This window comes from Hemitrygon akajei, unplaced genomic scaffold (assembly GCF_048418815.1).
Source record: "Hemitrygon akajei unplaced genomic scaffold, sHemAka1.3 Scf000041, whole genome shotgun sequence".
Classification (NCBI taxonomy): domain Eukaryota; kingdom Metazoa; phylum Chordata; class Chondrichthyes; order Myliobatiformes; family Dasyatidae; genus Hemitrygon; species Hemitrygon akajei.
The window spans coordinates 774,034-846,122 of NW_027331927.1; the positions used below are offsets into that span (position 1 = coordinate 774,034).

Below are 72,089 nucleotides of genomic sequence, written 5' to 3' on the forward strand. Positions count from 1 at the left end.
GTTCTCCAAACATTACACACACACACCATTTTTCTGCCGAAAGCCAATCCAGTACCTGTCTGTTTTGCCACGCCACCTTGCTAGTTGCATCTAGCTGTTGCCCTAAGACCTCCAGTGCATCATCGGTGTAGTTGATGAACCTCTGTTGATTGTAGTATATATAGTTTATCCATTCAACATTTTTGCTTAGCCCTATCACTGGTATGATAGCTTCCCAGCCTGCAGCAATCTCATTTCGTGCCTTGAATTCGTTAGGTATACCTCTGGGCTGCCCTATACTGTCAAACCGGATTGTCGGATCCGGGTCATATTTTCTCTTCTGCCGTAGCAGAGTCCGCTGCTCAGGGAAGTTAGCATTGGATTGTACTTCAGGGGACATTATAACTTCCTGAAGCAGCATGACACGCGTACATGTTCCTGCCCACCTGAGGGGGAGCGTAGATCTCAGACCTCCTTCCTGCCCACACAGCCACCAAGTGTCTGCTAATGGGATAGTCTGAGACTCCATTGCACTCCATTGTACCTGGGGTTACATCCCATGTCTGAGTGCAGTTGCCTCGGAAATGGCCAACTGGGTGAGTGCCCACCCGCATGAAACATTCATAATGCAGATGGTCTTGCATTATAAGCTGTGGCAGTGTAGGTGTCTGGCTTCTTTTGTTTATAGCCCAGGGTCTACTATAATTACAGTGATAGGCAAGCTTGTTTTGGTCAAACTGCGAGGACTCCTGATATAGCATACACCAATATGGGCACATGGGTGCATTGTTCATACAGTTTTGATAGCAGGAATCTGTTTTAACGCAAACCCTCGTGAAACAAGCCCTACCCGGACCTGGACACTGTCGTTCGCATTGTTCCCTGTGCTCTCTTCGCCACCGCTTGCAAGTGGAGGAGTTATAAGGCATGGGAACTACATGCTGAGTGGGGGTTTCCCTTGAGCACAGGTAACAATTATGTCTCTTCATCATTCCTGCCGTGTAAGCTGCCCATTGATACCACTGATTAGTATGTGTCTTTAACCATGGCGAGGAGGTAAGTGTTGTGCTCCTCTTACTTCTTTTCTGCAGGTTACCAGTCCCATTCCATATCTGCCCCACTAATGGTACCCAAGTCTGCACTACTAGAGTATGTGGGTGTTTTGTCCCCAGGGGCACAACTGGTCGTTCCCAGCTCATCCCCATTATCTGGAGAAGCCCTATTATCCACCACCACATCCTGAGGGTCTTGAGGCCCATCCTCAGAATCAAAAATTTCCCTTACCAATTGATCAAACTCCTGTGGTGCAGTGTCAGCTTCTTGTTCCCCCTGTCTGTCTCCTGCTAATTGCTCTTCCGCATCACTTACCTCGGACACTTCACCTGATTGCCCTTGCAGGACTGCCCTCGTGCAATGGTTCAGGTGGTACCAGGTGGAACGTCCTTCTACCTGAACTGCGGTGGGTGATGCCTTAGTTACCGTAAAGGGTCCCTCCCTTCTTGGCTTGTTCCACTTTCTCCAAAAAACTCGCAGGTAAACCTGGTCTCCTGGTTTAATCCGTCCTTCCCCTTGTACGGTCTCCGGCTTTTTCTGTTTTTCCTGGACATAAATAGACCTGTGTATCATAGTTAGCTGCTGCATGTATTGTTTCAATTCTATTTCCAATTGTTCCAAGCTAGGTCCCTTATATGGCCCTCTCCACTGGGGCACTGGCATGGGCCTCCCAGTGAGCATCTCATGCGGTGTCAGGCATGTTATTCGATTAGTTTGCATGCGGTAACTCATCAATGCTAACGGTAAAGCATCGACCCAATTAAGTTTAGTATCTGCACAAATTTTGTTTAGTTTGGCTTTCAGGGTTCCATTAATTCTCTCTACCATGCCCTGCGACTGAGGGTGGTATACACATTCAAACCTTTGCTTTATCCTGAGCGCCTGTAGTACCAGTTTGACCACTTTCTGGATAAAAGCTGAACCGTTGTCTGAACTAACTTCTGTAGGTATTCCAAACCTTGGGATCACTTCATTTGTCAGAAATTTTACCACTGTCTTTGCCGCTTGATCTCTTGAAGGTACCGCCTCCACCCATCTGTTAAATCTATCAATTACTACCAGCATGTATCTTTTCCCTCTCACTGTCTTTATAATGTCTACGTAATCGATCACTAAATGTTTAAATAGTCCTTCAGGTACAGGAATGTGACCTATTGGGGTTGTAATTCCCTTCCGAACATTATATTGTGCGCATACCTCGCACTGTGACGAAACAAAGTCCACTGAAGCCTGTAAATAAGGTGACCAAAAATCATCCTTCTTTATTTTCCTTCTCACTTCCCCCCTTGCACAATGGTCCATCCCATGCGCTTCTGAAATCAGAATCGTCAGTAGAGGGGTGGGCGCTACCAACAAACCGTCTTCCGTGCTCCACAAACCTTCCGGGTTCTGCTTGGCCCCCTTTTTCTCCATATTGTCTGTTCTGCCAAAGTTGCCTTACCTTGTATTTCAATTAGGTCCTCTACGTCAGGTTCTGGAGTTAGGCTTACCTGGGGGGCAATGACAGCTGACGTACATCCAGACGCTTTTCTAGCTGCCTCGTCTGCAGCTTGATTTCCCTTTGTTATTACATCGTTTCCCTTTTTATGTGCCTGGCATTTTACTATAGCCAATGCTTTAGGTTTCATTATGGCTTTTATTAAGTCTAGAATTTGCTGACAATGTTGTATGGGATCTCCGCTACTTTTTTAAAAAACCTCTCTGCTTCCACACTGCCCCGAACAAATGGCATACTTCGTGAGCATATGCTGAATCAGTATAGATGTCTACTTTCTCACCTTCCATCATTTCACATGCAGCTGTCAGGGCTTTGAGTTCTGCTAGTTGGGCGAAACACGGTTGGGGACAGGACTCCATCCTAATAATCTTATAGCTCGACTGATCCTGCTGCACCACTGAGAATCCTGCGTGATTTCCATCATAATCCGTATAATAAGAGCCATCTACGAACAGAACCTTTTTATCTTCTCCTCTAGTGGTTCTGACCGTAAATCTGCTCTCAATTTGGCAAATGCCATCGTCTTCCCTACACAATCATGGGGTTCTCCTTCATAGTCTAAAGGGACAAAATCGGCTATATTACTGGTAGTGCATCTCTGTATAGTTATGTCAGGAAATGTCAATAGCATCTGATACGCTGCTATCCTGGCTGGCGTCAGCACAAATTTCCCTTTTTCCAGCAATTCTGCTACTTTGCGGTGTGTGTACAGAGTTACAGGATAGCCCAGGGTTACCGATGATGCTTTTTCATATGCATAGTACAGCGCCGCCAATCCCTGATAACAGGGTGGGTACCCCTGAGCCACCTCATCTAGTCTCGTACTGTAGTATGCTATCGGCTGCTTTGCTTTTCCTGTGCCTGTCTCATGTGTTAGAACCGCTGTAACATAACCCTCCTGTCGATTGGATACATACAAATAAAAAACCTTCTCGTAGTCAGGCAAAGCTAATGCTGGTGCTGACTGCAATTCCTGCTTAATAGTATTGAAAGCTATCTCCGCCTCTCCATTCCACTGTAAGCCGTTCTTCAAATTTGTATGTCCTGCTTCTTTCATTATCTTTCTTAAAGGTGCCACAATCTCAGCATATTCTCCTATCCAATCTGAGCTATACCCTGCCATTCCCAAAAATGTCATCATCTGCCCTACAGTCTGGGGTTTTGGGACCTTAGCTATCGCCTCAATCTGATCTGGTGCTATCGCCTTCACTCCCTTGGATATTACCCTGCCTAAGTACTCCACTTGCTGTGTGCAGAATTGCAGTTTCTTTTTGGATACTTTATGTCCTCCGTGCGCTAGCTTCTCTAACAGAGTTATAGTGTCCTGCTTACACTGTTCCTCGCTGTGGGAGCAAATCAACAGGTCATCCACATATTGTAACAATGTACTTTCCAATGGCATGCCCTCTAGGTCTGCCTTCAATACCTGATTAAAAATGTGTGGTGAATGTTTAAATCCTTGCGGCATTCTGGTCTAGGTATACTGAACACCTCTGTAGGTAAATGCAAACAAATACTGACACTGGTCGGCCAGAGGAATGCTGAAGAAAGCCGAACACAAATCAACACTGAAAAGTAACTTGCTTCTGGTGGAACATTAGTCAAAAGCGTGTGTGGGTTGGGGACTACCGCTGGCCAGTCCTCTACCACATTGTTTACCGCTCGCAAATCATGCACCAATCTCCACTAAGATTTATCTGCTTTTAAGACCGGCAACAACGGGGTATTGCATGGACTGTTTGTTCTTTTAAGCACTCCTATTTCAAGCAACCCCTGCACTGTCGACGCTATTCCCTCTTCCGCTTCTGGTCTTAGAGGGTATTGTGGTCTCCTGGGTGGAATTGCTCCTTTTTTCAGCCTTATTTCCACCGGACTAGCTGTTTTTATTTTCCCTACGTCCGTGTCATGCTGTGACCACAGAATAGACGGCAACTCATCTAACCTTTTATCTTTCTGCTGGTCTCTTTCCTTTCCCAGCACGGGCATGTGTGATTGGGGAGTTATTTCGACCTCCCTCACTGTCCCTACCATATCTACACTTACCATTATTTGAATACAATTATTGTCTTCTGATATCCACACCTCTGGCGTGATTTTCCTCCACATTGTTACGGTTTCAGCACTCTTAACTAAAGGTCCTAAGTCTTTAGACTGATATCCCTTATTTACCAACAACGTTACGTGGGGCGCCGCCTCCGGTATCCTGTACCATTTTTCTAAAAAGGTGTTCCACTTAACTTGTAAAGCTGCCCCTTGCTTTCCAATTATCACCGCCTCCCCTTCCAGGTGCTGTTGGGCACATGCCTCCAGGTGCCATTTCTCCTCTAACTCCCTGAGTCTCGTCAAAAATCACTGTACAATGTAGCTCAGATTTGGGCATTACAACCCTGGGTAATATAGCCTGCACGCCCTTTTTCCATTTTTCCCAGGTTTCCTGAATCTGATCTGTGATGTCTCCTATCCAAAAGACATTAGCCTTCTTGTCTTCTCGCACTATCAATTGAGCCCCTGCTCTTTTCACACTCAGCCCATTTTTGGTGCATTCTAATTTTAATTCCAGTTTCAACAAGGCATCTCTGCCTAACAAATTAATCGGAGTTCCTTTAAATACTAGCACCGGCAAAACAATTTCTTTATTTCCCATTCTCAAACACACTGGAGCCATGCACTGTGTCAACTGTGTTTTCCCCGAGAACCCTACCGTCTTAATAAACTTTCCTGACATGGGAAGGTGAAGGGCATACTGTGGCTGTACGCAAGTGTACGTGGCTCCAGTATCTATCATCATTGGTGTCAGTTGCCCTTCTAACATAACCTGAACAATGGGTTCCTCATCTGCCTCCCTTGTTATCATTGGGTAATGTCCCTTCCCACTCAAGTTCTCGGGGCACCCCTAAAACCTCGCATAGGGGTTCACAGGTCCGCTTGGGCCGGTGGGGGCTAGTCCTTGGCTAAACTTTAGTTCCCTTCTTATCGGTTCCTGCTGGTGTGGGACAGGCCATAGTATAAACGGACAATCTCTTCTCATGTGACCTTGCTGATTACATTCCCAGCACAATCTCTCTACCTCTCTTTCCCACTGTCTTCTCACTGGTCTCCTTTGCCCATAGCTCCTTTGTCCCCCTCCTTGGGACTTCCAGTCCTGTCTGGGCTGTTTGAATTTAGTCTGTTCCTGATAGAGCATTTGTGGGAACGCTCCCTCAAAGTTAATTATTGGCATGGGGTTTTCCAGCCCTTGTCTTACAGTATGACCGCTCCCTCCATATAGCAGTGCTTTGTCCAGCTCGATGGCTGTACTCGAACCGGTGGTTGTTGGCAGCATCTTTTTGTTTTTCGCTTTTTCCTTCTTTTTTGAGTTCTTCGAGCTGCATTTGTATTAACTTTCTTTGCACCTCTTCCTGCTGCTCAGCCAACCTTTGTTTGTCTTTCCGGTATTTCTCAACCGCATGGACTACGTGGACTCTAAATTCTTGTGGGGTCTTTGACGTTAGCCCAACCACCTCCTCCAGTTTGGATTTTACTTGTGGTGGCATTGCATCCAAAAGGCTATGTCGGAACAGTGAGGTCATAAATAAGCTATTCTCCACCTCTTGCTCAGTCTCCAGTCTCCACCTTTTCAACTGGTTTTCTACGTAGGCTGCTGGGTTTTCAGTGTCTCCCAGTGGATCCCCTTTTAAGGCTTTGGGGTCCACTTTGGGTGGATAAAGCTTTCTGAGGGCCTGCCATACCCTCTGCCTCACTCTGTCAAAGCCATCTCCATCAGTTCTTGGGTCGTTCGAGTTTACTATGCCAGCCATTTCCATTAGTTCGTAAAATTTGGAGGTTCCCATCAGCCTTATCAACAATGCCTTCAACTCTCCCATAGCCAATAATCGTCCCGCTCTTTCTTCTTCAAAGGCTCTAATCCATTTCCCTGCTCCTTCATGTAAATTGGGCAGAGTGTTTTTCAGACCTTCTAGGTCCTGGGATCCCCAAGGGATGTACTGCACTTGTCCTGATCCTTTAACTAACAACGGCATCATTCTTCCTGCTCCTTCCCACCTGCCCTGGCATTCCTCCTCACCTGACTCCCCATCTGTCTCTGGGTATGTCTTTACTGCCTCCCACACAAATGTCTCCGGGGTTCTGCTCTTCCCTCGGTCTCCCTGTGGAGTCCTTCCTTTCTGTATTGATTCAATACTTGGTTGGCCCCTAGAATATTTTTCGCATCTCTCCTGGCAATCCCCTTTCAGTAACTTATCTGGCTCTCTCTCTACTTCCGCAAGTCGCTCTCCTACTGCCTCCTTCTTTCCTTCTAGGCTTCTGCCTCCTACCTCTTCCCCACAAATTCTCACATCCTCTCTCTCTCCACTTAACTCTTGCTCCTCCAATGAGTCACCTTTTCTAGTCTGTTTATTTCTATGGTATAATCGATACTCCTCATATTCCTTTTCCTCTCTCAAGTATTTCATCCGTTCAATCTGTTTTTGCATTTCTCTCTGTACCTGTTCTATCTTTATCCTTCCTGCCTGTATCTCCTGCCATATCGCCGCTTTTTCCTTCTCGTATTTCTTTTTCCTCCTCATTATCCCAAACTTGGACTTCTCCCTGCATGTTTACTGTTCCCGTCAGCAGGGGGCACTGCTTAGGGGTTCCTTCCTCATTATAGGGAGGGGTTTTTTCTGTTTCTTTCGCATCCGGGTACGGAGCCGAAGACAACTTCTCACCGTACCCTTCTCTCTCTTTAACAGGCTGTTTCTCCAGCACCTTAGTGTCTTCCTCGCTTGTAATCAATATTCTACCTGTCCTCCTCAGCATTTCTCCCTCCGTTCTGAAGAGTTTTAGCACTTCCATTTCTCGTTCTCTTTTTTGCTCTCTTTTCTTAGATTTATCTTTTGATTTGTAATTTTTAATTAGTCCCTCCATTTCTTCGCACAAACTTACATCAAATGTTCCTTCTTTTAGCCACTTTGTGACCAGGTTTTTGGTTCTTTTTTCCCATTTTTCTGAAGTTTTTGTGATCTCATCTTGAACTAATGGGAGTTTTTTGCTCAGAATCTCTAATGCTGTTCCTTTACCTGTCATGTTATTCTCTCTTGTTAAGGTATTTTAGAGATTCACAGTTTGTTTACTGGATAATACTATTTACTCTAATTCTACACCTAGTCCTAGTCTAACACCATGTGGACTTTTTCTTCCTATAACTTACTCTAATTCTACGCCTAATCTAACACCTCGCCCGTTCAGACCCTTATCTCTTAAGGCGGTAACCACGAGGACTTTCTACTCTAATTCTATTCTAACACCTCGCCCGGGCAGACCCTTATCTCTTAAGGCGGTATCCACGAGGACTTTCTACTCTAATTCTATTCTACTTTCCCTGCCCGTTCAGCCCTTCCTTTCATACGAAGCAGTACCCACAGGGAATTACCAACACCACGTGGACTTTTTCTTAACGTATTAACTTATTTGTACTTACCCTCACTGCAGTGTTCTTGAGCAATCCTCTGAGCCTCCTCTGTTAACCCCCAATTCTGCCAGATTCTTTGGACCGGAGAGACCCTTTGGCAGTGGTTCCACACTTCTGAGACTCCAAGACCTCCCCAAAGCCAACCGAATTCTTAGTCCAAATTGTCGCAAAAAGCGCTTTCCTTTTGTTTGGGTGCACCCTTAATTCTGTTAGCCTTGTGGGGGTCCCTAGAGGACCGGGAAGCGTTCCCAATCTGCCGTTTCCCTTCCGCAGGTCTCTATCCGGTCCCATCTGGGTCGCCAATTATGTCGTGGTTTTTCGATCTTCACAAATGACCAGGAGACGCAGAAGATTCTTCAAGAAGGGTTAAACTTTAATTTGCAAATCAAAGCTGAGACAGTCATTGAGCTAGTCGCTGATTGCCCACCGATCCTTTGGACATAGCATGTTTTATAGCAATCTCCTGGTCCGATCCCCGGACACTGCAGCTTTTATAGCAAATCTCTAGTTGCATACTGCATACACTGCACGTACATCATGTCCCTTTTGTTCCTATCAATTGGCTTAATCATGTTTTAATCTACATCTCTTAGCTACCTCTCATTAACACACCATTGTCTTCTACATTTTTAAGACTTTGGTCTCCTACCAAATTGGATACATGCATAGAAAATAATAAACTCAGAACTGAGCAATGTTCTAATCTACATTTCTTTAGTTCTTTAGCTACCTCTCATTAACACACTATTGTCTTCTACATTCCTAAGATTTCATTCTACTAAATTGAGTACATGCATAGCAAATAACTGACTTCATAGTTAAAGTTTATACTTTTATACTCCAATAAACACAGCAGGCAAGGCAGCATCTATAGGGAGAAGCACTTTCGACGTTTCAGGCCGAGACCCTTCGTCAGGACTAACTGAAAGGAAAGATAGTAAGAGATTTGAAAGTACGAGGGGAGGGGAAAATGCGAAATGATAGAAGACTGGAGGGGGTGGGGAGAAGCCAAGAGCTGGAAAGGTGATTGGCGAAAGTGATACAGAGCTGGAGAAGGGAAAGGATCATGGGACGGGAGGCCTCAGGAGAAAGAAAGAGGGAGGGGGGCACCAGAGGGAGATGGAGAACAGATAGAGTGACGGGCAGAAAGAGAGAAAAAAAAGGAGGGTGAAAACAAACTAAATATATCAGGGATGGGGTAAGAAGGGGAGGAGGGGCATTAATGGAAGTTAGAGAAGTCAATGTTCATGCCATCAGGTTGTAGGCTACCCAGCCGGTATATAAGGTGTTGTTCCTCCAACCTGAGTGTGGCTTCATCTTGACAGTAGAGGAGACCATGGATAGACATATCAGAATGGGAATGGGACGTGGAATTAAAATGTGTGGCCACTGGGAAATCCTGCTTTCCTTGGCAGACAGAGCGTAGGTGTTCAGCAAAACAGTCTCTCAGTCTGCGTCGGGTCTCACCAAAGGCCACACCGGGAGCAGCGGACGCAGTATACCACACCAGCCGACTCACAGGTGAAGTGTCGCCTCACCTGGAAGGACTGTCTGGGGCCCTGAATGGTGGTGAGGGAGGAAGTGTAAGGGCAGGTGTAGCAGTTGTTCTGCTTACAGGGATAAGTGCCAGGAGGGAGATCGGTGGGGAGGGATGGGGGGACAAGGGAGTCGGATAGGGAGCGATCCCTGCGGAAAGCAGAAAGGGAATGTGGAGGGAAAGATGTGCTTAGTAGTGGGATCTCGTCGGAGGTGGTGGAAGTTACGGAGAATTATACGTTGGACCCGGAGGCTGGCGGGGTGGTAGGTGAGGACAAGAGGAACCCTATCCCGAGTGGGGTGGTGGGCAGATGGGGTGAGGGCAGATGTGCGGGAAATGGGAGAGATACGTTTCAGAGCAGAGGTGATGACAGACAGACAGACATACTTTATTGATCCCGAGGGAAATTGGGTTTCGTTACAGACGCACCACCAAGAATAGTGAAGAAATATAGCAATATAAAACCACAAATAATTAAATAATAATAAGCTAATCATGCCAAGTGGAAGTAAGTCCAGGGCCAGCCTATTGGCTCAGGGTGTCTGACACACCGAGGGAGGAGTTGTAAAGTTTGATGGCCACAGGCAGGAATGACTTCCTATGATGCTCAGTGTTGCATCTCGGTGGAATGAGTCTCTGGCTGAATGTACTCCTGTGCCTAACCAGTACATTACGGAGTGGATGGGAGTCATTGTCCAAGATGGCATGCAACTTGGACAGCATCCTCTTTTCAGACACTACCGTCAGAGCCCCTTTGTTTAAAAAAGGAAGACATCTCCTTCGTCCTGCAATGAAAAGCCTCATCCTGAGAGCAGATGCGGCGGAGACGGAGGAAATGTGAGAAGGGATAGCATTATTGCAAGAGACAGGGTAGGGAGAATAATAGTCCAGGTAGCTGTGAGAGTCTGTAGGCTTATAGTAGATATCAACTATATATATATAGTTATAGATAGCATCAACACAGATGCCTTGTGCAGGAAGGCACAGAGTCGACTGTACTTCCTTAGAAGGTTGGCATCATTCAATGTCTGCAGTGAGATGCTGAAGATGTTCTATAGGTCAGTTGTGGAGAGCGCCCTCTTCTTTGTGGTGGCGTGTTGGGGAGGAAGCATTAAGAAGAGGGACGCCTCATGTCTTAATAAGCTGGTAAGGAAGGCGGGCTCTGTCGTGGGCAAAGTACTGGAGAGTTTAACATCGGTAGCTGAGCGAAGGGCGCTGAGTAGGCTACGGTCAATTATGGAAAACCCTGAACATCCTCTACATAGCACCATCCAGAGACAGAGAAGCAGTTTCAGCGACAGGTTACTATCGATGCAATGCTCCTCAGACAGGATGAAGAGGTCAATACTCCCCAATGCCATTAGGCTTTACAATTCAACCGCCAGGACTTAAGAACTTTTTTTAAAGCTATTATTAATGCTTTTTGAGTTAGTGATTTAGATGCATATTATATTTTTACTGAGTTAAGTATTGTATGTAATTAGTTTTTGCTACAACAAGTGTATGGGACATTGGAAAAAAGGTTGAATTTCCCCATGGGGATGAATAAAGTATCTATCTATCTATCTATCTATCTATCTATCTATCTATCTATCTATCTATCTATCTATCTATCTATCTATCTATCTATCTATCTATCTATCTATCTATCTATCTATCTATCTATCTATCTATATCAGTAGATAGGCCGTCTCCAGAGATGGAGACAGAAAGATCAAGAAAGGGGAGGGAGGTGTCGGAAATGGACCAGGTAAATTTGAGGGCAGGGTGAAAGTTGGAGGCAAAGTTAATGAAGTCAACGAACTGAGCATGCGTGCAGGAGGCAGCGCCAATGCAGTCGTTGATGTAGCGAAGGAAAAGAAGGGCACGGATACCCGTATAGACTTTGAACATGGACCGTTCCACAAAGCCAACAAAAAGGCAGGCATAACTGGGACCCATGCGGGTGCCCATAGCTACACCCTTGGTTTGGAGGAAGTGGGAGGAGGCAAAGGAGAAATGATTGAGAGTAAGAACTAATTCCGCTAGACGGAGGAGTGTGGTGGTAGAGGGGAATTGTTTAGGTCTGGAATGCAAAAGGAAGCGGAGAGCTTTGAGACCGTCCAGGTGGGGGATGGAGGTATAGAGGGACTGGACGTCCATGGAGAAAATAAGGCGGTGGAGGCGAGGGAACTTAAAATCATTGAAAAAATTCAAAGCGTGAGAAGTGTCACGAACATTGGTGGGAAGGGATTGAACAAGGGGGGATAAGACAGCGTCAAGGTATGCAGAAATGAGTTCGGTGGGGCAGGAGCAATCTGAGACAATGGGTCTACCTGGCCGGGCAGGTTTGTGGATCTGCAGCTTCGTTCCGAGGCCCCGCCCACTTACCTGGTGACGGGCTGGCGACATCGCGCATGCTCAGTACGGGAAGGGCGGTGTTGTTTTTCGTTCTTTGTTGAAGCGGGTCGGCCGTGGGATCGAGATCGGGATCGGGAGGGGGTCCTCACCCTCGCCCCCTGGGGTGGGGAGCCGGGGACAGATTATTATCTGCAGGGCGACGACAACAGTTTCCTTTCGGTGAGTATTGAAACAGGTCCGGAGCGGGGAGGTCCCGAATTCAAACAAGAGAACTGGAGAACAAAAGGTGGGGGTGGGGAGGGAGAGAGAAACACAAGGTGATCGGTGAAACCTGAAGTGGGAGGGGATGAACTTTCCCGAACTGGCGGCCTCGCCTCGCTTCCTTCACAGAATCTGCCGGGGTCGGTCCGGGTTGTGAGACTTTCACACCGAACCGTCTGAGATGAGCCGCCGTTCAGCCCCTGTTGTTCTGGTACTATTAGCAGGATGAAGTAAAACATATTTCTATATTGTTACTGACAGAGAAATGTACAATTTGTGTTGAGTGTGTTATCTGAATGTACTTGCCTGTGATGCTGCCACAAGTCAGTGTTTCTCTGTCCCTGTACCTTCCCGTACTTGTGCACTTGGCAGTAAATTCAACAGGACCTGAGAAATCTCAGTGAGATTTGATTAGTGATGATCATCTTGGCAGCTCGGTAGGTCGAATGTATGAGACAGTACACTGTTAAATGCAAAACCCTGAACAGTGTTGATGATCAGAGGGATCTTAGACTCCAAGTTCATCGCTCCCTGAAAGAGACTGCACAGATTGATCGGGTGGTTAAGAAGGCAAATGGCGTGGTTGTCTTTATTAGTCGAGACATTGAGTTCAAAAGTCGGGAAGTTGTGCTGCAGTTTTATAAAACTAGTTAGACCACATCTGGAGTGTTTCATACAGTTCTGGTCGCCCCCATTCTCGGAAGGATGTCGGGGCTTTGGAGAGGGCGCAGAAGAGGTTGACCAGGACACTGCCTGGATCAGAGGGCATGAGCTATAACGAGAGGCTGGACAAACTTGTGTTGTTTTCTCCAGAGCGGCGCAGGCTGGGGTGAGACTGGATGGACGTTTATACGATTACGAGAGGGATAGAGTGGAAAGACGATATATTTTTCACCAGGGTTGAAATTTCTAAGATAAGAGGCCATTCATTTGAGTTGCAAGGGGGTAGGTTAATGGAGATATGAGGGGCGTGTATGTTTTTCCTCACCGAGTCTGCTGGGTCGGTCACTGGAATTTGCTCCCTGGGGTGACCCTCCGCTCTGACGCAGTAATCACCCTGCGCGTGCAGTAATCGCATTGCTCGTGTTCACAGTCCGCGGAATGCAGTGATTTTTGGCCGGCGGAGTCCAGTCACCGTTTTGTGCTGACGTGGATTTGCAGCACCAGCATGATTTCTCTTGTTCGGTAGATCTGATATTGGCCAGTGAGTCCCGTTAACTCCCCGAACTGTCGACTTCGCCTCGCTTCCTGGAACGTCTCAAAAACTTTTTTCACTTCAGATAAGCCGCTTTTAAGCCTGGTGATATGTATCTTATCCCTAATTGGAGAAAGGAGAATGTCCCAGGTTGTGGGGATCTTTGATTTTACCGAGGGAGCGGGAAGTCCAGAAGGAGTTCACGTAGGGAAGACTGGTTTCTGTGATGAGCTGATCTGTGTCCGTAACTCTGCAGTTCCTTGCAGCCATGGGCCAAACAGTCACCATACCAATGCGTGGAGTATCCAGATGGGAAACTTTTTATGATGCATTGATAAAATATGGTGATGGGCAAAGCGTATATTCCAAAGTTCTTATGGTTTGTTCCAGCTTTGTTATTTTCAGATCTTTTATACAGTAGTATTGTGGTGAGCATTTGGTCCATAACGACAGATGAGGCAGCTCATTAAACTCAATAACAGTTTTATCGTGATAAACACAAAATGGACCGGCCAGCACGACCCCGAGAGTGAACCAAACCAGTCTCATACAGACGGGAGGCGACCATCACACACCCTGGTTACAGTTAGTGTGACCCAGAAATACACAAGCAAATAACTATAATCCAAGCTAAAAGGTAACAATAAATGAACTGGAACATCCCATCATAATCCCAGAAAAGCATTTTAACACAAGAACAGTAAACGGTGCTGCTCATTAGAAATGTATGGGGCGGGCTGTTGACCAACCCCTCCTCCTGAGGACCATCAGTGATCGTCCTTGATCCCTTCTCCCAGCTGATTCCATCTGCTCATTCCCCGCCCATCTTGTTCAACCTCTGTCCAGCCTGTATCCCACCACCTCAATGATATATATCAACCATCTTGTTCAACCTCTGTCCAGTCTGTATCCCACCACCTCAATGATATATATCAACAACTTGTTCAACCTCTGTCCAGTCTGTATCCCACCACCTCAATTATATATATCAACCATGTTGTTCAATCTCTGTCCAGTCTGTATCCCACCATCTCAATGATATATATCAACATCTTGTTCAACCTCTGTCCAGCCTGTATCCCACCACCTCAATGATATATATCAACCATCTTTTTCAATCTCTGTCCAGTCTGTATCCCACCACCTCAATGATATATATCAACCATCTTGTTCAACCTCTGTCCAGTCTGTATCCTATCATCTCAATGATGTATATCAACTATGTTGTTCAATCTCACTCCAGTCTGTATCCCACCACCTCAATGATATATATCAACATCTTGTTCAACCTTTGTCCAGTCTGTATCCCACCACCTCAATGATATATATCAACCATCTTGTTCAACCTCTGTCCAGTCTGTATCCTTTCTTCTCAATGATGTATATCAACAATCTTCTTCAATCTCCATCCAGTCTGTGCTGCCTGGGTGATGGTAGTGGCAGATACATTGGGACTTTTAAGAGATATTCAGATCAGCACATGAATGTGAGGAAAATGGAAGGATATGGACATTGCTCTGGCAGATGGGATTAGTTTAGTTGGCCATTTCATTAATTGAATAGACTGAGCACTGTGCTGTACTGTTCTATGTTCTGTGTCTCTTGTTGAGAGGTTTTGGGGTAATGGAGGCAAAAGGAGTGAGTGGGAACAACAGGTCACTGGAGTCCATAGTGGGAAATGTGAGATCACCCACTTCTGTAGGATGTTCTTCTGTAGGAGAAACTGAAATCCTGAGTGTGTTAAAATGGAGAGTTTGTGCAGTGGGTAGAGAGGGAGGTGAAAGGTACATTGTATTTATTGTAAGAGTTATTGGGTGTAAGAGTGAAATGACATTAACAATTACTTGCGTTTTGTTGAGATTGTACCTGGAATATGGTGTAAAATCCCGCTCCCCATACTAACATGGGTTATATGACCTGCTGTTGAAGAAAGGCTTAAAAAAAAACAGCAAACTATAGACCAGTGCTTCTGACATCAGTATTAGAAGCACTAAATATATAAGTATTTGAAAAGACAAGACTGACTTGGAACAGTCAGCATGACTTTGTTTACTCCTGGCAACACACACAATTTTTTTTTTGATGAGGTTTTGGGGAATGTTACCAGGAAAGTAGATAAAGGCAATGAAGCGAATGTCGTTTACATGGTTTTTTGCAAATATTTAACAATCCTGCGTCGGTGGTTGGTCAAGAAAATTCATTTGCATCACGTTCAACGTAAGGAAGTAAATTGGAGTAGACAATGGCATTTTGGGAGAAGGTGGACTGTGATGGTAGATGATTGTCTCCATTAGAAGGTGGACTGTGATGGTAGATGATTATCTCCATTAATCGTTGGGTCCGTTGCTGTTTGTCATCTATATCAATGATTGGGATGGTAATGTTTTTAACTTGATAAGCACATTTACATGTGACACCAAGGTTAGGGGTGTAGTTGACAGAGAGGCAAATTATCTATCATAGGTTACAGGGATCTGGAACAGCTGGAGATACTGAGCTGAAAATGGCAGATGGAATTTAATGCGGGCAAGTGCGAAGTGTTGTGCTATGGTAGGTCTTACACAGTAAACAGTAGAACACTAACGTTGCGGTGGAACAAAAGGATCTGGGAATAGAGGTCCATAATTCATTGAAAGCAGCGCCACAGGTAGATAGGGTGGTTAATAAATGCTTTTGGCATGGTGACCTTCATCAATTAAGTTATTGACTGCAGGAGATGGGATGTTATTTTGAAGTTGTGTAAGACATCAGTGAGTCCGAATTTAGAGTATTGTGTGAGTATTGTGAGTATTGTGTAAGGTGTAAGTTTGAAAGTGTACTGGGAAAAACTTCAAGGAGGTTTCCGGAGGCCCTGAGTGATAAGGAAAGGTTGAATAGTTTTGGACTTTAATCCTTGAAATGCTAAAAACTGAGAGGAGATTTGATAGAGCAGTGCAACATGAAGATAGGTAGAGATAGGTAAATGCAAGCAGGTCTTTTCCACTGAAGTTGGGTGGAACGACAACCAGAGATCATGCATTGTGGGTGAAAGATGAGAAGTTTTAGGGGGACATGAGTGGATAAGTCTTCAATCATAGGGTTGAGAGAATGTTGAATGAGCTGCCAACAGGAGTGGTACATGCGAGCACGATTTCACCTTTGAAAATATGGATGGGTGAATATGGCTACTGTGCAGGTGGGTGGGAACAGGTGGTTTAAATGGCTCAGACAATGCACCTGTACTGTGTTCTGTTTCGATATGACTCTCTAACCATGACTCCTTGATCACAGACAGAAGTTTGTTTGAGTAAAGATCCGAAATTAATATCAGACTTGAATAATTCACACCTTAATTCCCCAAGAATACTCAACAGCCTGGATGTGTTTTGAAGTGGTTTTAAACTGCCCACACACTCCCTGTCACGGATATTTTGTAACCAGGGAAAGACAAAATGCTGGAGTAACTCAGCAGGTCCGGGCAGTATGTATGGAACTGAATACAACGGGAACGTTTTGGGCCGGGACCCTTCAGTGGAACTGGAACGGAAGAGGGAAGAGGCAATATCATTGATTGAGTTGGAAGGTGCAGGTTGCTTTTGTGTGAGACTCGGAGCTCAGGGTTTGTGTTTAAACAGCTGCCTACATATTCCTCAGAACAGGGAGCAGCCTTTCTGCTGAAACCAATTCAAACTGGTTTGACATTTCACTCTCTATCACATAAACAAAGTCACTTCAGTGTTCTGTTTAACTATTTCTGCATATGCAAATGTGCTAAATTGTTAATAGTTTGCAAGGAACCTGTAACATGTCATAAACGACACTGCCAATGGGCTTGAACCAGCTACCTTACCAGTTACAGTTACTGTCCTGTTTGCTGTGAGTTTGCAGAATTTAATTATTTTTACTTCAAACTCTCATTATCTGCAGTTGTTTTAAAACTTTTTTTTATATTAAAAAAAAGATCCACGCCATTCCCAACTGTGACATTCCTTAATACAAAGACACGACACAGTGTATGAAAAGTGCATCTTTCCCAAAATTGCCAATAACCCTTAAAATATTGTTGATGTAAGGGTAAAGGTGAGGGGCAGAATGAGGTGGAGAGAGAGAGAGGTTGAGCAGGGAGAGGGGAAAAATTCAGGGCGAGGGTCTGTTACGTACCCCGTAACTGGGTGTCTAACCAGCAGAGAAAGAAAAATCCGTTGGAGTCTGGTGGTACTATACTAAAGGAGTTTATTAATAAAAATAAGCAAAACCATATCAATAATGCAAATGTACATATAAAACCAGTTAGCAGTAATAAACCTAAAAGTGTTGGAATAATAATAATCAATAATAAACAAGCTCTATTGATGTCTAGGGGTAAATAAATTGTCATAGAAAAGTATAAAGTTCAGTTCAGTTCATGAGTGCTGATGTAGTTATAGTTGTTGTATTGTAATGGTTGGAGAGAGAGAGCGAGCGAGATGTAACAGTTACAGTCAGGCAAACCTTCCTTTGCTTTCTTAATCCGTCGTATCGGTGTGGTCATTCAGTTATGTCCTCTCCGTCCTTCTGCTAGACCGTTCTTCTGTGGTGGACCCGTCACTCTGGCATGAGTGGACACACACACAAGTCCCCACTGGCCCTGCTTTTACACTGATAGCCTTAATGACCGACCTCCTGGTTCGGTCTTCAAAGCCCCCACCTTTCTTGTGGGTTCCAACACTCAGTCAGTGTCCACTGGTGTGTCTGGAGGGTGTCTCTACAGACCTGTCTTTTATCCCTACTAACGGGGACTCAGCTATCCATCACTCCTGAATGACTGTGTCCATCAAATAAGGCCACTCCTTCAGTCCACTGAGGAATGTTTATGAGCAAACTATTGTCCTTGCAGCGAAACAGTAAATAATTCAAAAAGGAGTCACAATACGGTTAATCAGCAATCTCCCCCTCTCTCTTAGCTGTTGCCGATGTTCTTGCTTGTTTTTCCGTCTCTCTTTCTCATGGTCAGCATAGCAACAGTAATAGTTTGTGTTTCTCAGGAGGGGAATGGTTAACTCTACCCCATTGTCCATCAGGTCTATTCATCACTCATAACAGGTCTATGAGGTGGACAGGGAGCAACTAAGATGAAGGTGAGTCAGTGGAGTAGGTAGACAGGGGGTAGATGATGGAACACAATGGGGAGACAGTGGGAGGGAAATATGATTAGAGAGAAAGGGACAGAAAGGGAGTTTGGTAAAGAAAATTTATTTGCTCCACGTTCAACGTAAGGAAGTAAATTGGCATAGACAGTGGAGCTTTGTGCGAAGGCTGACAATGATAGTAGATGATTGTCTCCCTGACTGGGGGTTTATGACCGGTGGAGAGCCACAGAAATGGTAGTTGGGCCATTGCTGTTTGTCATCTATGATAATGTGTTTAACTTGATAAGCACATTTGCATATGACAGCAAGATCAGGGGTGTAGTTGGCAGAGAGGCAGGTTACAGTGGGCTCTGGCGCAGCTGCAAATACTGAGCTGAAAATGGCAGATGCAGTTTAATGCAGGTAAGTGTTGCACTGTGTAGGTCTTACACAGTAAACGATAGCGCACTAAAGAGTGCGGTGGAATAAAAGGAATAAGACATTGCTGAGTTTGAATTTGGAGTATTGACTGCAGCTTTGGTCATCAATCTATAGAAGAGAAATAAGGTTGAAAGAGTACTGGGAAAAGGTGCGAGTTGTTTTTCCGGGAGATTCCAAGCTCAGGGTCTGGTGTAAGCAGATGTTTGGCCCTGCACATTCCACAGAACCATAGGCAGTTCTTCTTAAAGCAGAACTTTAAGCCATTCTGCTAAAACCATATCCAACTGGTTTGAAGTTTCCCTCTCATTTGGGTTTGAAAACATTCACATTATTAGTCTGCTTAATTATTTCTGCTGCAGGGAGGGACAATGAATGTGAAAGCTGATATAAAGAACACTACCGATGATTCCAAAACCACGCTACCAATTACAGATGATGCTCTGCTTGCTGCGAGTTTCTGGAATTTTATAATTTTTTCCTTCAGACTCACATTGTCTATATTTGTTTCTAAAACATTCTTTTCATGATTCCATAAAAACTCAGTCTGTGACAGTCACCGGACCATCAGACACAGGAGCAGAATTCAGCTCCGACATTCCATCATGGCTGATCCCCGATCCCACTCAACCCCATACATCTGCCTTCTCACCATATCCTTTGATGTTCTGAATGATCAGGAGACAATCAACTTTTGCCTTAAAAACACCCACGGATTGTCCTCCACTACAGTCTGTGACAGATTCACTACTCTCTGGCTAAAACAAATCCTTCTTTAATCTTTTCTAAACGGTCGCCCCTCAATTTTAAGGCTGCAACCCCCAGATTTGGATACCTTCACCACAGTACGCATCCTCTCCACATTCGCCCCAGCCAGTCCTTTTAACAGTCAGTTGGTGTCAATGAGATTCCCCAGCATTTTTCTAAATTCCAGTGAGTACAGACCCGAAGCTGCCACATGCTCCTCATATGTGAACCCCTTCATTGCTGGAATCACCCTCATGAACCTCCTGCGGTCACTCAACAATGACAACACATGCTTTCTGAGATATTGGGCCCAAAACTGTTGATGACACTTGAAATATCGCCTGATTAATGTCTCATAACGACTCAGAATTTTCTCCTTTCTTTTATATTCTATTCCCCTTGAAATAAATGACGACATTGCACTTGCTTTCTTTATCACAGACTCAACCTATAAATTAACCTTCCAGGAGTCAGACCCGAGTACACCTGATTCCCTCTGCACCTCTGATGTTTGAACATTCTCCCGTTTAGATGAGAGTCTACATTGTTAGACAGGGATAGACAGGCGGTAGCTGGGCAGGAAAAAGAAGGAGAGATGGAGAGGGATGAAGGCATGACAGAACGGGGAAGGGTGTGGGGAAAGAGAAAGGAGAGTTGAGCATGGGATGAGTAGAGCGCGGGAGGGGGAAGGAGAGAGCTCAGGGTAGGTGGGGAAGGAGAGGGTGGGAGGAAAAGTGGACAGGGGGTGGGAGAAGAGCGCAGCGGGGAGGGGGCAAGTGGGAGGACAGCGTGGGAAGGATAGTGAGTGTTTTGTAATGAGCAACAGACACTATATAACCGAATAACCTCGGGTGTAGCGGCTCAGACTGACATCTCTGTGTATGGTGAGCAGACCGCTCACCCGGCACCTCACTGAACTCCGTCCGGTTTCAACATCACAGTAAGTGTTGTCTCCGATTCTTCAGAACCAGGGAGCATTTACAATGGGGTTTGGCTTTTGTCAGGCTCGGGAGGGAAGTCAGTGGGCGAAGGGAAGTCTGAAATCTTCAAATGAACAAATTAATTATTGACCAAATGGATTAAAAGAAACAATTACCTTTAACTACAAACATTCTCCAGTTGGTTTCTACTGAGACGCTGTAGAAAAACCTTTCTGCAGTGATATGCAAAATGTCCCCACAGGGCAGTGAAAGAGTCTCTCTCCCTCTTCTCCCTCCCTGACACACACTCACTCACATACACAGGAAAAACTATTGAGAATACAGAACTACTGTAAGATATTGGCATTCGGAACATCGTCGTGGACTATGCCACGGATCAATTCATTTAATTAAGTAGCAAATATATATATTAAAACTACAGATATTGGGTGTTTGAAGTAAAATAAACTACTGGAAACTCTCAACGTCTAATAGCAATTGTAATAAGTAGACATTCAGATTGCAGACACTGGTGAACTTTCTTTTCTATATCATTGGTGTTTTAATGTTTTTTCCTGTTACAGAAATATTTAAATTCAGTGTTAAATTAGCTTTGTTCACAGTTGAAGGTGAGCGCGAAATGTTGAAGTAGTTTGTTCGTTTTCAGCAGAGAAGCCGCTCCCTGCTCCGAGGAATGCCTGCGTGTCAGAATTTGCCCTGCAGACAGGCAGCAGCTTGCACACAGAAAATTACACTGTGAGTCTCACAGAGCAGCAACATCGGCCCCTCCCTCATAGTTACTAAATGACCCTCGTCTGATGGTCTGGTGTAAAGTTAGAAGGAAACGACTTGAAAATATACCTACAGGGAGACTAAACGTTCTTAGTGAATTCAGGTGAGAACAATTCAGCTTCTGATATTTATTTCTGATCTTTACTTCCAGTTGACACGTTTCCCATGTTTTGGATTAGTGATCAAGAAGATATTCACAAACAAGAGAACATCTGTAGATGCTGGAGCAACACACACAAAATGTTGGAGAAATTCAGCAGGCCAGGCAGCCTCTTGGGAAAGAGTGAACAGTCAATGTTTCAGGCCGAAATCCTTTGGCAGGACTCCTTTCCCAGATGCTGCCTGGCCTGCTGAGCTCTTCTGGCATTTTGTGTGTATTGGAAGAAGTTATTCGCTCTATTTTGTCTCTTCTGGCGGTCGTGGTATTTGTGTTCTTGCATTATCCTGTCTGCATGGTTGAGATTCTCCACAATTCATGTCAAGGTTAAAAACAGTTCCTGAATCAGGGGTTACGATTCCAAAGCAAGTGTGCAAAAAGATGTTTAGTCAACACAGCTTCTGTTTCCAAAACTTGTGACTTCAGATGAATGCATGTCGTTTTTCTCATGACTGTGTTTATTGTTGGTGTTTCGAGCTGATTTCCTCAACGTCCTTTAAAAGAAAAGACGTTGATTCTGTTCAAGGTCTCGATACATAACAAACAGTAGGGGTGGGGACCAGTAACAGAAAGCGACAGGCAGCATTGCAGAGCGAACATCATGATTTCACTGTGTGGGGCAGCAGGCTCGATGGGCTGAGTGGCCAATTTCTGGCTGGTCTGTGCACAAGAAAAGCTCTGACTACAGAGTTACTGTAAACTAAGTTAATGTCCGGACCACGGCAAATAACCTACTGTTGAACAAAAAACAACTATTGCAGTAATTAAATCATCCAGAACGTTGACCGAGATGATAAGCAACAATGAACCTAGCACCGACCCCCACTGCACCCCACGAGTCACTGGTCTCCAGTCAGAGAGTCAAACCATCTTCCACCACTTACTGGCTTCTCCCGCAAAACCAATGTCCAAATCAATTTACCACCTCATTCTGAATGCCAAACCTTCTTGACTAATCTCCCAGGTGGGACTCTGCCTAATGTCTTGCTACATTGTGCTGAACTATATATTTTTAATTCAGTAAATTAACTGTTCTCTCTCCCAGAGCAGTAAGTGTCACGTTGTACCAATTTGATAACTGACCAACAACATTCTTGCACATCATACTTTCACTGCTGTGGGGAGAAACGAACCATAAAAGTTAGGAAATGGGGGGCGGGGGTAGACACTTTGTGGAGCTGTGCTGTTGCCCATTGTCTGGGTCTAGGATCTGATGACCCCAGGGCTGCTGCAGGACCATCCACACTGCAAGTGTCCTCTCAGGGCAGTGGGAACGATTCTGTTTCAAAAAGCCTCGGGTATCCCTGTGAACACAGCCCCAAATCGGCAATGCCCAGAGTCCGGCTCTCTGGAAAGTGAAACGATAAAGATGTTTTCCCATCACTGACAAGTGGAGCAGCGGCATTACTGGCTCACGATGGCTGTGATTGTCCCAGGGATGAGGATGTGATCTTTGGCCGTCCAGCTGCACAGTTTGTTATTGGGGAACAGAGAAGAACACGGGAAGTGGATCTTCAGCCCGATGGACTCAATTGGAATTAATCCCCGAAGAGTCATCAGGAGGATGTGTCATATCACAGGCATACGTAGTGAATGTTGTTGGCTTTGTGGCAGCAGTGCAATGCAATATATAATAGTAGAGAAAAAACTGTATTACAGTAAATATCTGTTACTTAAAGTTAAATAGGTATTGCAAAAATGAATTCAGTGAAGTAGGTTCGTGGGTTCCATGTCAATTCAGAAATGGGATGGCAGAGGGAAGGAAGTGGTTCTGACTAGTTGCGTGTGTGCCCTCAATCTCCCGTACCACCTTCCTAGTGATACCAATGAGAAGAGGGCATCTTCTTGGTGAAGCAGATCCCTAATGACTGATGCCGCCGTTTTGAGGCATCGCTCCATGACGATGTCCTGGATGCTACGAAGGCTACTGCCCATGATGGAGCTGACTGAATTGACAACTTTCCTCAGAGTATTTCGATCCTATGCAGTAGCTTCATCACTTCCCCCACCCTACCATATGAAGCAACGTGCAGACAGTTAGAACAATTTTTACAGTACAACTGTAGAAATCCGCTAGTCGTTGGTCACATCCATAATCTCGTCAAACTCCGAATGAAATGTAATGGCTGCCGTGCATTCTTTGTAACTGCATCGATATGCTGGGCCCTGGATAGATCCTCAGAGATGCTGACACACAGGAACATGAGTTGCTCACTCTTTCCACTGCTGACTGATCAATGACGATTGGTGTGTGTGTGACCTCATTTTACCCATTCAGAAGTCCACAATTAGAACATTGGTCTTACCGATATTGAGTGCTCGGTTGTTGCTGCAATACCACTCATCCAGGTGATATATCTCGCTCCTGTTTGCCTTCTCCTCACCATCTGAAAATCTGCCAACAACAGCAAATTTGTCACTGGCATTTGAGCTGTGCCAAGCCGCACAGCCATGGGTGCAGAGAGAGTAGGGCAGTGGGCAAAGCACATATCCTTGAGGTGCACCAGTATTGATGGCGATGTGCAGGCGTTACATCCAAACTGCACAGATTGTGGTTTTCTATTGAGGATCTAGTTGCAGAGGGAGGTAGAAAGGCCAGCGGTTCGAGCGTTTTGATCAGAACTGTAGGAATAATTGTATTACACGCTGAGCTATGGTTGAGAAACAGCATTCTGATGTAAGTATTTGTATTGTCAAGGTAATCCAAAGCCGCGTGAGGAGCCGATGAGATTGCATTGTGACCTATTGTGGATACAGGTAAATTACAGTGGGCCCAGGTCCTTGCTGAGTGAAGAGCTAATTCTAGCCATCGCAAACCTCTCAGAGCATTTCATCACAGTAACTTTTATTGCTGTAACTCACACTGCTCTTCTTGGGCACTGGTGTAATTGTTAGCCTTTTAAGGGATGTGGAAACTTCCAACTGCAGCAAAAATGACCCCATCTCTGAAGCATTCACAGAATACAACTCCTGTTGTTCTGGGGTGGCTGAAATCCCTTGTAAATCTGTGTGACGACAGCACCCACCACTTCCTCACTCTCCGTAAATCAATAGAAACACAAAAAAAAATTCCCACGATGTATTGTATTGAAGGAAAGGCAGATGAGCTTAGGCATGGATCAACACATGGCATTATGATATTGTCACCATTGTTGAGACTGGTTTGCAGAGTATTCTGCTCAGTATTTTGGGATTCTGTCGTTTTAGAGTTGGCAGAGCGTCGGGGATTAAAGGGTAGGGGTGGTTTCACTCAGGGAAAATGTCACGGCAGTGTGCAGTAAGGGCAGATGGGAGAACTCATCTAGTGAGCCTTTATGGCTAGATCGGAGAAATAAAATTTGTTTGAACATGTTAATGGGTCTGTCTTATAGTTGACAAATGTCTTCAGGAAAGTTTCATTAATCAGTACATCGAAGTCCCAAAGACTCAAATGTGATAGTTGATCTCCCATTAGGGACTGAGACAGGACAGACGTAACAGAAGTCTGTGTAGGGAAACTGTTTGCATCTGGTGATCACAATGCCATCAGATTCAAAGGAAGTATGGAGAACAATAGCTCTGCCCCGTGGTATTGAGGCCCTGGTATAGAAAAAAAACATACAAACAAGCTGGATGAACTCAGCAGGTCAGGCATCATCCGTTGAAAGAAGCAGTCAACATTTCGGGTTGAGACCCTTCATCAGGACTAAAGAAGGAGGGGGCAGGGGCCCTATAAAGAAGGTGGGGGGAGGGTGGAAAATCAGTCAGAGGAAAAATATTCTTGAACATCAAAATCTCCAACTTCCATAATTCCCTCCCTCTCCCTTCACCCATCCCACCTTCACTCTGTCTCCTCTTCTAGCTGCCTATCACCTCTCATGACTCTGCCTTCTTCTACTACCCATAGTGCGTTCCCCTTAGATCCCTTCTTCACCTCTCCTGCCTATCCCCTCCCTGCTTTCCGTCCCCCACCCTTTAATCTTTCCTCTGATTGGTTTTCCACCCTCCCCCACCTTCTTTATAGGGCCCCTGCCCCCTCCTTCTTTAGTCCTGACGAAGGGTCTCGACCCAAAATGTTGACTGCTGCTTTCAACGGATGCTTCCTGACCTGCTGAGTTCATCCAGCTTGTTTGTACATCTTGATTTGACCACAGCATCTGTAGTATACTTTGTGTTTAGAACAAAAAATAGATGCATAACAGGTGTAGGCAGGTAGGAAAAAATTGAGGTACTTATGGAGTTGAGAAAATGCAAGATAACATTGAGGAACGAAACCAGGAAGGCTATAGGGTGGCATAGGTTGTCCTAACAGACAAGGTGAGGGATCATACAGATGTTTTAAAAGCAAAAGGATTTCAGGGGACACAATTGATTGTCTGGATTATCAGAATGCCAATGTACGCATGGAGCCAAAACAGATAGAGGAGTTCTTCAGTGGATCTTTGCTTCTGTGTTCACTTGTGAAAATAATCTATATAAGTGAGGCAAAGGAGAAGTGAGGCCACGGATGTTATACAAATTACGGATGAGTAAGTGTTTTGGGCAAATTGGACAACTTCGAGTGTATAAATCCCCAGTGACTGAGAAGTTCAGTCCTTGGACCCCGATGTAGGTGGATGCAGAAATTGCAAAGATGTAACCGTTATGTTTAAATTATGCTCAAAGACAGGAGAGCTACCAGAGGATTGGAGGATAGCTAATTTTGATCTGCTGTTTAAAATAGGCTCCAAAATTAAACCAGGAAATTATAGGCCGGTGCACTTGACATCAGTCGTGTGAATACATTGGAAGGACCGGACATAGGAGTATTTAAATAAACAGGACTGATTAGGGACATCCAACGTGACTTTGTGTGTTCTAGACAATCTATTGGGTTTTTCGAAGAGGTTGCAAGGAATGTTACCAGGAAAGTTGATGAAGGCAAGGCTCTAGATATTGTCTACATGGACTTTAGCGAGGCATTTGACAAGGTCCTGCATAGGGTGTTGACCAATAAATTTCATTCTCTTGGCATTCAAGTTGAGTTAGTAAATGGGAGTAGACATTAGCATAGAGGAGGAAGGCAGATAGTGGTAGCAGATGGTTGCCTCTCTGACCCATGACTTTTCGATTTCAAGAGGGATCGGTGCTGATATCCGTTGTTGTTTGTAATCTATATCAATGATCTCGATGATAATTAGATTATCCGGATCAGCAAATTGGCGGATGACACCAAGGTTTGGAGTGTATTTGACAGCGAGGAAGACTATTGGAGCTTGCAGCGGGATCTGCATCAGGTTTAAAAATATCTGATAACGACAGATGGAGTTTAATGCAGGCGTGCAAGCTGTGCACTTCGGTAGGATCAACCAGAGTAGGTGTTACACAGTGAAGGGTTCGGCACTGAGGGGTGCGGTAGGACAAAGGCATCCGGGAATACAGGTCCACAATTCATTGACAGTGGCAGCACACCTAGATAAGGTAGTAAAGAAATCTTTGGCACATTGACCTTCATAAATTAAAGTATGCAGTACAGAGCTTTGCATGTTATAAGATGGTTATGAGGCCTAATTGGTTGCAAAGAAAGAAAAAGGAGAGATCCACACGGAAATCCGGACAGAAAGGTTAACGCAGCCTGTTTGTTTTCCTCTTTAGGGTTGCTACATTGATCCCACTCCCGCCTCCTCCCGCTGTCAGACCCGTCCTGAGCCGGTGAGAGTTAGTGTGACCCGGACCGCGGCAGTCCCGCTCTACCCCGGCTCACCCGGCCCTGTCCATCTGTAATGAGCGACGGACACATCACAGCCGAGTGGCCTCGGGAGCAGCAGCTCAGACTCAACTCTCCGCACAGGGTGAGCTCACCGGTGCAGGACCATTGTCGATCACCCGGTAGTCAGACTGTGATTTCCCGGGACCACACTGAACGCCGTCCGGTTACAACATCACAGGTAAGTGTTGTCTATGATTCAGCGTTTACAGCGAGGCTCGGCTTTGGTCAGGATCAGGAGTGAATTTAGTGGGAGAAGGGAGTCCTGACATGTTCATGTTAACGAGTCAAGTTACTGTCCAAATGGATTAAGAGAAATGACGTCTTTGCCGTCAACCAGAAATACTCTCCTGGGTGGTTTCTACTGAGTGCGAGCAGAAAGCATCTTTTACCCCGGTAGTGAGATGTGAAATATCCCACGGGGCAGTGACCCATCACTGATCTCTCTCAAACAAGAGAAATTCAGTAAATGCTGGAAATTTGTGTAACACAGACAAAATGCTGGAGGAACTCTGCAGGCCAGGCAACGTCTATGGAGAAAAGAACAGTCGACCTTTGAGACTCCAGCTAATGGATTTTACATCGCGTCATTGGTTCTATCGCTCTTCTCTGTACCACAAAGAGTTAAACTTTCTTCACGCTTGAATGACAGTGTTTTCACTGGAACACTGGAATTTAGAAGGATGAGAGGGGATCTGATTGAAACATATAAGATTATTAAGGGATTGGACACACTAGAGGCAGGAAACATGTTCCCGATGTTGTGGGAGCCCAGAACCAGAGGCCACAGTTTAAGAATAAGGGGTAGGCCATTTAGAACAGAGTTGAGGAAAAACTTTTTCACCCAGAGAGTTGTGGATCTATGGAATGCTCTGCCTCAGAAAACAGTGGAGTCCAGTTCTCCGGATGCTTTCAAGAAAGATTTAGATAGAGCTTTTAAAGACAGCAGAGTCAATGGATATGGGGAGAAGGCAGGAACAGGGTACTGACTGTGGATGATCAGCCATGATCACATTGAATGGTGGTGCTGGCTCAAAGGGTCGAATGGCCTACCCCTGAACCTATTGTCTATTGTCTATAAAACTGCACCGTCTGGCCCCAACAAACATTCCACTCTCAAAATCACTGAGACATTTCATCGCCATGGTGATGTTTGTTGGAGACAGAACATACCCTGTACTAAGGAACAGGATAGAGGGAGAGACCCACTGGTAAAGCTGTGGGTTTAGTTAATGATTATCACCAGGAGCTGACTGAACATTAACCAGGGTGTGTTCATTACTTACAGAACCCGTAACACAACCTCACTGGGACAAGGTGGTAACAGAACCTGAAGCCGCTGTACACGGTAAGAAGCTCTATATACTGAAATATAAACATCACAAAAACAGTTAGCCACTTAAATGAACAATTGAATGAGATTGATAATGTATTAAGTTGATTGACATTAGAACCGTAGCAAATCACTTTTAAGTGAATTAAGAATTCCCTTCATCTAATTGAATGCATCGTCTTCCTGTGCATGTCCCGCGGGGAACCGGGACAGCTGATAGTGCTATTGGAATCGCCACTCTTTCAACTTAGCTCCGAATCATCAGCAAAGGCTCGGAAGATGCGAACTTCCCGCATCTTGGAACTGTCCCCGGGCTACTGCTTGCAGAAGCAGGAGGCCAATCCGTCCACACTCGGGGATTTACTGATCCCCGACCGAGGGAACCGAGGATTCGCTTTGTTTATTCCTTCACTGGCGGGATTGACACTATCTGCCCATCCTAGATGGCATTTCGGTTGGTGGTCAAAAGTATGGAACCACCCACATTGGAGATTACAGCCGGGGCGGGGGGTGGTCGTGGGGGAAGGTGGTGTAAGGAGTTGATGGTTCCATTATATAGTCGGTTGGTGAGACCTGTTGTGGATCACCGTCTGCAGTGTTGTTTCCCTTCTGTCAGATGTGAGTGGGTAGGTGGGAAATGAAAGGAAGGTTTACCAGACAGATATCTGCCCCTGTGAGTTTTTCTATGAGGAATATGTTGTCATCTTGACTTGTGGTGTTACATAAAACAGGGGAGACCTGCTTGTATACAGTACAGTTTTTAAAAAAAATAACAATGTACATGATTGTTTCTGCGGAAATTTGGTCAAATGAGTGGGAAATTCGATGAGACATAAAGTATGCTGCGGAGTTTGACAGGGACGTGGACAAAATAGTTCCTGTTGTGTGAGGATCTGAAACCAGGCACCGCCAGTTGAAGACAGTTGAGATGTTTTCTCTCTCTCTCTGGGTCAAGTGTGTCATGGGAATGACCGTCCTCAATATTCAGCAGAAGGAGAGTCTTTCAGTTAATATTGTAATCCTGCAGTGTGGTGGCCCTTGATACACAAATGAATGAGATGTTATAGGTGAGAGGCAGGATTGGTGAGCCGAGATCACAGTCAGGTCTGCGTTGGTCACAGTGAATGCGGGATGCCAATGTAATTAAATTTCCCATTAGCAATTTCTGGCTGACAAAAACACATATCACTGGGCACTGTGCATGTCCCGTACCTAATACTGCGGCCACTGATTGTATGTCCGTGGTTTTCTACATCTGTAGCCCGTCCATTTCAATGTTCGACATGTTACACGTCCAATGACGCCTCTCTGCACAATGCATTTGCAGCGTGGTTATTTGAGTTACTGTCATCTTCCCGGCAGATTGAACCAATCTTGCTTTTCCCATTCGATCTCTCTCACTAACAAGGCATTTTCGCTCTCAGAACTGCCACTCACTGATCTTCTTCCGCGCCATTCTCCGCAAAACTGAGACTGTTGAACGGGACAATCCCAGGAGTTCAGCAGTTCCTGCGATATTCAAACTGCACCCTCCGGCACCGACAATCATTCCACTCTCAAAATCACTGAGATCACATTTCATCTCCATGGAGATGTTTGTTTGGAGACAGAACGTACCCTGTGCTAAGGAATAGGACACGGAGTAAACCGCTGATAAGGCTGTGGGTTTAGTTAATGATTATCACCAGGAGCTGACTGAACATTAACCAGGGTGTGTTCATTACTTACAGAACCCGTAACACAGCTACTGGGACAGGGTGGTAACAGAACCAGGAGCCGCGGTACAAGGTAAGGAGCAGTATATACTGATATATAAACATCATAAAGGCAGTTAGCCACTTAAATGAGACTGAGAACTTATTCGGTTCTTCAACAATTGAACTGTAGCGAATCGCTTTTGAAAGAATTAATAATTCCCTTCAGCTAATTTCATGCATCGGCTTCCTGTGCATGTCCCGCGGGGAACCGGGGCAGCTGATAGTGCTACTGGAATCGCCGCACTTTCAACCCAGCTCCGAATCATCAGCAAAGGCTCGGGAGGTGCGAGCTTCCCGCATCTCGGAACTGTCCCCGGGATACTGCTTGCAATGGCAGGAATCCGATCCGTCCATACTCGGGGATTTACTGATCCCTGACTGGGGGAACTGAGGATTCGCTTTGCTTATTCCATCGCAGGCGTGATCGACACTATCTGTCTGCCCTTTACGACATTTCGGTAGGTAGCTGTTGGGAGAGGGCAAAATTATGAGAACTACTCACACTGCAGTTTATAGCGGGGTGGGGGTAGAAGTGGGGAGGGGTGTAAAGATATGATGGTTCCATTATATAGTTGGTTGGTGAGACATGTTGTGGATCACCGCCTGCAGTGTTGTTTCCCTTCTATCAGAAGTGTGTGGGTAGGTGGGAGATCAAAAGAAGGTTTGACAGAGAGACACATACAAAATGCTGGTGGAACGCAGCAGGCCAGACAGCATCTATAGTGAGAAGCACTGTCGACGTTTCGGGCCGAGACCCTTCGTCAGGACTAACTGAAAGGAAAGATAGTAAGAGATTTGAAAGTGGGAGGGAAAGGGGAAAATGCGAAATGATAGGAGACTGGAGGGGGTGGGGTGAAGCTGAGAGCCGGAAAGGTGATTGGCAGAAGGGATACAGAGCTAGAGAAGGGAAAGGATCATGGGATGGGAGGCCAAGGGAGAAAGAAAGGGGAGCACCAGAGGGAGATGGAGAACAGGCAGAGTGATGGTCAGAGAGAGAGAGACCTGCGTGAAGCACATGGAGAGTTAGTCGGGACCACGAGGAACAAGGAGCGCCTGGCCAGTGTAAATTCCTCCACCCAGGTAATACCTTTGCTATTCTTTGACTATCCAAGAGAGTCAGGGGTACTTAGCAGTTGTGCGCACAAGGTATTTAATGTATGAATTCACGTATTTGTTAGTTTGAACAATAAAGGTAATTGTCAGTAAATACTGATTTCTGTGTGCCTCACTCAGAATCGTTGGAAGAGGTAGAAGTGGTATCTCTCTCTCCTCTCCTTTCCAACAACCTCATCAGGGGAATTGTACTGTCAAGCGATCTGGCTCAAGTGCTTTACAATTCAGGATTAACGTTGATCACTGAAGACGTAGAAGATGTGCTGTAGATCTGTTGTTTCAGTAGACAAATTGGAGTGGATCCCTGTCACCATTCAGACAGGAGCTGATATGCTTCAACACCAGCCTCTCAAAACACTTCAACTGCGGATGTAAGCGCCACTGGGCGATAGTCATTGAGGAATTTAACCACACTCTTCTTGGGTAATGGTATGGTTTAATTTTCAGTTCGGAGATACAAGGAGTTAGTCAACCCTAGGTTGCAGGAGGAGAGTAACTTGGTGACTGTCGGCAAAAGGAAGCATAATGAGCAGCCAGTGCAGACTAGCACCGTAGACGCGCCCCTCAATAATAAGTATACCACTTTGAGTATACACCAAGTGAGAGGGACGACCTATCAGCTGGAAGCACAACCTCTGTTGTCTCTGGATCGGAAGGGAACAGAAGTGAAGAGGTCTACAGTGGGTATAAAAGATTACATAGTCAGAGGAACAGAGAGGAGATTCTAGATGTATGTTGCCTCCCAGGTGACAGGGTTAGGGATGTCTCAAATCGGGTCCATGGCATTCTATAGGGGGTGGGTGAGCAGCCAGATGTCTTGGTGTATATTGGCACCAATGACATGGGCAGGAAAAATGAAGGGGTTCCTGGGAGATAATACAGGAAGCCAGATAGAAAGCTGAGAAACAGGACCTACAGCGCAGTAATCTCTGAATTGCCTGCTGTGCCACGTGCCAGCAAGGACAAGAATAGAATGATTTGGCAGTGGCTGAGGAACTGGTGCAGAAGGCAGAGGTTCAAATATATGGACGATTGGGATCTTGTCTGGGCAAGGTATGACCTGTACAAAAGTAATAAGTTACACCAAAATCCCAGGGGAACCAATATCCTTGCGTGCAGGTTTTCTGTAATGACTCGGGAGGGCTAATTTTGCAGAGGGATGGGAACTGGAGTTATAATGCTGAGAATGGGGTCGTTGGTTCACAAACAGAGGCAGTGTACAGTGATACTGCTAGAAAGGCGAAGCTGATGATAGGGCAAAACTGCAGTCAATGGGATGAGTTGCAACATAAAAGGCAGGCAAAATGGGAAATGGAGAGTACAGGACTGAGTGTTACAGTTGAAGGCGAGCAGTATATGGAATAAGGTAGACGAACACAGCAAAGTTACAGATTGGCATGCATGACATCATGGGCGTCACTGAATCGTGGCTGAGAGAATATTACGGCTGGGAGTTTAACATCCAAAGGTACACACTGTATCAAAAGGACAGGCAGGTCGGCAGAAAATGAAATCAAATCATTAGAAAGAAGTGACATAGGGTAGGAAGGTCTTGAATCATTGTGGGTAGAGCTAGGAAACTGCAAGGGGTCAAAGACCCTGATGGGGATTATATACAGATCCCCACACAGTAGTAATGACGTGGTCTGAAAATTACAACGGGAGATAGAAAATGTACGTTAAAAGGACAACGTTACAATAGTCATGGGATAATTTAACATGGTAAAATCGGGTTGTTACGGTGTTTCAATACCCCACTTGTCACGATGGTATTTCTAGAGTTTCCACCAGTTCAATATTGTCCAGAAAATTGCCTGGATTTACGGATGTGTGTTTTTTTTTATTCTGTGTAATTTTGTGAGCAAAGATGGTGTATATCTGGCAGTGATATTTAAAATAAAAAATCCTGTAGTAAATCTCACTGGCAGTTGTTAAAATTATGGATGTCTACACTCAGTGGGCAATTCTTATCTACTTCCAGTTAAGCACTTTACCATTTCATCTGATTTTATCCCTTTCCATAGCTATGCTGAAGCTAAGGGAGTTGTGGTTACTCTCACCAAGATGCTCCCCCACCAAGAGGCCTGTCACTTGACCAGGTTCATTACCGAGAACTAGATCCAGTATAGCCTCTCCTCTCGTCGGCTGGTTCACATACTGTGTCAGGAATCCTTCTTGAACACACCTAACAAATTCAGCCCCATCTATCCCCCTTGCACTCAAGAGGTGCCAGTCAATATGAGGGAAGTTGAAATCACCCTTAACTACTACCCAGTATTTTGTGTGCCATTCTAAAATCTTCCTACTTATCTGGTCCTCGGTGTCCCAAGGGCTATTTGGGGGCCTGTAGACTACTCCCAGCACGGTGACTGATCCCTTCCTATTTCTGTCTTCCACCCAGAACGACTCAGTGGACACTCCCTCTGCAGCGTCCTCCCTTTCTATAGCCATGATACTATCCCTGACCAGCAATGCGACTCCCCCCACCCCCACCTTTTCTACCTCCCATCCTATTCCTTTTAAAGCACATTAACCCCGGGACCTGCATCATCCAATCCTGCCCTTCCTCCAACCAAATTTCAGTAACGTTCACAACATCGTAGTTCCATGTACTAATCAATGCTCAAAGTCCTAATACTCCTAGCATTGAAATACACACATTTCAACCCCTTTAACTGGCTACAATTATGTTTCGTCCCCCTGTCTGTCCTTTCTCATCAACTCAGAACTCTTAGCATCATGCTCTTGTCCTTCTACCTTAATCCCTGCACTCACATTCTGATTCCCACCCCTCCCCCTGCCAAACTAGTTTAAACCCTCCCCAACAGCTCTATCAAATCTGCCCGCTAGGATATTGGTCCCCGTGGGATTCAAGTGCAACCCGTCCTTTTTGTGCAGGTCACACCTGCCTCAAAAGAGGTCTCAATGATCCAGAAATCTGATTCCCTGCTCCCTGCTCCATTCCCTCAGCCACGCATTTATCCTCCACCTCATTCTATTCCTATTCTCACTGTCACATGGCACAGGCAGTAATCCTGAGATTACTACCTTTGAGGTCCTGCTTTTCAACTTCCTTCCTAACTCCCTGTAGTCTTCTTTCAGGACCTCTTCCCTTTTCCTACTTATGTCCTTGGTACCAATATGTACCACGACCTCTGGCTGTTCTCCTTCCCACTGCAGGATATCTTGGACACGATCAGAAACATCCCGGACCCTGGCACCTGGGAGGCAAACTACCATCGGAGTTCCTTTCCTGCGTCCAAATAATCGCCTGTCTGACCCCATGACTATAGAGTCCCCTATCACTACTGCCTTCCTCTTCCTTTCCCTACCCTTCTGAGCCACAGGGTCAGACTCTGTGCCAGAGGCACAGCCACTGTCGCTTCCCCAGGTAGGCTGTCTGCCCACCCCCCAACAGTACTCAAACAGGAGTACTTATTGTCAAGGGGTACAACCACAGTACCTGACTCTTCCCTTTCTGTCTCCTGACTGTGACCCATTTCTCTGTCCCCTGTGGCCCCAGAGTGACCTCCTGTCTGTAACTCCTCTCTATCACTTCCTCACTCTCCCTGACCAGATGAACGTCATCAAGCTGCATCTCCAGTTCCCTAATATAGTCCCTTGGGAGTTGCATCTCGATGCGCCTGGTGCAGATGTGGCTGTCCGGGACACCGGGAGACTCCGGGACCTCCCACAACTGACACCATCCACAGAAAACTGGCCTCACACACATTCTACTTCCTTTTGCAATCAACAACTGCCTCACCTCGTCCTGTTACCACTGAGGCCCATTGAGCCAAAGCCCTTTCACTCTGCTGCCTCTCACTCCGCTGCCCGCTGGATATTGCTGCCTTATTTTTAAACCGTTTGTTGAATAATTCCAGTATTTTGTTTATTTATTTTATATACGCTTTCATCAGCTTGCTCTTTTGGATGTATGGCGGGCTACATTGTGTTTAACAGCATCATGTAACTCTGATAATAGCAATCAGAATACTCAAAGAAATCTGGACCGGAGATTAGGCAAAAATTATGCTCTTAACATCCTGCTGGAGAAACTATAGTGCTTCAGGACAAAATGTTGCAAAGTTATGGGTGATTTTGCATTGTTCAGGGTGTCAGAGGGTTTCTATATAGACCCAAAGCGTGTATTGCCAGAAGTGTCAATGCCAGATGATGTTAAACTGAAAGGAGATGGTGGGAATCAGGTGAGACTGAGAAAACTGTATAACTCAGTGATGAGAGGAATAGATGTCCCATTGGTCAGCAGAAATGTTTCACCCCACACTCAAATCCCTCCAGACTAAGACTAATAGGCACTGGAGAAGTTTTTCCCTACTGCGGTCACTTTGCTGAACAGTTAACTGCCAGTTAACTGTCGGCTAACTATTACTTGGATTGCACTACCTGTATGTATAATCTATATTTTCATTTATATTTATCATTATTATTGTTATGAGCAGAGAGACAACATCTGCCGGAAGTAAATTCCTTGTATGTGCATAGGTACTTGGCGATTAAAGTCTGATTCTGATTCTGATTACTCACCATAGCGCCACCAGTGGTAGGAGGACCAAGGCAGTGGCCACTATCTGCTCAACCTGGCTTGCCATTCTGTTGACACATCAACCCCGGTCCAGGACACAAGATTGGTTCCTAAAAGGGAATTGTCTGCAATATAGCAAGTAGATACCCTGGAAAATCCTGGCTTAGTGTACAATCCATGGAGAGCGCGGAAATGGGCATTGTGTGACTGTGGGTCGATGGCCGCAGGTAGATCAGGCCATGTCAAGTATTCGGTGAATATGCCCAAGATGCTGGAAGAGTGCGACTCAGTTAAAAAAACAAATAGCGTTCTCATTTACACCTCAAATAATGTCTGAGCATCCTGTTAATTTTGTTTGTTAGAAAGCGGCAGAATCTGACCAGAACTGTCCTCAAAATGGATAACAGAGCGAGCAGTGGAGGAATTCCAGTGACGTCAGCATCGGGAAAGGACACGGGTATGCCAGCAGATCATTGTCATTTATAAATGTTGTCTTGACTCCGTGTTTGGGTTTAATTCAATATCCGCAATTCACAAAGTATTTGTGAAGGGACTGGGTTGAGAGAGATGACAGAGAAGGGGTATCAACAGAAGTTAAAGTCACCCCCCTCCCCTTCATAAACATTGACTTCTCTAACTTCCATTAATGCCCCTCCTTCCGTTCATAAACATTGACTTCTCTATCTTCCGTTAATGCCTCTTCTCCCCTTCATACCCCATCCCTTATTTATTTATTTATTTATTTATTGTTATTTTCCCCTTTTTTTTCTCTCTCCCACTTTTTTCTCCCTCTGTCCCTCTCACTATAACTCCTTGCCTGCTCTCCACCCTCTGGGCTCCCGTCCCCCTTTCTTTCTCTCAAGGCCTCCCGTCCCATGATCCTCTCTCCTATCATTTCGGATCTTCCCCTCTCCCCCCACTTTCAAATTTCTTACTATCTCTTCTTTCAGTTAGTCCTGACGAAGGGTCTCGGCCCGAAATGTCGACTGTACGTCTTCCTATAGATGCTGCCTGGCCTGTTGCGTTCACAGCATTTTTGTGTGTGTTGCTTGAATTTCCAGCATCTGCAGATTTCCTCATGTTTGCATATATATTTCGGTCTGTGTTTGCTGACCTGGCACAGCACCTTTAGGTTCTAGAGAGAAAGTTGCTGCCCAATAGGAGTTTGATAATGACGTTAATTTTCCCCATTTTCCGTCACAGGTCCAGGCTCAGTGATCACCGAGCTCCTGGCGAGCAGGGACGATTTCCAGCTGCTGCAGTTGACGGATTTCTACCGGGACAGGCTGAAGCAGGCGATGGAAGGAGGGGTGCACGGAGTGAGCCTGGCGTTAACGGCCGAGAATCAGTTCAGTGGAGAGGAACATCGGGTGAGCGGGAGGGAGAATGAGTTTGAATTTTTGCACATCACAAGACTGATGGGTGCCGGAACTCTGACTCATCAGATATTATATTAGATAAAAGAACAACTGGGAAATAAATACTTTACATACAATCACAAAAATGTGAATCTGAACCAGTGATAGAAAGGGGTGAAAAGGCCCTGCGGACTGGTGGGTATCCCCTCAATATTCAAAGCGAGTTGAGTTGTGTGGGCTTGAAGTATTAAATTGAAATATTACAGGAAGTTTTGGTTTGTGAAGAACGTGCAGCATGATGGCAGGATGACCATGAGAACTGGGACATCATCTGTGGGTGCCACAGGAGCTTGAATGTGTTCTGATCTGAGTGGAGATGATAGTGTATCAATCTGTAACTGCGAACAGTGTGAATCGGGGAATACTGCCATGTTGTAATGTGTAATCACTGAATAAACCTCCACTGGAAAAGGCAAAGGAAAGGCATCAGGTGTCAGCCGGTAATCCGCTGTCATGTTGGACACTGGCGGACTGAGGAGATGAATCACATCATATTTTCTGAAACTCCTCTGCAACTCACTCTGTTACTAAAGCCCTCCTGTTTTCTTTCTTCATTTGTGATCGTTATTTTCTGATTTCTGTTTTACACGGTCAAATCCGGTGAGGAATTATTTATGGATTTGGAGCCACGTCAATGAAGCGATCACAGATCAGCCAGGATCTCATTGACTGGTGGACCAGGTTCACGGTGAATGTCCCTCCGTGTGCTCTGCACTCAGAATGTACAGTCCATGTCCAGACAGGATCAGCACTCGTCCGGGTGACTGCTCAGTGTAATCCCGTTACAGAGCACATCATTTACTTGTCATTCTCTGTGTGAATCTGTCAGTCCCCAGTAAGTTCACTGTTACTCTTCACAGAAAATCTCTGATCTCACTGATAAGGGAGAGCGGGCGGACAGTTCTAAACTCCTCCTGAGCCTGGTGATGGAGAAAGGCTCCCGCGCCCGGAGGGTGATGTGGGAAACCTTTGTGAAAATGCAGATTGGTGTCCCAAAGTTGGACGAAATACTGAAAGAAATACAGGAACATGGTGAGATATCAGATATTAATTTACTTTTGGATTCAAATATTACATACTTAAAATTTGAGGAATTGAAACGTGTAAAATTATTTTAAATCTGAACAGGTTGTGTTCCGGTCCATCAACCCGTACCGGAGATTCCCAGGGAGCTGAAAGGTAAGTGAAGAAACTACTGTTTCCACCGAAGGTTGATGTTGTGTAGGGACCTATCGTTGCTGAGCCAGGAGGATTTGATCAGGTAAATGTTCCACCATGTCACAGCACACAGTGAGACACATGGAAAAATGTTTGCTGGAGGGAGAGTTTTCACAGGACGTTATGAGGAAGCACGCAGAGAGTTGGAGGCTTTGCTGAAAGGGATCACTCCTCTATGGGTTCTGCAAAGACAGGTCCCCCTACCGAGGTCAGAATGGAGAAGAGGGCAATCTGAGGAGCGAAACTATGGAAAATTTCTCTCTCTGAAAAATGAAATAATATCCCTACAACCACCCAACCCAACACCCTCATCCTGAACCACATTTCTAAACTCCCTCAGATCCTACAGGTTATAATTGTTTAGAATTGGGAATCCATTGAAGTTCTCGTCACAGAATAAGCATGACAGCATCCATTTAATGAGAAAAGCAGGTAACACCCCAACTAGTCTGTTTAATCCCAGAGCAGCATATGAACCCCACTCGCTCCACATTTGCAACCCCTTAGTGCCAACTCTGCTGAAATTATCCAGCTCAATTTCCCACTCAGTAATCCTGGAATTCCATCAGGAAACAATGTTAGTGAGGGGGAGATCAGAGACAAAATCCTCAGCTGAAATTCATATGTGTCTGTGTTGTGTGGACACGGTGGAAGGGTAAGAGATGGGAATTAGGACAGAGAAACCGAGGGTTGTGGGATTGCAGCAAAAAGGTGGAAAGGACTGAAAATATCTATAAATAATATTGCAATTAATTAAATTGTGACCGTCTGGATGGGAAGGTCACTACATCCGTTTGCACATTGTGTCTCCGAAAATGCAACTGGAATCTCTTGGGCTCAAGAGATTGTGAGGCTTCATCATCGCGGACTGAGTTGGACCACTCAACTGCACATTCAACAGAGGAGAGGGCGAAGGAAAGACAGATATCGTAAAGATTATTAATCTCACAGTAGTCCATGCTTTAACTGATTACTCAAAGCCCTTGAACAGAAATATAAGGCCGCAACGTTCATTCAGCCTGTCTCATTTCCAAGAACAAATTCCAAGGACGTTAATTTTCAAATGGTAACAGAGGATGTTTTCAAGCTGTTCAGGACTCTGTCGTCTGTTATTGCTTTCACCACTGACAGGGTCCTGACACACTGTGAGATCCCACACAACCCTAACAGGTTCCTGACACAGTATGAGATCCCACACACCCCTTTCACGCTGTGAGAATCCACACATCCCGATAGTATGCTGTCACACTGTGAGAGCCCCATACAGAGTCCAGGCACATTGCAAGACCCCACACATCCATGAAAGGGTTCAAACACATTTTGAGATCCCGCACACCCCAACCAGCCACCCACAGTGCATGTGCTGATCAGCAAATCTGCCTCTTTGCATTTTGAATCAGTGATGCTAGGAGGGGGAAGCTGTGATTCCCTGACCTGTTCCTTTGGTAGAATTCCCACTACCCTCTTTGCTATGTCTATACACCACATCAACACAGGGGATTAAAAGTTTCTTCCACAGGAACAATGATATTTGTGGCAGTAGTGGGATGTTGTCCAGTACGGGACAGTCGGGGGTCAGTAAACTACCAGGGAAGTACTCACATTTACAGCACAGTTAATGTGGAAATGAGATGATCTGGTGTTTACCTAGACCAGGCCTCTCTGTCCAGTCAGGGGTCTTTTAATCAAATTTACTTTACTGTACGAACATCCATTGATGAATCCATTAATGCCATGGGTTTGAGATAACTCGTGTGCTTAGATACTGAGTTCAGAGTTGAGGCATCTAACAGTTTGTCCACTGTTTGTTCCCATGGAAGATGTTCAACAGAAACACAAGGAGACTCTGCGGGCACAAAATGAAACACTGAGAGTGAACACGATCCTGATGAGGGAAAAGGTGAAGTTTTTCCAGCTGGTTGATCGATACGCTGAGCTCACGGTCATTTCTACTGTTCGAGATCGGAGCCTGGTGGAACATGAGCTGGTGGCAAGAGGCAGAGACAACGAGGAGTGGAGAGAGAAACATCTCCGTGGAAAGCTGGAAAAAATCCGGAGTGATCAGTTGTTCCAGAGCAGCTTTACCCGGAGTAAATCCAAATCTGGGAGTTCGGCAGCAATGGCTGGAGTCCCGGGGATCGGGAAAACAACAATGGTACAAAAGATTGTTTATGACTGGGCCACGGGGAAAATATACCAACAGTTCCAGTTTGTCTTCAGTTTCAAATTCCGGGATTTAAACTCCATTAACTGCAGAATAAACCTGAGGGAACTGATTCTGGATCAGTATCCTTACTTTGGGAATATCCTGAGAGAGGTCTGGAAGAAACCAGAGGGATTGCTGTTTATATTTGATGGTTTGGATGAATTCAATGACAAAATTGTTTTTACTGACAGTCAGAGAGACACAGAACCTCGGTCCACATGCACAGATCCTGAATTCAAGTGCAAGGTGTCTGACATTGTGTACAGTTTAATCCAGCACAAGCTGCTCCCAGGGTGTTCAGTGCTTGTGACCACCCGTCCCACTGCGTTACATTTATTGGAAAAGGCAGAGATTAGTGTCTGGGCTGAGATCCTGGGATTTGTTGGTGATGAACGGAAGGAATATTTCATCAGACATTTTGAAGATCAGACGGTGGCGGAAGCTGTTTTCAAACACGTGAAGGAGAACGAGATCCTGTACACCATGAGCTACAACCCCTCCTACTGCTGGATCCTCGCTCTGGCACTGGGCCCCTTCTTCACACAAAGAGTCAGGGACCCGCAGCGAGTTCCCAAGACCATCACCCAACTGTACTCCTACTATATTTACAACATCCTGAAAAACCACGGCCGTGAGACTGAGAACCCCCGTGATGTGTTACTCAGGGTTGGTCAGATGGCCTTCAGAGGAGTGTCCGAGAAGAAGATTGTGTTTACAGATGGAGATTTGATCAAGTTCAATCTACAGCCTTCCCAGTTCCTGTCCGGGTTCCTGATGGAGCTTTTGGAGAGAGAGGATTCTGCCCGGAGCGTGGTGTACACATTCCCACACCTCATCATCCAAGAGTTTGTAGCTGCAGTCGCACAATTCTTGATTTCAGATGGCAGAGATATTATGAAACTCCTCACTGAAGCTCACTACACGACAGATGGGCGATTTGAGGTATTTCTCCGTTTTGTTGCTGGTCTCTCCAACCCAATGACAGCTCGGGGCCTGGAGGAGTTTCTGGGTCGATTTCCTCATCGAACAACCTGCCGGGTGATTGACTGGGTGAAGGAGGAGGTTAAACGCCAGATTGGAAACACATGGAGTGAAGCGGGTAAAAGGAGCCTCCTGAACACATTGCACTACCTGTTTGAGTCTCAGAATCGTGGACTGGCTCAGGCCGCACTGGGATCTGTGGAAACACTTTCATTCAGTGGAATGACACTGACCCCGATTGACTGCGTGGTCCTGTCTCATGTCATCGGACTCTGTGATACAATAAAACACCTCGACCTGGGGAACTGCCACGTTCAGTGTGAAGGAATCCAGCGGTTGGGACCCGGGCTGCACAAGTGCCAGGAGTTGAGGTAACTTGATTTATCTCTCACTCTGAACTGTGAAACTGTTCCATTGTGTTGTTTCAATGTAAAGGGATTTGCTTAAAACTGCAGTAATTCAAATTGTGAAGAATGGTGACAAATGCCCAGGGGATCGGTCAGTAATTCCTCAAGGACGGGAGGGTTCTGTGGCTCCTTGTGAAGGGATGTTGGAGACTTCATCAGATCAGTGAACAACGGTCATTGGTTTAATGGTAGTAAATCACAGGAATGGCCGTGTTTCTCGTTGTCTGTGACACATCCATTGACAATGTTCCTTCTCACTGTTACTGACACCCAGACCGACACTGACTGCAGCAGGTGGATCAGAGATTCACACCCACTTCCCGGTGAGGGACAAGAGACCATCAGCAGACTGTCCCAGTGAGAAGGAAAGAAATAAAATTGTGAGATTGTCCTCCCCTGTGTGTGACTATCACCATCAGTCCACCTGTGTGACTGTGCTCACTACCAGATACCCAGACCTCATGGGCACATCTCCTCTCCCGATTGTGGGCCTCAGTTCAGACACAAACCTCCCATACAATCTATTTCTGGATCTTCTTATCCTATTGGATTATCTTTTCCCTTTGGTATAATGCTGTGGAACTTCTCATCCTCATTCCTCTTCCTCCTGAGTGACCTCTAATCCTCATCCCCCTTCCTCCTGCAGATTCTGTCTTCCCATCCCTTTTCCTCAGGTGGGGACTCTTCCACCGTCTCCCATCGACACTTTCACAAATCTTCCTCACTGTGGGACTTTCTCCCATCCTTCATCTCTGCCCCTCCCGATCCTCTCACATCAGGAACACTTTTCTAACCATCAGGGAAAATGTGCAGATTACAGGGTCACACCAACAAACTAAATTACTGACATTCGGTGAATACTCTGCAGCTGGTCAGTGAGGGACATTGACAGTGATTTACTGAAAGGTTTAATGTTTCCTGAAATATCCGAGTGAGAGAAATTCCCTCAGACACACGGTTTGAATCACTTTGTTCATCAATCTGTCTGTTTGTGTTTAGACTTGGGGAGAATGAACTGGGAGATGCAGGAGTGAAAATTGTGTCTGCGGCTCTGAGGAACCCGGAGTGTAAAATACAGAAACTGCGGTAAGTACCAGACTGTGGGAGATTGTGTTTACAGTCACTGGGTGTCAGACACTGAACATTAATGTGATCAGTAATTGTGTTACTGATAAACCAAGACCAAGGAAATGGTGGTGGACTTTAGGAGATCTAGGCCTCATATGGAGCCAGTGATCATTAATGGAGAATGTGTGGAGCAGGTTAAGACCTACAAGTATCTGGGAGTACAGTTAGACGAGAAGCTAGACTGGACTGCCAACACAGATGCCTTGTGCAGGAAGGCACAGAGTCGACTGTACTTCCTTAGAAGGTTGGCGTCATTCAATGTCTGTAGTGAGATGCTGAAGATGTTCTATAGGTCAGTTGTGGAGAGCGCCCTCTTCTTTGTGGTGGCGTGTTGGGGAGGAAGCATTAAGAAGAGGGACGCCTCATGTCTTAATAAGCTGGTAAGGAAGGCGGGCTCTGTCGTGGGCAAAGTACTGGAGAGTTTAACATCGGTAGCTGAGCGAAGGGCGCTGAGTAGGCTACGGTCAATTATGGAAAACCCTGAACATCCTCTACATAGCACCATCCAGAGACAGAGAAGCAGTTTCAGCGACAGGTTACTATCGATGCAATGCTCCTCAGACAGGATGAAGAGGTCAATACTCCCCAATGCCATTAGGCTTTACAATTCAACTGCCAGGACTTAAGAACTTTTTAAAAGCTATTATTAATGCTTTTTGAGAGAGTGATTTAGATGCATATATTTTTACTGAGTTAAGTATTGTATGTAATTAGTTTTGCTACAAGTGTATGGGACATTGGAAAAAAATGTTGAATTTCCCCATGGGGATGAATAAAGTATCTATCTATCTATCTAAACACTGCGGATTTGTACCGTCTCCTGTCTCTCTGTGTCCTTCACCCTCACTCTCTCTCATCTCCAGGCTGGGGGATGTCGGTCTCACAGATTCTGGCGTTGAGGATCTCGCCTCCGCTCTCAGTACAAACCCATCACTGACGGAGCTGGACATGAGTGAGAATAAACTGGGAGATGCAGGAGTGAAACTGGTGTCTGCGGCTCTGAGGAACCCAGAGTGTAAAATACAGAAACTGGAGTAAGTACCAGACTGTGAGAGATTGTGTTTACAGTCACTGGGTGTCTGACACTGAACATTAATGTGGACAGTAATTGTGTTACTAATAAACACTGGGGATTTGTACCGTCTCATGTCTCTCTGTGTCCTTCACCCTCACTCTCTCTCATCTCCAGGCTGATCGATGTTGGTCTCACAGATTCTGGTGCCGAGGATCTCGTCTCCGCTGTCATTACAAACACAGCACTGACGGAGCTGAACCCGAGTAATAATAAACTGGGAGATTCAGGAGTGAAACTGGTGTCTGCGGCTCTGAGGAACCCGGAGTGTAAAATGCAGAAACTGGGGTAAGTATCAGACTGTGGGAGATTGTGTTCACAGACACTGGGTGTCTGACACTGAACATTAATGTGATCAGTAATTGTGTTACTTATAAACACAGGGGATTTGTACCGTCTCCTGTCTCTCTGTGTCCTTCACCCTCACTCTCTCTCATCTCCAGGCTGAGGGATGTCGGTCTCACAGATTCTGGTGCCGAGGATCTCGTCTCCGCTCTCAGTACAAACACATCACTGACGGAGCTGGACATGAGTGAGAATGAACTGGGAGATGCAGGAGTGAAACTGGTGTCTGCGGCTCTGAGGAACCCGGAGTGTAAAATACAGAAACTGTGGTAAGTACCAGACTGTGGGACATTGTGTTTACAGTCACTGGGTGTCTGACACTGAACATTAATGTGATCAGTAGAAACAAAGAAAACCTACAGCGCAATACAGGCCCTTCGGCCCACAAAGCTGTGCTGAACATGTCCCAACCTTAGAACTAACTAAGCTTTCCTCACAGCCCTCTATTTTTCTAAGCTCCATGTAGCCATCCTGGAGTCTCTTAAAGACCCTATCGTACCCGCCTCCACCACCACCACCAGCAGCATATTCCGCACACTCAACAAACTCTACGTAAAAAAAACTTATCCCTGACATCTCCTTAAAACTAAGCATTCTCATGCAAGTCATTTTTGCACTGGGAAAAAGCCGCGGATTACCCACACAATCAATGCCTCTCATCATCTTATACACCTCTATCGGGTCACCTCACATCCTCCGTAACTCCAAGGAAAAAGCCCGAGTTCTCTCAACCTATTCTCATAAGGCATGCTCCCCAATCCAGGCAACATCCTTGTAAACACAAAGCACACTGCAGATGCTGTGGTCAAATCAACACGTACAAACAAGCTGGATGAACTCAGCAGGTCAGGTAGCATCTGTTGAAAGGAGCAGCTACCGTTTCGGGCCTGTTGATTTATCCTTGAAAATCTTCTCTGCACCATTTCTGTGGTTTTCTTCCTGTAGTGAGGCAACCAGAACTGAGCACAATACTCGAAGTGGGGTCTGAGCAGTGTCCTATATAGCTGCAACATTACCTCTCGGCTGTTAAACTCAATCCCATGACTGATGAAGGCCAATGCACCGTATGCCTTCTCAACCACAGAGTCAACCTGCGTAGCAGCTTTGGGTGACCTATGAACTGGGACCCCAGGATCCCTCTGATCCTCTACACTGCCGAGACTTACAATAAATACCATATTCTTCCATCATACTTGACCTGCCAAAATGAAACACCTCACACTTATCTTGGTTGAACTCCATGGGCAACTTCTCAGCCCAGTTTTGCATTTTATCAATGTCCCGTTGTAACCTCTGATAGCTTTCCACATTGTCCACAACACTCCCAACCTTAGTGTCATCAGCAAACTTACTAACCCATCCCTCCACTTCCTTATCCAGGTCATTTATAAAAATCACAAAGACTAGGGTCCCAGAACAGATCCCTGAGGCACTCCACTGGTCACCGGCCTCCAAGCAGAATATGACCTGTCTACAACCACTTTGCCTTCTGTGGGCAAGACAGTTCTGGATCCACAAAGCAATGTCCTCTTGGATCCCATGCCACCTGACTTTCTCAATAAGCCTTGCATGGTTTACCTTATCAAATCCTTGCTGAAATCCATATACACTACATCCACTGCTCTACCTTCATCAATGTGTTTAGTCACATCCTCAACAAAATCATTCAGGCTCGTAAGGCACAACCTGCCTTTGACAAAGCCATGCTGACTATTCCTAATCATATTTTACCTCTCCAGATGTTCATAAATTCTTTCTTTCTTTTTAAATCTTTTTATTAATTTTAAGAAAAACATAGATGAAATATGAATACAAAGCGTTTGAGAGTACATAATTAATAGTTTAAATAGACACAGATATATAATAATCAATATATAAGGCCTCCAAAACTCATAGTATTTATGTAAAAGAAACCGAAAAAGAGAAAATAAAAACCCAAAAAAAAGAGGGAAAAAAAACTAACCAACATGGGCCATTATATAATGTTAAATACATACAGTAGTGCCAATATCTCCGAACCTCCATCCAAATAATTAAGGATAATAAAAGTAAGGTTTAGGATAAGACCATTTAACTCATATGAAAATGTTGAATAAATGGTCTCCAAGTTTCTTCAAATTTAACTGAAGAATCAAAAACCACGCTTCTAATTTTTTCTAAACTCAAACAAGAGATAGTTTGAGAAAACCACTGAAATACAGTTGGAGGGTTAATTTCTTTCCAATTCAGTAAAATAGATCTTCTAGCCATTAATGTAACAAATGCAATCATTCGTTGAGATGAAGCAGATAGACGATTATTATCTATCATTGGTAAACCGAAAATTGCAGTAAAAGGATGCGGTTGGAAATTGATATTTAAAACTCTTGAAATAATATTAAAAATATCTTTCCAATAATTTTGTAAACAAGGACAAGACCAGAACATATGAGTCAATGAAGCAACATCAGAATGACATCTGTCACAGGTTGAATTAACATGAGAATAAAATCGAGCAAGTTTATCTTTTGACATGTGAGCTCTATGTACAACCTTAAATTGTATTAGGGCATGTTTAGCACAAATAGAGGACGAATTTACCAATGATAGAATTTTTTCCCATTGCTCAGTGGATATAGGACAATGCAATTCTTCTTGCCATTCGTTCTTAATTTTTTCTGATACATCTGGCTGTACACTCATAATCATATTATAAATGATAGCTACTAAACCCTTTTGACAAGGATTGAGGGCTAAAATTATTTCTGTAATGTCCAATGGACATTCTTTTGAAAAAGACTTTAATTCATTATACAAGAAATTTCTGACTTGCAAATATCTAAAAAAATGGGTTTTAGGTAAATTATATTTATTAGATAGCTGTTCAAAGGACATAATGTTATCATCCAAAAACAGATCACGAAAACATGTTATACCTTTTGTTTTCCATAAAAGAAAAGCTAGATCTATAGATGAAGGCCGAAAGAAGTAGTTAGATATTATAGGACATGACAGCATAAACTTATTCAAGCCAAAAAATTTACGAAATTGAAACCAAATTCGTAATGTATATTTGACTATGGGATTAGTTATATGTTTATTCATTTTGAATAAAGAAAAAGGAAGTAAAGATCCTAAGATTGAAATCAGTGAAAAATCTTGCACAGATTTACATTCCAAATTTACCCATTGTGGGCAAGCAGCTATCGTCGATTCTTGTGTCCAGAGTATTAAATGCCGTATATTAACTGCCCAATAGTAAAATCTTAAGTTTGGTAGAGCCAAGCCGCCCTCCTTCTTAGGCTTCTGTAAATATTTTTTGCCTAGTCTAGGATTTTTGTTCTGCCACAAATAAGAAGATATTTTAGAGTCAACAGTATCAAAAAAAGATTTAGGAATAAAAATTGGTAATGCTTGAAATAAATATAAAAATTTAGGGAGTATCATCATCTTAATAGCATTAACTCTGCCTACCAATGACAAAGATAGTGGAGACCACCTAATAGCAAGTTGCTTAATTTGGTCAATTAAAGGTAGAAAATTAAATTTAAATAAATCTTTATGTTTTTTAGTAATTTTAATACCTAAATAAGTAAAATAATCTGTAACAATTTTATATGGTAAATGTTTATAAATTGGAACATGCATATTTAATGGAAATAGTTCACTCTTATTAAAATTCAATTTATAACCAGAAAAGTTACTAAATTGAGCGAGCAAAGAAGAAATAGCAGGAAGAGATCTTTCAGGGTCAGATATATATAATAACAAATCATCCGCATATAATGATACCTTATATGTCGTCTCCCCACGGGTAATACCCAGAATATTGGGTGATTCACGAATAGCTATAGCCAAAAGCAATGTCAAATAGTAAAGGACTTAAAGGACAACCTTGCCTTGTACCACGAAATAGCTGAAAAAAAGGGATCTTTGATTATTGGTAAAAACCGAAGCTAAGGATTTATGGTATATTAATTTAATCCATGATATAAATTTTGAACTAATATTAAAATGTTGCATTGTATTAAATAAATATGGCCATTCGACTCTTATCAAATGCTTTTTCGGCATCTAAAGAAATGACACATTCTGGTATTTTAGATGAAGAGGTATAAATAATATTAATTAATTTTCTAATGTTAAAAGATGAATAGCGATTTTTAATAAATCCAGTCTGATCTTCATAAATAATTCGAGGTAATATATATTTTTAATCTAATAGCCAAAATTTTACTAAAATCTTAAAATCCATATTCAACAAGGATATAGGCCGATAGGATGCACATTCAGTAGGGTCTTTATCTTCTTTAAGAATTAAAGAAATAGAAGCTTCAGAAAAAGATTGTGGTAATTTGCCTATACTTAATGCATCTTTAAAAATTTTACAAAGCCAAGGAGAAAGTATGGAAGAAAAAGATTTTAAAAATTCTGCAGAGACGCCATCTGGACCAGAAGCTTTACCCGAATTCATTGAAAAAATAGCCTTTTCTAGTTCAGACTCCGTAATAGGTTTATCTAAAAATACACTGTCCTCAACAGTTACTTTTGGAATATTCAATTTCCTTAAAAATTCATTTATTATAGAAGAGCCCTTAGTAAATTCTGATTGATATACGGAATTATAAAACTCTTGAAAGGCTTTATTTATCTCTTTGTGATCGGTCATCAAAGTACCATCTTGTTTACGAATCCTAGTAATCTGTCGTTTATCCGAAACAATTTTCAGTTGGTTAGCTAGTAATTTACCAGACTTATCTCCATAAATATAGAATTGGGTTTTTGATTTAATTAACTGACTTTCAATCGAGGAGGATAGTAATAAGCTATGCTCCATTTGAAGTTCCACTCTTTCTTTATAAAGTTCTTTGCTGGGGGTCATTGAATAAATCTTATCAATTGCTTCGATTTTATCAACTAATGTTAATATTTTAGAATTAGTTCGTTTCCTAACTCCAGCAGAATATGAAATAATCTGTCCAGGAATGTATGCTTTAAGAGTATCCCATAAGATTCCACTAGAGATCTCTGCTGTAGAATTTGTTGAGAAAAACAAATCAATTTGCTGTTTAATAAAGTTAACAAAGTCAGAAATCTGCAATAAAACAGGATTGAACCTCCAAACTTTAGCATTAATATATGAATCCGTTATCTTAATAGATAACTTCAGAGGTGCATGATCAGATATGGTAATAGAGTCATATTTACAATCAATCACATCTGTAAGTAAATGGTGATCAATGAAAAAGTAATCAATTCTTGAGTAATTATGATAAACATGGGAAAAGTATGAGAACTCTTTGTCATTAGGGTGTAGAAAACGCAAAATTTCACAAATAGCTGAATCAATTATAAAAGAGTTAATGAGAGAAGCCGATTTATTCGGAAGAGTTTGGGTGGGCTTGGATCTATCCAAAGGGTTTAAACAACAGTTACAATCCCCACCCATTATCAATCTATATTGAATCAAATTAGGAAAGGATGTAAATAAACATTTAAAAAATTCAGGACAATCAGTATTTGGAGCATAAACATTAACTAAAACAACTTTTTGATTAAAAAGTAGAGCAGTAATAAGCAAAAATCTACCTTGCGGATCTGAAATTGTTTCATGATGTATAAAAGAAATTGATGAATCTATAAAGATGGAAACACCTCTTACTTTGGCTTGCGAATTTGAGTGATGCTGTTGGCCCTTCCAAAACCTAAACAAACGTTGACTATCCACCTTCCTTACATGAGTCTTTTGCACAAAAATAACATTGGCATTCATTCTATGGAATACTTTGAATGTTTTTTTTCGTTTGATCGGATGAATTAAACCATTAGCATTCCAAGAAACAAAATTAATAGTCCTATCCATATTGACAATATTTATTACAGTTAACACATAAGTTTAAAAAAAAAAGTGAACTCATGAAGCCGGAAGAAGGAAGTAAGTTCAAGGAGAAACCGGAAGTCACGGCACTGCGACCATTTTTGTAGTTTCATATAAGCCCATGAAATAAAACTAAGCAAAAAGCAAGCAAAAGGAAAAAAAATGAAAAATTCCCCTCCCTTCTCCCTCAAAACCCCAGGAAAAAAGCCAAAAAGAGGCAAGCAGGCAATCTACCACTAAAATTACTCCATGTCACAAGACGGCAACTCAGACAAAACAAAGTTAAAAAACATACAAACAACCCACATTATAAGAGAGGGTTGGTGTAACAAAAGTTAAAATATAAAATTAGTATTATAAATGTATATAAACAAAAGGGTTAAAAAAAATTAAAACGATAAAACCCATAAATGACTAATACTGGATTGGTATTTTAAATGAGAGTTTAAAACTTTCAAGCACATCAAAACGGATATGATGTTCCAAGCACTAAAGTCTGTCGGGAAGAAGAAACAACATTTTATTTTTTTTAAAAATCTTAATATTTCAACATTAAAAATACAAAAAAGCATATACCAGCTTAAAAAGAAAAACAAAAAAAACCCTAATAAGTTATTTTCAAAGCTAATAGATTAATAATATGGAAAAATAATAAAGTCAAAATAAGCCAAGAAAAAAGAGATTTAACCGTATATAAAAAATACATGTAAGCCATACCCAAAAAACAAACAAACATCCTTCTGTAAAAGATCCAAATCTATAGACTAATTATTACATTAGTCAACCCAATAGAATGTCATTGTTCCAAAAAAACTTTGAGCATCCGCTGGAGATTTAAACAGCCGAAAAGTTCCATCATTAAGAGTGACTCTCAAGTGTGCTTGAAATAGCAGTGCTTGCTTGCAGCCTTTCTGGTAAATTTTTGACATAACCGATCTAAAAGCCATTCTTGCCCTTAAGACTTCAGGGCTATAATCTTCCAGAATGCGAAATTTAAACTCTTGAAAACTGATCATACCCTTTTTCCGGGCCGCCCGAATCAGACGCTCTTTGGTATGAGGGTAATGAATCCGGAGAATTACATGTCGTGGTTTCAAACTTGAATCAGACCGAAAACAGGAGACACGGTCGATTATCGGAGGAGAGTCCAGTACCTCTGGACCAAAGACATCCATTAGAAATTTAGAGAAGAAAACGGTAAGATCACCGCTCTCAAATTTTTCCGGAATCCCAATTAACCGAAGATTTTGTCTTCAAGAGCGATTTTCCAAATCAGTAATTTTAAATTTATAACGATCCATCTGTTGAGAAGTCGAAGTTTGCTCAACTTGTAAAGTTTCAATTATACGATCTTTCTTGCGAGCGGTTTCTTCAAGAGCCAAAATACTTGCTTGTTGTTTTTGTGATTCCAGTGTAAGTGTTTGGAGTTTTTCTTCGAACAACTTTAAACGCTCATCAAACTGAAAAAACTTTACGGTTATTTTTCTCTCCAGTTCTTCAAATTTGTCTTCTATAAGCTTCACAATTGTTTCTAAAGTTATCGGTTCTTTCATCTGTTTCAATTCTTTAGCTCTAGACATTTCAGCAAGTTAAGAATAATTCAAATAGTTAAAAAGAAAAATTATGTATGTTTAGAACCCTTTAGAATAAGTATAAGAAGATCCTTTAAGGGGTGTTTGTAGGTTAAAAAGATGTAAAAGGTTTGGAGCAAAGCCTAAAAGTGGTTTACTCCATAAGCGCCATCTTGAGACCATCCCATAAATCCTGCCTCTCAGGATCTTCTCCATCAACTTACCAACCACTGAAGTAAGACCCACTAGCCTATAATTTCCTGGGCTATCCCTACTCCTTTTCTTGAATAAGGGAACAACATCCACAAACCTCCAATCCTCCGCATCCTCTCCCATCCTCATTGATGATGCAAAGATCATTGCCAGAGGCTCAGCAATCTCCAACCTCGCTTCCAACAGTAGCCTGGTGTACATCCCGCCATGTCCTGGTGACTTATCCAACTTGATGCCTTCTAAAAGCTGCAGCACATCCTCTTTCTTAATATCTACATTCTCAAGCTTTTCAGTCCACTGCAAGTCACCCCTACAATCGCCAAGATCCGTTTCCGTCATGAATACTGAAGCAAATGATTCTTTAAATACCTCCACTATTTCCTCCGGTTCCATACGCAGTTTCGCATTGTCACACTTGATTGGTCCTATTCTCTCACATCTTATCCTTTTACTCTTCGCGTACTTGCAGAATGCCTTGGGGTTTTTCTTAATCCTGTCCGCTAAGGCCTTCTCGTGTCCCCTTCTAGCTCTCCTAATTTCATTCTTAAGCTTCTTCCTGCTTGCCTTATAATCCTCCAGATTCATATCATTACCTAGTTTTTTGAACTTTTCGTAAGCCCTTCTTTTCTCGACTAGACTTACAACAGCCTTTGTGCACCATGGGTCTTTTACACGACCATCCTTTCCATGTCTCATTGGAATGTACCGACTCAGAACCCCACGCAAATATCCCCTGAACATTTTCTACATTTCTTTGGTACATTTCCCTGAGAACATCTGTTTCCAAATTATGCTTGCAAGTTCCAACCTGATAGCCTCATAGTTCCCCTTACTCCAATTAAAGGTTTCCCTATCTTGACTGATCCTATCCCTCTCCAATGCTATGGTAAAAGAGATAGATTTGTGATCACTATCTCCAAAATGCTCTCCCTATGAGAGATCTGACACCTGACCAGGTTCATTTCCCAATTCTAGATCAAGTACAGCCTCTCTTCCTGTAGGCTTATCTACATATTGTGTCAGGAAGCCTTCCTGAACAGACCTAACAAACTCCACCCCATCTAAATCCCTCACTCTAGGGAGATGTCAATCAATATTTGGGAGATTAAAATCTCACACTTCAACAACCCTGTTATTATTACTGCTTTCCAGAATCTGTCTCCCTATCTGCTCCTCGATGCCCCTGTTACTGTTGGGTGGTCTATACAAAACACCCAGTAGAGTTATTGATCCCCTTCCTGTTCCTAACTTCCACCCACAGAGACTCCATAGACAACCCCTCCATGACGTCCTCCTTTTCTGTAGCTGTGACACTATCTCTGATCAACAGTGCCAGGTCCCCACCTCTTTTGCTTCCTTCCCTGTCCGTCCCGAAACATCTAAAACCCGGCACTTGAAGTAGCCATTCCTGCCCCTGCACCCTCCAAGTCTCTGTAATGGCCACAACATCATAGCTCCAAGAGCTGATCCACGCTCTAAGCTCACCTGCTTTGTTCATAATACTCATCACATTAAAATAGACACATCTCAAACCATTGGACCGAGCGCGTCCATTCTATATTACCTGTCTATCCTCCCTTTCGCACTGTCTCCAAATTTTCTCCATTAGTGAGCCAACCTCCCTTTCCTCCATCACATCAGTTCGTTCCTACCCCCCAGCAATTCTAGTTTAACTGTCCCCAGTAGCTTTAGCAAACCTCCCTGCCGGAATATTTGTCCCCCTGGTAATCAATTGCAATCCGTCCTTTTTGTACAGGTAACACCTGCTCCAAAAGAGGTCCCATTGATCCAGAGATCTGAATCCCTGCCTCCTGCTCCAATCCCTCAGCCACGCATTTATCCTCCACCTCATTCTATTTCCATTCTCACTGCCACATTTATCACTTCCCAAGATTACGACCTTTACGGTCCTGCTTCTCAATTTACTTCCTAACACCCTGTAGTCTGTTTTCAGGAATTCTTCCCTTTTCCTTTACCAATATGTACCACGACCTCTGGCTGTTCTCCCTCCCACTTCAGGATATCTTGGACGCGATCTGAAACATCCCAGACTCTGGCACCTATGAGGCAAACTACCATCCGAGTTTCCTTCCTGCGTTCACAGAATCACCTGTCTGAACCCCTAACTATAGAGTCCCCTATCACTGCTGCCATCCTCTTCCCCCAGGGAGGCCGTCCCCCCCTCCAGCAGTACTCAAACAGGAATACTTATTGTCAAGGGGTACAGCCACAGGGGTACTCTCTAGTACCTGCTTCATGCCCTTCACTCACCTGACTGTGACCCATTTCTTCAGTCTCCCGTGGCTCCGGTGTGACCACCTGCCTGTAACTCCTCTCTATCACCTCCTCGCTCTCCCTGACCAGACGAAGGTCATCGAGCTGCATCTCCAGTTCCCTAACTCGGTCCCTAAGGAGCTGCACCTCGACACGCCGGGTGCAGATGTTGCCATCCAGGAGGCTGGGAGTCTCCAGGATCTCCCACATCTGACACCGAGCACAGAAAACCAGCCTCACACACATACTCTCTGTCTGTATTGTAAACAGATAATCTACCTCGCCTCGACCCTTTATCGCTGAAGCCCCATTGAGCCAAAGCCTTCCTACTCTGTCTCCCGCTCCTCTGACGCTGGCTCTGTAAATCTGTCTTCCTTTTAATCTCTTTCTGCTGTTCTCACTGGCTGACTTGCACAGTCGTGCTGAAGAAAAAAAAATCAGTAATGGTGTAACTGATAAACACTGGGGATTTGTACCTTCTCCTGTCTCTCTCTGTGTTCATCACCCTCACTCTCTCTCATCTCCAGGCTGACCCGTGTCAGTCTCACAGATTCTGGTGCTGAGGATCTCGCCTCTGCTCTCAGTGCAAACCCATCACTGACGGAGCTGAACCTGAGTGATAATAAACTGGGAGATTCAGGAGTGAAACTGGTGTCTGCGGCTCTGAGGAACCCGGAGTGTAAAATACAGAAACTGTGGTAAGTACCAGACTGTGGGAGATTGTGTTTACAGTCACTGGGTGTCTGACACTGAACATTAATGTGATCAGTAATTGTGTTACTGATAAACAGTGGGGATTTGTACCGTCTCCTGTCTCTCTGTGTCCTTCAACCTCACTCTCTCTCATCTCCAGGCTTGACAAGGTCGGTCTCACAGATTCTGGTGCCGAGGATCTCGTCTCTGCTCTCAGTACAAACCCATCACTGACGGTGCTGAACCTGGGATTAAACTCGCTCACAGACCGATCTGTCCCCGCTCTCTGCCGCCTCATACTGACCCTCCTAAGTCTGGAGTGGATCTGGTGAGTGTTTGTGTTAATGTTCAATGTGATAAAATATCAGCAGATCTACGGGTTTTCTGGTGATATTTTTCTGTGAGAGTTGTTAGAAACATTAACCCTAGTCCTCTGTTACTGACACGGTTGTGTAATCTATTTATTTCATTTTTATTCTCCCATCTGTTTCAGCCTGGGGTCGAATCAGTTCAGTGACATCGGGGGTAAGGAACTGAGATGTCTGCAGGGAGTCAGACCCGGACTGAGAGTGATCTGTGAACATCTGAATGTGTGAACATCCCTGTCTGTGGGATTGTGGCATTTTGCCCGATTCTCCGCCCTCCCCTTTAATGCCCGCCATTACCTTTAATGGCCGTGCGCCGGATTTAATTCCCAATGGTTTTAACGGAACCGGCTCCAGTATCGAGCTCGGTGACATCGGAAGCCGTCCCGCAGTGACCTATTTCCGCCTGTTGTCTAGCTGCCACCTGTGTGGGTTCGAGACTGCCCCAGGAAGTACAAAGACCAGAAGAGTCCGGGGTCCAGGGCTCAGTCTGGGACAGCGGTGTCCCGGGGTGGGATAATCCAAGGTGAGAATCCTTTTGCTCCCTTTGCTGAGGACGGTGCATTTGGCAGCCTGGCCGATATAATGATGTTAAATTGACAAATCCCTCGGCAGTGACCCTGGTTCTGCAGCGATCCCGGACACGGCCCTGAAGTGTGATTTTATAATCATCGGTTCCCCGATGCAGAGTGACGGTGAGACACGGGACTGATTATTCAACCGGTCACTCCTTGTCGCCGGTCAGTTAATTGTGTGTGACTGTGAGTGAGTCGGGAGCAGCTTATTTATTCCCGCACGTCAGCAGCTCACACATTGTTTAATTTACATTTGTCATGATGAAATCAATAAACCACTGTAACTTCCTGTCTTGGTGCCGGACTCGAGTTTTATTTGAGGTTTCTGCTGCCCCCCGCACCCTGTGCACTGCAACAGTGGGTCGGAGCTCCTCACACTGACACAGTAGCGTCTCAGCTCCAGGCTGAGGGAGATCGGACTGGCAGAGTCTGGGTGTCCAGGATCTCATCTCCACCCAACCCACATCCTGTCTAACTGCCCCGCATCAGATAAAATCGACTATAATAGAGGTGTGTCCATGAAGTCCCAAGTACGAGACAGATGGGGGATGAAATACCAGTGTTAAAGGCAGAGTGAAGTCTCTCCACACCGTCCCATCACACACTCCCGTGGTCAGACACGGTGTGAAGCTCCCTCCACACTGTCCCATCATACACTCCTGGGGTCAGACACAGAGTGAATCTCCCTCCACCCTGTCCCATCACACACTCCCGGGGTCAGACACAGAGTGAATCTCCCTCCACCCTGTCCCATCACACACTCCCGGGCTCAGACACGGTGTGAATCTCCCTCCACACTGTCCCATCGCCCTCTCCTGGGGTCAGACACAGTGTGAATCTCACTCCACACTGTCCCATCACCCTCTCCCGGGGTCAGACACAGAGTGAATCTCCCTCCACCCTGTCCCATCACACACTCCCGGGGTCAGACACGGTGTGAAGCTCCCTCCACACTGTCCCATCACACACTCCCGGAGTCAGACACAGTGTGAATCTCCCTCCGCACCGTCCCATCGCACACTCCCGTGGTCAGAAACAGAGTGAATCTCCCTCCACACCGTCCCATCACACACTCCCGGGGTCAGACACAGAGTGAATCTCCCTCCGCACCGTCCCATCACACACTCCCGGGGTCAGACACAGAGTGAATCTCCCTCCACACCGTCCCATCACACACTCCCGGGGTCAGACACAGAGTGAATCTCCCTCCACACCGTCCCATCACACACTCCCGGGGTCAGACACAGAGTGAATCTCCCTCCACACCGTCCCATCACACACTCCCGTGGTCAGACACAGAGTGAATCTCCCTCCACACCGTCCCATCACACACTCCCGGGGTCAGACACAGAGTGAATCTCCCTCCACACCGTCCCATCACACCATCCCGGGGTCAGACACAGAGTGAATTTCCCTGCACACCGTCCCATCACACACTCCCGGGGTCAGACACAGAGTGAATCTCCCTCCACACCGTCCCATCACACACTCCCGGGGTCAGACACAGAGTGAATCTCCCTCCACACCGTCCCATCACACATTCCCGGGGGCAGACACAGAGTGAATCTCCCTCCACACCGTCCCATCACACACTCCCGTGGTCAGACACAGAGTGAATCTCCCTCCACACCGTCCCATCGCACACTCCTGGGATCAGTCACAGAGTGAATCTCCCTCCGCACCGACCCATCACACACTCCCGTGGTCAGACACAGAGTGAAGCTCCCTCCACACCGTCCTATCACACACTCCCGGGGTCAGACACAGAGCGAAGCTCCCTCCTCACCTCCCATCTGAAGGCTTGTTCATGAAGACCCACTTCATGCCGGTTGGAAACCCGGCCCCTCCCCGACCCCTCAGCCCGGACGTCTTCACCTCCCCGAGCATCCAGTCCGCCCCCTTCAGCAGGATCTCCTTCGTCTTGTACCAGTCGCCCCGCCGTAGCGCCCCTCAGCCTGGGGGGATAAGAGTGGAGGGGAGTGGGAAGAGGGGGGAAAGAGTGAGGGGGATTGTAAAAGATTTATGTCCTGTCATCACCCTGATAGCGAGGGAGTGCCCCCAATTTCCTGTGAGTTATGGAGCGTCCGAATTTCCCTGGCAGATCAGGGAGTGCTGACGTTCACGTCCCAGATGGAGGCAACTCAGAATTGATAACCCTTCGCCTTGGGAGCTTCAGAAAAGACACCCCCTCCCGTTAAGTACGGGAGCATCACAAGTTCCCCCGCCCTTAAAAAATGAGCACCCAGAAAGATCCATCACTCAAACAGGGGACGTCCGCAAATACCCCAACCCCTCCATTAGGGGACGTCCACAAATACCCCAACCTTCAAAATCAGGGAAAGTCCACAAATACCCCAACCTTCAAAAATTAGGGGACATCCACAAATACGCCAACCCCTGAATTAGGAAAAATCCGCAAATACCACAAATTTCTGAATTAGGGGACGTCCACAAATACCCCAAACACTGAATTAGGGAACATCCACAAATTCCCCCACCTCTTTATTAGGGAACGTGCATAAATTCCGCAACCCCTGAATGAGGGAACGTCCACAAATTCCCCAATCCCTGAATGAGGGAACGTCCACAAATTCCCCAATCCCTGAATGAGGGAACGTCCACAAATTCCCCAATCCCTGAATGAGGGAACGTCCACAAATTCCGCAATCCCTGAATGAGGGAACGTCCACAAATTCCCCAATCCCTGAATGAGGGACGTCCACAAATACCCCAATCCCTGAATGAGGGAACGTCCACAAATTCCCCAATCCCTGAATGAGGGAACGTCCACAAATTCCCCAATCGCTGAATGAGGGAACGTCCACAAATTCCCCAATCCCTGAATGAGGGAAAGCCCACAAATTCCCCCACCTCTTTATTAGGAACGTGCATAAATTCCGCAACCCCTGAATGAGGGAACATCCACAAATACCCCAATCTCTCTCTGAGGGAACGTCCACAAATTCCCCCACCTCTTTATTAGGGAACGTGCGTAAATTCCGCAACCCCTGAATGAGGGAACGTCCACAAATTCCCCAATCCCTGAATGAGGGAACATCCACAAATTCCCCAATCTCTGAATGAAGGAACGTCCACAAATTCCCCAATCCCTGAATGAGGGAACGTCCACAAATTCCCCAATCCCTGAATGAGGGACCGTCCACAAATTCCCCAATCCCTGAATGAGGGAACGTCCACAAATACCCCAATCCCCGAATGAGGGAATGTCCACAAATAACCAATCCCTGAATGAGGGGACGTCCGCAAATTCCCAATCCCTGAATGAGGGGACGTCCGCAAATTCCCCAATCCCTGAATGAGGGAATGTCCACAAATTCCCCAATCCCTGAATGAGGGAACGTCCACAATTACCCCAATCCCTGATTGAGGGAACATACACAAATGCCCCAATCCCTGAATGAGGGAACGTCCACAAATTCCCCAATCCCTGAATGAGGGAACGTCCACAAATTCCCCAATCCCTGAATGAGGGAACGTCCACAAATTCCCAAATCCCTGAATGAGGGAATGTCCACAAATTCCCCAATCCCTGAATGAGGGAACGTCCACAAATACCCCAATCCCTGAATGAGGGAACGACCACAAATTCCCCAATCCCTGAATGAGGGACGTCCACAAATACCCCAATCCCTGAATGAGGGAACGTCCACAAATTCCCCAATCGCTGAATGAGGGAACGTCCACAAATTCCTCAATCCCTGAATGAGGGAAAGCCCACAAATTCCCCCACCTCTTTATTAGGAACGTGCATAAATTCCGCAACCCCTGAATGAGGGAACATCCACAAATACCCCAATCTCTCTCTGAGGGAACGTCCACAAATTCCCCCACCTCTTTATTAGGGAACGTGCGTAAATTCCGCAACCCCTGAATGAGGGAACGTCCACAAATTCCCCAATCCCTGAATGAGGGAACATCCACAAATTCCCCAATCTCTGAATGAAGGAACGTCCACAAATTCCCCAATCCCTGAATGAGGGAACGTCCACAAATTCCCCAATCCCTGAATGAGGGACCGTCCACAAATTCCCCAATCCCTGAATGAGGGAACGTCCAAAAATACCCCAATCCCCGAATGAGGGAATGTCCACAAATAACCAATCCCTGAATGAGGGGACGTCCGCAAATTCCCAATCCCTGAATGAGGGGACGTCCGCAAATTCCCCAATCCCTGAATGAGGGAACGTCCACAATTACCCCAATCCCTGAATGAGGGACGTCCACAAATACCCCAATCCCTGAATGAGGGAATGTCCACAAATTCCCCAATCCCTGAATGAGGGAACGTCCACAATTACCCCAATCCCTGATTGAGGGAACATACACAAATGCCCCAATCCCTGAATGAGGGAACGTCCACAAATTCCCCAATCCCTGAATGAGGGAACGTCCACAATTACCCCAATCCCTGATTGAGGGAACATACACAAATGCCCCAATCCCTGAATGAGGGAACGTCCACAAATTCCCCAATCCCTGAATGAGGGAACGTCCACAAATACCCCAATCCCTGAATGAGGGAACGACCACAAATTCCCCAATCCCTGAATGAGGGACGTCCACAAATACCCCAATCCCTGAATGAGGGAACGTCCACAAATTCCCCAATCCCTGAATGAGGGAACGTCCACAATTACCCCAATCCCTGATTGAGGGAACATACACAAATGCCCCAATCCCTGAATGAGGGACGTCCACAAATACCCCAATCCCTGAATGAGGGAACGTCCACAAATTCCCCAATCGCTGAATGAGGGAACGTCCACAAATTCCCCAATCCCTGAATGAGGGAAAGCCCACAAATTCCCCCACCTCTTTATTAGGAACGTGCATAAATTCCGCAACCCCTGAATGAGGGAACATCCACAAATACCCCAATCTCTCTCTGAGGGAACGTCCACAAATTCCCCCACCTCTTTATTAGGGAACGTGCGTAAATTCCGCAACCCCTGAATGAGGGGACGTCCGCAAATTCCCCAATCCCTGAATGAGGGAATGTCCACAAATTCCCCAATCCCTGAATGAGGGAACGTCCACAATTACCCCAATCCCTGATTGAGGGAACATACACAAATGCCCCAATCCCTGAATGAGGGAACGTCCACAAATTCCCCAATCCCTGAATGAGGGAACGTCCACAAATTCCCCAATCCCTGAATGAGGGAACGTCCACAAATTCCCAAATCCCTGAATGAGGGAATGTCCACAAATTCCCCAATCCCTGAATGAGGGAACGTCCACAAATACCCCAATCCCTGAATGAGGGAACGACCACAAATTCCCCAATCCCTGAATGGGGGAACGTCCACGAATTTCCCAATACCTGAATGAGGGAACGTCCACAAATTCCCCAATCCCTGAATGAGGGAACGTCCACAAATTCCCCAATCCCTGAATGAGGGAACGTCCACAAATTCCCCCATCCCTGAATGGGGGAACGTCCACAAATTCCCCAATCCCTGATTGAGGGAATGTCCACAAATTCCCCAATCCCTGAATGAGGGAACGTCCACAAATTCCCCAATCGCTGAATGAGGGAACGTCCACAAATTCCCCAATCCCTGAATGAGGGAAAGCCCACAAATTCCCCCACCTCTTTATTAGGAACGTGCATAAATTCCGCAACCCCTGAATGAGGGAACATCCACAAATACCCCAATCTCTCTCTGAGGGAACGTCCACAAATTCCCCCACCTCTTTATTAGGGAACGTGCGTAAATTCCGCAACCCCTGAATGAGGGGACGTCCGCAAATTCCCCAATCCCTGAATGAGGGAATGTCCACAAATTCCCCAATCCCTGAATGAGGGAACGTCCACAATTACCCCAATCCCTGATTGAGGGAACATACACAAATGCCCCAATCCCTGAATGAGGGAACGTCCACAAATTCCCCAATCCCTGAATGAGGGAACGTCCACAAATTCCCCAATCCCTGAATGAGGGAACGTCCACAAATTCCCAAATCCCTGAATGAGGGAATGTCCACAAATTCCCCAATCCCTGAATGAGGGAACGTCCACAAATACCCCAATCCCTGAATGAGGGAACGACCACAAATTCCCCAATCCCTGAATGGGGGAACGTCCACGAATTTCCCAATACCTGAATGAGGGAACGTCCACAAATTCCCCAATCCCTGAATGAGGGAACGTCCACAAATTCCCCAATCCCTGAATGAGGGAACGTCCACAAATTCCCCCATCCCTGAATGGGGGAACGTCCACAAATTTCCCAATCCCTGATTGAGGGAATGTCCACAAATTCCCCAATCCCTAAATGAGGGAACGTCCACAAATTCCCCAATCCCTGAATGAGGGAACGTCCATTAATTCCACAATCCCTGAATGAGGGAATGTCCACAAATTCCCTCCCCCCCCCCCCAACCCCGGAGTGCCTGCATTTTCCCTTCCACTGTCTGGAAGCGTCACCGTTATGTTATCCCTGTGAGAGAGCGTCCCCGTTTTCCTCCCCTCACAGTGAGAGGACACCTCCCTCCCTGAGCCTGCGACCGTCTCCCCTCGGTTAGGGATCACCTCTGAATTCCTCTCACCTCCAGTCGTGCCTGCCATACAGGTTGGTGAAGATACGGTCCTCATCCTTCAGCGGGCCGTATTTGGTCTGGCGGGAGCCTCCTGTGATGGGAGGGAGGGGCACAGTCGTCAGCAAGATCCCACCCTCCGACAACTGTGACTGGTGGAGGGAGTCGAGGGACAGGGGGACCTCGGGGTACGAGAGTGGGACATGCACCGTGAACGGTGGGGAGTGTCGAGGGACGGGGGGACCTCGGGGTACGAGAGTAGGACACACACCGTGAACGGTGGGGAGTGTCGAGGGACAGGGGGACCTCGGCGTACGAGTGTAGGACACGCACCGTGAACGGTGGGGAGTGTCGAGGGACGGGGGGACCTCGGGGTACGAGGGTAGGACACGCATCGTGAACGGTGGGGAGTGTCGAGGGACGGGGAGACCTCGGCGTACGAGGGTAGGACACGCACCGTGAACGGTGGGGAGTGTCGAGGGACAGGGGGACCTCGGCGTTGGAGGGGAGGACACGCACCGTGAACGGTGGAGAGTGTCGAGGGACAGGGGGACCTCGGCGTACGAGGGTAGGACACACACCGTGAACGGTGGGGAGTCAAGGGACGGGGAGACCTCGGGGTACGAGGGTGGGACACGCACCGTGAACGGTGGGGAGTGTCGGGGGACGGGGGGGGACCTCGACGTATGAGGGTGGGACACGCACCGTGAACGGTGGGGAGTGTCGAGGGACGGGGGTCCTCGGTGTACGAGGGTAGGACACACTGTGAATGGTGTTGAGTGTCGGGGGACGGGGGGGAACATCGGCGTACGAGGGTAGGATACGCACCGTGAACGGTGGGGAGTGTCGAGGGACGGGGGGACCTCGGCGTATGAGGGTGGGACACGCACCGTGAACGGTGGGGAGTGTCGGGGGACGGGGGGACCTCGGCGTATGAGGGTGGGACACGCACCGTGAACGGTGGGGAGTGTCGGGGGACGGGGGGACCTCGGCGTATGAGGGTGGGACACGCACCGTGAACGGTGGGGAGTGTCGAGGGACGGGGGGACCTCGGGGTACGAGGGTAGGACACGGACGGTGAACGGTGGGGAGTGTCGAGGGACGGGGTCCTCGGCGTATGAGGGTAGGATACGCACCGTGAACGGTGGGGAGTGTCGAGGGACGGGGGGACCTCGGCGTACGAGGGTGGGACACGCACCTTGAACGGTGAGGAGTGTCGAGGGACAGTGGGACACCTGGACAGGACTGTCTGGGGCCCTGAACGGAGGTGAGCGGGCAGGCGAAGTCCCGGAGGACTGATGGATGATTCACCGGTAAGGAAGGGGACCGGGATCTTTCTGGGAAATAGAGAGTGGCGACTGTCCCATCAGCAGCCGGACAGAATTCTCAGCAATAGGCTTTATGGGCACTTGGAAACCCTAGGCCTAATTGTGGACTGCCAGCTTGGCTCTGTGCGGAGCAAGTCAGGAAAATGATTCTGGGATTGTGAGGAATCGCAAAAGGTCGGTTTGCAGGGGCAGCAGGCTATCAAGAAGGAAAATAGGACGCTGGCCTTCGTTGCTGGAGGGATCGAATTCAAGAGCAGGGAGGTCATGCTGTAACTATACAGGGTACTGGTGAGGCCGCACCGGGAGTACTGTGTGCAATTCTGGTCTTCATACTTGAGGAAGGATATACTGGCTTTGGAGGCAGTGCAGAGGAGGTTCACCGGGCTGATTCCAGGGATGAAGGGGTTAATCTATGAGGAGCGATTGAGTCACCTGGGACTGTACTCTCTGGAGTTCAGAAGAATGAGAGGGGATCTTATAGAAACATACACAATTTTGAAAGGGATAGATAAGATCGAAATAGGAAAGTTGTTTCCATTGTTGGGTGAGACTAGAACTACGGGACGCTGCCTCAAGATTCAAGGGAGAAGATTTAGGACGGAGATGAGAGGAAACTGTTTTTCCCAGAGAGTGGTGAATCTGTGGAATTCTCTGCCCAGGGAAGCAGTTGAGGCTCCCTCACTGAATATATTTAAGAAACAGTTAGATAGATTTCTACATAGTAAAGTAATTAAGGGTTCTGGGGAAAAGGCAGGTCGATGGAGCTGAGTTTACGGACAGATCGGCCATGAACTCATTGAATGACGGAACAGGATCGATGGGCCGGATGGCCTACTCCTGCCCCTATTTCTTATGTTCCAATGTTCTTAAATCAATTACAGTGTATTGGATAGATTAAAACTCTGTGCAAAAAGCAGAAATAATATATATATTAAAAAAGCGAGGTAGTGTCCAAGGGTTCAGTGTCCATTTCGGAATCGGATGGCAGAGGGGAGGAAGCTGTTCCTGAATCGCTGAGTGTGTGCCTTCAGGCTTCTGTACCTCCTCCCTGATGGTAACAGTGAGAAAAGGGCATGCCCTGGGTGCTGGGGGTCCTTAATAACAGACGCTGCCTCTCTGAGACACCGTTCCCTGAAGATGTCCTGGGTACTTTGTAGGCTAGTGCCCAAGATGGAGCTCTTCACTCCGCTCACTCATTTCCGATTCTCCGCTCCATGTCTGTCCGCCTCTTCCTCTCTATCGCTTCACCCCAGGTCCCTAAAATTCCACTTCCTCCCTCTTCACTCCACTCACTCATTTCCGACCGTCTCCTCCCTCTCCCTGGCCTCCTCTTCATCCCAATCCCCTTCACGCAATCTCCCTCCATCTTCCCCAACTGCTTACTCATTTCCCACTCTCCCCTCCCTCTTCCTCCCTATCTCCCTCACCCCATCTCTCTCAAACCACACCTTCTCCCTCTCTCCTCCACTCCTTACTCACTCCGCACTCTCCCCTTCCCTTCCCGACGAGGGGGGTTGTGTTCATCCGCTGGAGGGGGCAAAGAGCGGGAGGGGGTTGAGGGAATGACAGAGTGACAGGGGGCACATTGGCTGGGGCTCCCCCTCTCCCGCCTTGTTCCGGAACGAACAAACCCCATTCGAAAGCCTCCCAGCCTCCTCCTCATCTAAATCATTGATATACAGCACAAAAAGAAGAGGCCCCAACATCGACCCCTGCAGAACACCACTAGTTATCGGCGGCCAACCAGAAAAGGATCCTTTTATTCCCACTCGCTGCCACCTACCAATCAGCCAATACTCTAACCATGTTAGTAACTTTCCTGTAATGCCACGGGCTCTTAACTTGGTGAGCGGCCTCATTGCGCGGCACCTTGTCAAAGGCCTTCTGAAAGTCCAAATATACAACATCCACTGCATCCCCTTTATCTGTCCTACCTGTAATCTCCACAAGGCATTCCGACAGACTCGTCAGACAAGATTTTCCCTGAAGGAAACCCTGCTGACTTTGTCCTATCTTGTCCTGTGTCACCAAGTACTCCATCACATCATCTTTAACAATTGACTCCAACGTCTTCCCAACCGCTGGGGTCAGGCGAACTGGTCTGTAATTTCCTTTCTGCTGCCTTCCTCCTTTCTCAAAGAGCGGAGTGACGTTTGCAATGTTCCAGCCCTCCGGCACCATGCCAGAGTCCAATGAGTTTTGAAAGATCATTGCTAATACCACCACAATCTCTACCGCTAATTGTGTGCGGTTTTGGTCCCCTAATCTGAGGAAAGACATTCTTGCCATAGAGGGAGTACAAAGAAGGTTCTCCAGATTGATTCCTGGGATGGCAGGACTTTCATATGAAGAAAGACTGGATCGACTAGGCTTATACTCACTGGAATTTAGAAGATTGAGGGGAGATCTTATTGAAACGTATAAAATTCTAAAGGGATCAGACAGGCTAGATGCAGGAAGATTGTTTCTGATGTTGGGGAAGTCCAGAACGAGGGGTCACAGTTTAAGGATAAAGGGGAAGCCTTTTAGGACCGAGATGAGGAAAAACTTCTTCACACAGAGAGTGGTGAATCTATGGAATTCTCTGCCACAGGAAACAGTTGAGGCCGTTTCATTGGCTATATTTAAGTGGGAGTTAGATACGGCCCTTGTGGCTAAAGGGATCAGGGGTATGGAGAGAAAGCAGGTACAGGGTTCTGAGTTGGATGATCAGCCATGATCATACTGAATGGCGGTGCAAGCTCGAGGGGGCGAATGGCCTACCTCTACACCTATTTTCTATGTTTCTATACCTCTTTCAGAACCCCAGGGTGCAGTTCCTCTAGTCTGGGTGCGTTATGTACCTTTAGGTCTTTCAGTATTTTGAGCACCTTCTCTCTTGTAACGGTAACTGCACCCACTTCTCTTCCTTCACTCAGTACAACATCAGGCACACTGTTAGTGTCTTCCACAGTGAAGACCGATGGATGCAAAATACTCACTCAGTTCCTCTGCCATCTCCTTGGCCCCCAATGTTATTTCTTCGGCCACTGTCATCTCTCTTTTGACTTTTTCATACTTGAACAATCTTTTACTGTCAAATTTGACTATTGTTTGCGAGCTTGCTTCCATATTTCACCTTTTCCCTTCTAATGATTCTTTCAGTTGCTCTCTGCCGGGTTTTGAAAGCTTCCCAATTCTCTGTCTTCTCGCTGTTTTTTGCTTTGTTGAATGCCCGCTCTCTTTTTGCTTTAACATTAGCTATGACTTCCCTCGTCAGGCACGGTTGTACTATTTTGCCATTTGAGCATTTACTTTCTTTGTCTTTGGAATACATCTATCTGGCACCTTCCTCATTTCCCCCAGAGACTCACCCCGTTGCTTCTCTGCTGTCATCCTTGCTAGCATCTCCTATAACATATAACAATTACAGCACGGAAACAGGCCATCTCGGCCCTTCTAGTCCGTGCCGAACGCTTACTCTCACCTAGTCCCACCGACCCGCACTCAGCCCATAACCCTCCATTCCTTTCCTGTTCATATACCTATCCAATTTTACTTTAAATGACAATACCCAACCTGTCTCTACCACTTATACTGGAAGCTCGTTCCACACAGCTACCACTCTCTGAGTAAAGAAGTTCCCCCTCGTGTTACCCCTAAACTTTTGCCCCCAACTCTTAACTCATGGCCTCTTGTTTGAATCTCCCCTGCTCTCAATGGAAAAAAGCCTATCCACGTCAACTCGATCTATCCCCCTCATAATCTTAAATACCTCTATCAAGTCGCCCCTCAACCTTCTACGCTCCAAAGAATAAAGACCTAACTTGTTCAACCTTTCTCTGTAACTTAGGTGCTGAAACCCAGGTAACATTCTGGTAAATCTCCTCTGTACTCTCTCTACTTTGTTGACATCTTTCCTATAATTCAATGACCAGAGCACCTTAAAACTCTGCCTCCTCGTGCTAGCCACTTCAGCCCTGGTGAAAAAGCCTCTGACTATCCGCACGATCAATGCCTCTCATCGTCTTATACACCTCTGTCAGGTCACCTCTCATCCTCCGTCTCTCCAAGGAGAAAAGGCCGAGTTCACTCAACCCATTCTCATAAGGCATGCTCCCCAATCCAGGCAACATCCTCGTAAATCTCCTCTGCACCCTTTCTATGGCTTCCACATCCTGCCTGTAGTGAGGCAACCAGAACTGAGCCCAGTACTCCAAGTGGGGTCTGACCATGGTCCTTTATAGCTGCAACATTACCTCTCGGCTCTTAAACACAATCCCATGATTGATGAAGGCCAATACACTGTACACCTTCTTAACCACAGAGTCAACCTGCGCAGCAGCTTTGAGTGTCCTATGGACTCGGACCCTCTGATCCTGGACACTTACTTTCTCAATAAGCCTTTCATGGGGTACCTGATCAAATGCCTTGCTGAAATCCATATACACTACATCTACTGCTCTTCCTTCATTAATGTGTTTAGTCACGTCCTCAAAAAATTTAATCAGGCTCATAAAGCGCGACCTGCCTTTCACAAAGCCATGCTGACTGTTCCTAATCATATTATGCCTCTCCAAATGTTCATAAATCCTGCCTCTCAGCATCTTCTCCATCAACTTACCAAACACTGAAGTAAGACTGACTGGTCTATAATTTCCTGGGCCATCTCTACTCCCTAATGACTTACTGTGTAGATGTAAAAAACAAATACAAATTCAATTTTTCTACTCCAAAAGAAAGTTATACAAAATTGTAAATAAGACAAGTTATTATGAGCCAACCAATCCACAATTTATTCAACTAAACACTTCAAAATTCAGAGATTTTGTAGTTTTTAAAAAATAAACTCCCCCAAGAGCTGTTCCCCAACTTCGACAGAGGCACAACTTGATGCGAAAAAGACTCGGGAGCTGGTGGTGGACCTGAGGAGGGCTAAGGCACCGGTGACCCCTGTTTCCATCCAATGGATCAGTCTGGACATGGTGGAGGATTACAAATACCTGGGGATACGAATGGACAATAAACTGGACTGGTCAAAGAACACTGAGGCTGTCTACAAGAAGGGTCAGAGCCGTCTCTACTTCCTGAGGAGACTGAGGTCCTTTAACATCTGCCGGACGATGCTGAGGATGTTCTATGAGTCTGTGGTGGCCAGAGCTATCATGTTTGCTGTTGTGTGCTGGGGCAGCATGCTGAGGGTAGCAGACACCAACATAATTAACAAACTCATTCGTAAGGCCAGTGACGTTGTGGGGGGTGGAACTGGACTCTCTGACGGTGGCGTCTGAATAGAGGTTGCTGTCCAAGTTGCATGCCATCTTGGACAATGACTCCCATCCACCTCATAATGTACTGGTTAGGCACAGGAGTACATTCAGCCAGTGACTCATTCCACCGAGATGTAACACTGAGCGTCATAGGAAGTCATTCCTGCCTGTGGCCATCAAACTTTACAACTCCTCCCTCGGAGTGTCAGACACCCTGAACCAATAGGCTGGTCCTGGACTTATTTCCACTGGGCACGATTAACTTATTATTTAATTATTTATGGTTTTATATTGCTATATTTCTACACTATTCTTGGTTGGTGCGGCTGTAACGAAACCCAATTCTGCTCGGGATCAATGCAGTCTGTCTCTGTCTGTCTGAAACCATCCTGACCAACAGCGCCACCGTGTGGTCTGGCAGCTGCACCGCCGCTGAGAGACAGGACCTGCATCGCGTGGTGAGGGCGGCCCAGCGAATCGACGGGATGGAGCTCCCGGGACTGGACGTTATCTATTCCAGCAGACTGAGTGACCCGCTGCCGTCCAGCCAAAGTTTCGGGACACTAAAAGCCGGAGCAAGTCGACTGAGGAACGGCTTCGAGCCCAGAGCTGTGGCCTCCGTCACACTACTCCCACAGAACAGTGACGGAAACTGAGAGCACACACATGAACTCAAATACTTGCACTAGCGGCACTTTCTGCATCACTCTGATTTTCTGGTGCTGCTGCAACTTATTTTCTGCTACTTATCTATTTAATACTGTTTTTCTATCACTGTCTTGCTTTTATCTACCGTTTTATTTAATTGCCTGAGGAAGCTAAACAGAGTTTCACTGTACCAATGTATAATGGCAATAAAGATCATTCGACTTAATACAAATTATGTATAAAGTAAGAATGGATGGTCACCACAAAGTATTCAAAGGTTGTTTAAAATGAGAGAGAGAGTCAACATGATCTGAGAGGAACGTGTATGTTTCAGAAAATCAAAGAACAAATGTAAAAAATTCATTGTATTTCAGTCAGAGGGGTGAATCTATGGAACGGTTCTGAGAACATTTAAAAGAATTAATTTAAAAAAATTGGATAGGTATATGGACAGGAAAGGAATGCAGGGTTATGGGCTGAGTGCGGGTCGGTGGGACGAGGTGGGAGTAAGTGTTCAGCACGGACTAGAAGGGCCGAGATGGTCTGTTTCCGTGCTGTAATTGTTATATGGTTATATGTTTGAGAGAGAGGAGCTGGACAAAGTAGATTGGAAGAAGCTGCTGGCAGGGATGTCAGCAGAGCAGTAATGGCGTGTGTTTCTGAGAAAAATGAGGAAGGTGCAGGAGACGGGTATTCCAAAAATGAAGAAATACTCAAATGGCAAAATAGCGCAACCGTGGCTGACGAGGGAAGTCAAAGCCATTGTAAAAGCAAAAGAAAGGGCATTCAACAAAGCAAAAGTTAGTGGGAAGTTCTTAAAAACCTGCACAGAGCAATTAAAAAAATCATTAGAAGGGAAGAAGATGAAATATGGAAGCAAGCTCACGAACAGCATCAAAGAGGATAGTAAAAGTTTTTTTCAAGTACGTTGAAAATAAAAGAGAAATGAGTGTGGTTAGAGGACCACGAAAATGAGGCAGGGGAATGGCGGTAAGAATTTAAATACATGCACTGCACTTAACAAGTTTGAAAAGATATTCAAAAATCAATTAATGAAGAAATGTAAAATGCATGATTTAAAATGCATGGGAGTAATGTAAATAAATGATACCTGGAATTGGATTTTGTGTTAAAAGACTATGATTTTTTTTTGTTGTTTTTGAAGTGATGATTGACGCCAAATCTGCTCCTGTTCCAGTAGGAGGGCTGGGCGTAATAAGCTGCAGTTTCACCCTACACCCTATCGGTCTGTGTTAAAGAATATCTGTACTTTTTGTTGTAATTTTGTCCTGTGAAATTATCGTTATAAATAATGCTTTTTGTTATGTTCTGTACTGACCGAGATAAATTAATTTCATTCATTCCTTCTATATTCATTCATTCATTTAATTAATTAATTAATTCATTCATTCATCCCTTTCTTGAATAAGGGAACAACATCTACTACCCCCCAATCCTCCGGAACCTCTCCCGTCCCCATTGATGATGCAAGGATCATCGCCAGAGGCTCAGCAATCTCCTCCCTCGCCTCCCACAGTAGCCTGGGGTACATCCCATCCAGTCCTGGTGACTTATCCAACTTGATGCTTTCCAAAATCTCCAGCACATCCTCTTTCTTAATATCTACATACTCAAGCTTTTCAGTCCCACTGCAAGTCGTCCCTACAATCGCCGAGATCCTTTCCCGTAGTGAATACAGAAGCAAAGCATTCATTGACTATCTCCGGGATCTCCTCCGGTCCCATACGCACTTTCCCACTGTCACACTTGATTGGTCCTATTCTCTCACGTCTTATCCTCCTGCTCTTCACATACTTGTAGAATGCCTTGGGGTTTTCCTTTGAGAGTTTAACATCGGTAGCTGAGCGAAAGGCGCTGAGTAGGCTACGGTCAATTATGGATAACTCTGAACATCCTCTACATAGCACCATCCAGAGACAGAGAAGCAGTTTCAGTGACAGGTTACTATCAATGCAATGCTCCTCAGACAGGATGAAGAGGTCAATACTCCCCAATGCCATTAGGCTTTACAATTCTACCTCCAGGACTTAAG

General features: G+C 45.5%; 1 protein-coding gene across 3 annotated transcripts; it reads left to right on the forward strand.

Annotated features, from left to right (window-relative positions):
- The first annotated feature begins 11,934 nt into the window (after positions 1 to 11,934).
- LOC140720353 (NACHT, LRR and PYD domains-containing protein 12-like) lies at positions 11,935 to 56,540 on the forward strand. Of its 3 annotated transcripts, XM_073035215.1 has the most exons (17): positions 11,935 to 12,075; positions 21,172 to 21,399; positions 27,067 to 27,359; positions 28,467 to 28,526; positions 30,242 to 30,299; positions 36,290 to 36,384; positions 37,131 to 37,297; positions 38,206 to 38,377; positions 38,474 to 38,524; positions 40,384 to 42,121; positions 43,157 to 43,243; positions 44,149 to 44,319; positions 44,475 to 44,645; positions 44,801 to 44,971; positions 55,145 to 55,315; positions 55,471 to 55,638; positions 55,804 to 56,540. In XM_073035215.1, the coding sequence occupies exons 6-17, from the start codon at positions 36,324 to 36,326 to the stop codon at positions 55,904 to 55,906; spliced, it is 3,231 nt and encodes a 1,076-aa protein (XP_072891316.1). In that variant the 5' UTR covers positions 11,935 to 12,075; positions 21,172 to 21,399; positions 27,067 to 27,359; positions 28,467 to 28,526; positions 30,242 to 30,299; positions 36,290 to 36,323; the 3' UTR covers positions 55,907 to 56,540. The 3 variants fall into 3 exon arrangements, with proteins under 3 accessions (XP_072891316.1, XP_072891315.1, XP_072891317.1); XM_073035214.1 differs by lacking the exon at positions 21,172 to 21,399; XM_073035216.1 differs by lacking the exons at positions 11,935 to 12,075; positions 21,172 to 21,399; positions 27,067 to 27,359; positions 28,467 to 28,526; positions 30,242 to 30,299 and adding an exon at positions 30,356 to 30,726.
- Positions 56,541 to 72,089: the final 15,549 nt, after the last annotated feature.

Bases quoted from the DNA above. Each gene is read 5' to 3' on its own strand.
- LOC140720353 (XM_073035215.1), top strand. From the start codon at position 36,324: ATGGATAACAGAGCGAGCAGTGGAGGAATTCCAGTGACGTCAGCATCG. The intron at 55,316-55,470 runs GTAAGTACCAGA...TCTCATCTCCAG, and splicing joins TGTAAAATACAGAAACTGTG to GCTTGACAAGGTCGGTCTCA. The intron at 55,639-55,803 runs GTGAGTGTTTGT...CATCTGTTTCAG, and splicing joins CTAAGTCTGGAGTGGATCTG to CCTGGGGTCGAATCAGTTCA.